At 41.3% G+C, this 55,880-nt stretch overlaps 4 protein-coding genes across 4 annotated transcripts; 3 read left to right on the forward strand and 1 right to left on the reverse strand.

Moving 5' to 3' along the window:
- Positions 1-258: 258 nt before the first annotated feature.
- On the forward strand, positions 259-12,853 carry ptpmt1 (protein tyrosine phosphatase mitochondrial 1). Its single transcript, XM_088991914.1, has 4 exons — positions 259-527; positions 1,069-1,149; positions 2,887-3,078; positions 12,248-12,853. Exons 1-4 carry the CDS (start codon positions 381-383, stop codon positions 12,380-12,382), a joined length of 555 nt encoding a protein of 184 aa, XP_088848040.1. The 5' UTR covers positions 259-380; the 3' UTR covers positions 12,383-12,853.
- Positions 12,854-17,085: 4,232 nt separating this feature from the next.
- Positions 17,086-24,836, forward strand: ndufs3 (NADH:ubiquinone oxidoreductase core subunit S3). The gene is made up of 7 exons (XM_088991921.1): positions 17,086-17,192; positions 17,615-17,677; positions 19,660-19,757; positions 20,229-20,378; positions 22,682-22,807; positions 22,893-23,012; positions 24,513-24,836. Exons 1-7 carry the CDS (start codon positions 17,141-17,143, stop codon positions 24,681-24,683), a joined length of 780 nt encoding a protein of 259 aa, XP_088848047.1. The 5' UTR covers positions 17,086-17,140; the 3' UTR covers positions 24,684-24,836.
- A 1,072-nt stretch (positions 24,837-25,908) lies between these two features.
- On the reverse strand, positions 25,909-36,967 carry slc67a1 (solute carrier family 67 member 1). Its single transcript, XM_088991919.1, has 10 exons — positions 36,434-36,967; positions 33,718-33,815; positions 33,474-33,619; positions 32,865-32,997; positions 32,316-32,428; positions 31,277-31,387; positions 31,095-31,195; positions 29,760-29,861; positions 29,350-29,470; positions 25,909-27,828 (listed from the first exon to the last, which is right to left on the reverse strand). Exons 1-10 carry the CDS (start codon positions 36,587-36,589, stop codon positions 27,641-27,643), a joined length of 1,269 nt encoding a protein of 422 aa, XP_088848045.1. The 5' UTR covers positions 36,590-36,967; the 3' UTR covers positions 25,909-27,640.
- A 344-nt stretch (positions 36,968-37,311) lies between these two features.
- On the forward strand, positions 37,312-49,808 carry LOC148900299 (very-long-chain (3R)-3-hydroxyacyl-CoA dehydratase-like). Its single transcript, XM_088991920.1, has 11 exons — positions 37,312-37,512; positions 38,678-38,720; positions 38,896-38,969; positions 40,404-40,568; positions 41,869-41,920; positions 42,012-42,122; positions 45,097-45,224; positions 47,670-47,782; positions 47,854-47,960; positions 48,051-48,182; positions 48,345-49,808. Exons 1-11 carry the CDS (start codon positions 37,432-37,434, stop codon positions 48,419-48,421), a joined length of 1,083 nt encoding a protein of 360 aa, XP_088848046.1. The 5' UTR covers positions 37,312-37,431; the 3' UTR covers positions 48,422-49,808.
- Positions 49,809-55,880: the final 6,072 nt, after the last annotated feature.

A 55,880-nucleotide genomic window follows, 5' to 3' on the forward strand; every position in this document is an offset into this window, starting at 1 on the left:
ATGTTTCAAGGATCAGAATTTATTCTAACATAATTACCAATTTTGATTAGCACGTCTCGCTTTTATTGTATTATAACATTTAGCTAGCAGACATTTGTGGTACAATCATTTTTATTACATGCCAGTTTCAAACTCTAACAGATAGTCAAAAATGCTAAATTATTAAATAATAATATACGTAATCTGCCCAAAAAAAAGCGAAATAATTTGTTTTGGAGAGCACACCCGGAAGTCTCACTATAACCGGAACAACAAAGTGGAAGCAGGGCACTAAACAACGTGCATTCGCAAAGTGAGTCTCCGCAAGACTCCACCGCTATAAGCACACAACTCGTGACCTGCGGAAACTGTTGAAGAAAAACGCACTGAGCAATTTAATTATGTCTGGAGTTTTAGCAAGGCTGCTCTTCTACCCCACACTAGCCTATAATGTCGTCATGGAGAAGGTGTCGTCGCGACGATGGTTTGACCGTGTGGACGAAACTGTCGTACTCGGAGCGCTGCCGTTCAGATCCATGACCAAACAGGTTCGCCTTGTCTTTGACTCTAAATTAATCAATTCTCCATTTTTTCCCCACGAATTAGATAGAATGAGGATTATTTTGGAGCTCACTTGATAACTGAATTAATAAGATTTTTTTCAATGTATATATATATATATATATATATATATATATATATATATATATATATTAAATATTTTAAAGGCTTGAATTTACAGTAATCTACTGCACCACATTGAGTTTAGTACATAATTTTACCGTTTGGCTTTTTTAGATCTTCGCTTGTCAAATATCCCACTTTCAGCAAGATGATTCTTGAAGAATGCCTCTTGACTTAATATAAATAAACAAAATGCATTTAGATTACACTCTAACATTGTCTTCAATTGAGATTATTGAAAGTCCGTACTGTTTATATTGTATTTACCTGCATTTAAAGCTTGTTACTGTATACAGTAGTACACAGTGTTTTCTAATAAAGATTGGTGTTTACGTCTATGGTAGTTTTATATGCATTTATTTATTTTAAACTGCATTTTACTAATTGATCTTTCTTTTCTTTCAGTTGGTAGAAACTGAAAAAGTCCGAGGAGTTATCACAATGAATGAGAACTACGAGACCAAATACTTTTGTAACTCTGCTGAGGTGAGTTCATGGAAGGCTTTTATTTGTTAGTTGAAGAACCGGACCTTCAAAAGAACAGTGTTTGTCTTTCACATTGAGCGGTTGACACAGGGGCTGGCCTGCTTGAATACAAATTGCTGTGTTGGAATCGGGAATTGTACCAACAGATAATTATCAACATGAGAGGAGTTAAGTATATTTTGGGGTGTAGCTCATTGGTTCCCAGCCTTTTGGATAAAAATATATACTTGATTGCTTTAAATTGAAAGTTTTAAAATAATGGTTCTGACAACAAAGATGATTATAGAGTAATTCAACATTTTATTCCCGTGTATTTTTTCATTCATTTCAAACATACAAATTTAAAACAGATAAAAAGGAACCTTTAAGTGTGTGTAATGAATGCACCTTAAAATGTAAACACAACAGTTTTAGGTTATGATACCACATACGGCACTATCATAGTTTGATGGTCACATGAAACTGATCTATTTGTCAAAAAATAGCTTTGAGCTAATGACCGGCTGATACAAACGGGGGTGTTTAGCTGTTGCTACAGCAATGGCCAGTAGCACCCGATCAAATTTGCTCCTGTAGCCAACTGAAGGCCTGAACAGGAAATGACCAGTGAAAATCAATCAATGATTAAACAATCAAGAATATTTTTTATTATCAGCGAGCCAGTGTTTGTGACCCCAAAGGGGAACTAATAGTGTAGCTTCATTTCGCATATCGGGTGAAATCAGTGTCTGAAATAATGTCTGCCCGGACGCCCGGCGTGTGCAACTTGTATGTCGGGCGTACAACTTCCAGGACGTCTACGCCCGGGTGGCCGACAACTTCAAGAAAAAAAAGAAAGAAAGATTTTTTTTTAAATCAAACGTTTGCTTTATTTAATAATGCAAACGTTTGAACGAAGATTTCCAAATCTAAATAAATTATTCCAATTTTGAAATTTTCGTTCGGTTTGGAAATTTTGGAATTTCGGTTCATTCGTCAATTTGCATACGCGGCAGCCAATTAGAAGCCTGCTTCGTGCATCCGGACTTTTCCGAGTGTTATCAGGTCGTGCATTTGCATATCATTTTCCAAAGTAGATGCACAGAACCTCAGCCCCAAAAGAAAGATTCAAAAGTAGCTAACAAAATTTATGACGCTACAAAATGTAAACGTACATTATCCCGTGACTGTAAAGTGTCCTTGAGAGTTTTGAAAGGCGCTTAGAAATCAATGTATCATTATTAAAAGCATCGTGGAAAGAGTTCACGTTGCTTGTAGTATACGACGCAAGGGAGCATTTGTGGTAGGTACATCCTTAATAAATAAAATCCTTAATACAATGTTTTGTTTTGTTTTGTTTTGTTTTGTTTTTTGCGATTTGTCGTCTTATTGTGTTTCAGGTTGTGAAAAATGGGGCAGGCAACTTTATTATGCAACTTTTCAGAGTCGTCTGCCCTGGTGTCCAGTAATTTTTGTCATGAGTTTCAGACACTGGCTGAAAAATTTTAAGATGCTGACAGAATCTGTAGAACATATTAGCTTCACTTTCTAAAATCTGTGACAAAAGTATAGTGTGTGTGTGTGTGTGTGTGTGTGTGTGTGTGTGTGTGTGTGTGTGTGTGTGTGTGTGTGTGTGTGTGTGTGTGTGTGTGTGTGTGTGTGTGTGTGTGTGTCTGTGTGTGCGTGTTTGCGCGTATGTGTGTGTGTGTGTTTGCGCGTATGTGTGTGTGTGCGTGCGTGCGCACACTTGTTTGGTAGGAGTGGCAAGGTGCTGGGGTTGAGCAACTGAGACTCAGCACTGTGGACCTCACCGGCGTTCCCACTTTGGAGAATCTGCGCCGAGGTGTTGAGTTTGCTCTGCGTCACAGAGAGATGGGAAACAGCGTTTATGTCCACTGCAAGGCTGGACGTTCCCGCAGTGCCACGTTGGCTGCTGCATACCTCATACGGGTCAGTTCAAAATTTCTTTTGAATCTGAGAAAACATGAAAGCTATGCGTTTGCTGTCATCTTGCATTTTTTTCCGTTTTTTTTTTTTCTCACAAAATCAGATTTTTTCAGGGTAAAACACACCTTTAAAGGACAAGCCGAATTTGTAAAATGGCTTCAAATGACTTCTACTGAGCGTATTTTAAAAAGATTCCACTGCATATAGCTGTATTATACGTATTTTAAGACTCGTGCTGAATATTCCGGAAGTCTTGTTTTTGAGTTGGTGACGAGTCTGTACGTGACGTCATTGAAGGAACGCCCTTGACCGAAAAAAGGACACATTGTAGCAGTCCTTCCATCAGCTTGTTTGGTCTGAAAACCTCGTGCTGCCCCAGAAGAGACGTCCAAGCTCCATAGAAGGAATTTATCAGCCTGTGGAAACGCAATACACTGTCATGTCTACAAGAGGTCGCCATTTTCTGCCTCTTTTCTGTGATGCTACATTGTAGTCCAGATGCCTCAAAATGACACAGAATAAATTATTTAATCGATTGCAAACATGTATGCTTTTCTCTTCAGAACTATTTGAATCATATTCATAACTGGATGAGTAACAAGAAAGCATATTATCCGAATCTGAAGCCATTGTTTTGATTCTCGGCAAAAATTAAATTAGATTACATTAGCCTTTATAATAATAATAATAATAATACATTTTATTTCAAGCGCCTTTCAGAACACCCAAGGACACTTTACAATAAAAACAATAGAACACAGCACATAACAATAAAACCATAAGTAAAATGATAAATAATAAAATAGCAGAGAGAATTATACATTGAAAGCAATTTTAAACAAATGGGTTTTGAGATGAGCCTTGAAAATAGGGAGGGAGTCAATATTACGGATGTTGGGTGGGAGTGAATTCCAGAGTTTGGGAGCAGAGCGGCTGAAAGCTCTGCATCCCATCGTGGTGAGACGGGCAGAGGGCACATAGAGGTGAAGGGAGGATGAGGATCTGAGGGACCGAGAGGGAACAGAGATTTGAAGCAGGTCAGAAAGATAGGGAGGAGCAAGGTTATGGATGGCTTTGAAAGTAAACAGAAGTATTTTGAATTCGATACGATGTTTAACCGGTAGCCAGTGGAGTTGCTGGAGTACAGGGGTGATGTGGTGAAAGGAGGGGGTTTTGGTGATGATCCGGGCTGAAGAATTTTGGACGAGTTGGAGTTTATGGAGAAATTTCTGATTGACACCGAAGAGAAGTGCGTTGCAATAATCGATGCGGGAGGTGACAAGACTGTGGATAAGGATAGCAGCGGAGTGAGGGGTGAGCGAGGGACGGAGACGGTTAATATTACGGAGGTGGAAATAAGCAGACCGAGTAATGTTATTAATATGGGAGTGAAAGGAAAGTGAGCTATCGAGGATGACACCCAGACTCTTGACCTGAGGGGAGGGGGACACGGTAGAACTGTCAATGGTGAGGGAGAAACTGTTAGTTTTGTGGAGGGTGGATTTGGTACCGACAAGAAGAAGTTCAGTTTTTTCACTGTTGAGCTTGAGAAAGTTATGGGAAAGCCAGGATTTAATTTCTGAGAGGCAACAAGAGAGGGATGAAGGTGGAAGAGAAGCGTCGGGTTTGCTGGAGAGGTAGAGTTGGGTGTCATCCGCGAAGCAGTGAAAGTGAATGCCAAACTTACGGAAAATATTGCCAAGAGGAAGTAGGTAGATAATAAAGAGAATTGGCCCCAGGACAGACCCTTGAGGCACACCAGAGGACACCGGAGAGGACCGTGAGGTGAACGAGTTGATTTGGATGAATTGTGCGCGATCAGAGAGATAGGAGTGAAACCAGCGGAGTGGGATGTGGGTGATGCCTAGGGTGGAAAGTCTGTCGAGAAGGATAGGGTGGGAAATGGTGTCAAAAGCTGAGGTCAGGTCGAGAAGAATGAGGATGGAGAGTGAACCGGCATCGGCTGCCATAAAAAGATCATTCGTGATTTTTATGAGAGCCGATTCAGTACTGTGGCGGGGGCGGAAACCAGACTGGAATTGTTCGTAGAGGTTATTGTGAGTGAGGTGTGAGTGAAGCTGGGAAACAACTGTCTTTTCAAGAATTTTGGCGATGAATGGAAGGTGGGAAATTGGACGTAGGTTATTGAAATCGTTTGGGTCTGAGCCAGGTTTTTTCAAGATTGGAGTGACAGCTGCGGTTTTGAGTGGGATAGGAACAATTCCAGTTGATAATGAGGAGTGAATAATAGTAGAAATAAATGGGAGAAGAGAGGGTAGGCAGGACTTGATAAGGATAGTGGGGAGGGGGTCGAGTTGACAGGAGGAGTTCTTGGATTTAGTGATAATGTCTGAGATTATAGAGGGATGGGGGAGTGCAAAAGCGGAAAAAAGTTTGGAAGGAGTAGAAAGGCTGGGAGAAGGGGGGCGGACAGAGGACCCGAGGTGCTGATGGATTTTGTTGATCTTTTCGCTAAAAAACATCAGCAGAGTGTTGCATGTCTCAGAGGAATAAAAGTGTGAGGGGAGAGAAATAGGAGATTGTGTGATTTTGTGATAGAGGGAAAAGAGGGCCCGTGAGTTACCAGAATTTGAATCAATGAGTCCAGAGTAATAAAGCGATTTTGCGCGTGAGATAGAGTCCTTATAAAGGGTAAGGTGAGTTGCATACATGTCCTTGTGGATAGTGAGCCCGGACTTTCTGTAAAGTCTTTCAAGTTGGCGAGTCTTTGTCTTGATGGAGCGGAGATGGGGGGTGAACCAGGGTGCAGGTCGGGTAAATTGAACAGACCGGGACTTTACAGGAGCAAGGGCGTTGAGGGTGTTCGTGAGGTCCGCGTTGTACCGGGAGACAAGTTCATCAGGAGAAGAGTTGTGGTCCAGAGTCAGGGTGGCAATCATCTCAGCAAGGGTGGCAACGTTGATGTCCTTGATGTTGCGATATGTGATGACACGGGGTGGTTTGGGGAGAGAGAGAGTGATGGAAACATTGAATGAAACCAGGAAATGGTCTGTTATAGGGATTTCATCAGCTGTGCAATTCTCAGGGGTAAGGCCAGACATGCAGATGAGGTCCAGGGTGTGGCCTTTTATGTGGGTGGGAAAATCCGAGAATTGGTGCAGACCAAGGCTGTCGAGTGAGGAGGTGAAGTCTTTAGTGAGGGGAAGAGTGGAATTGTCCATGTGGATGTTGAAGTCTCCGAGAATAATTACATTCGGTGACAGGGTGGAGAGGTGTGTGAGGACCTCAGAGAATTCTTTTAGAAAGTCACAATGTGGTTTTGGTGCACGGTATACAGTGGCTATGATGGTGGGTGAGGGTCCAGAAATTTTACACGCAAGACATTCAAAAGATTGGGTTTCCTGGATAGAAACTTGAAGGATTCTCCAGTTCTTGCGGTAAAGTATCGCAAGTCCACCTCCGCGGCCTGAGAGGCGGGGCTTAGCAATGTAAACAAAGCCTGGTGGAGTTGCGCCATTGAGCTCGGAGAAGTCTCCCGCCGTTTGCCAAGTCTCAGTTATACAAAAAAAGTCAAGCTTACGGTCAATTAGAATGTCTTGGATAAGACACCCCTTTCCCGTAAGCGAGCGGACGTTGAGGAGGCCGAAGTTGACGCTGGTGGCGTCCCCACGACGAGGCGCATTAGCCGACCTAGCCAGGCCGGCTAACATACGGCGGTCGATCGTGCGGCTACTCCCTCTGCGCGGCTGGCGGACGGATGACCACAGAGAGGTGATATCCTTGGAGCCATCGAGGTGAAAGCCTCGACGTGATCCGCGGTGGATATACCTCCGTGAAGGGCGACGAGCGATTTCCGGAAACCGGAGAATCGCCGGTGGCACGCTCGTCCATCGGGAGCGGAACTTCAGCAGCTCCGCCGCCGAGTACTGTAGCCGCCCAACAGGTCGATGGAGAAGCGCCATGATATTCACCAGCAACACCCAGAGGGAGGCAGCGGCCAGGTAGCCCTCGACAGCGGGAACAGGTGGGTGGAGATGATAACGCGGCTTCGTCAGTGATCCGGATAAGCGACCGGAATCATGAGATGGATCGATAGCCAACGTTCGTTTGGTGACTGTCTGGTAATTCCAGAGGTTCGTGAACCATAAAAAAGCTAAAAAGAGGTTTAAAAGGCTAAAAGAAGGTAAAAAACAGGTAAAGAAACATTACGCGGGAAAGCAGCGGCAGCCAAAGCGCGCCAGCGTCCGCTCGTCCCGGAAGTGAATAGCCAATTATTAGTCTCACATTACAGAAATTTACATTTCAGAGCAGCAAAGTGATGAAAGGAAGAGGGAAGGAAAATGAGTTAAAAAAAAACAAAATACAGGAGCTGCTGTAAAGGCAGCCATTCTCGCAACGCCACGTTGAAGTCTAAAGAACAAAAAAAAAAAAACAGTAACAAATATGACAACACAAAGATTCAATTCTCAGCACTTTCTACACCTTCTTTGAAGTTGAAGCAGTTCTAGATGAAAAGAGAAGATAAAAGAGGAGAATTTTGTTCAGCTATTCAAAAGGCAGGGTTCCCCAGGGTCCTGGAAAACCTAGAAAATCATTGCTTGTCTAGTCATTAAAAACACATGGAAAATGAAAAAAGTTTTGGCACCTAAATTTTCAGGGACCAGACTAGCCTCCCGTCAACAACTATTGTCGTTAAGCCCCCCGCCGGCCAACCATGTAAGGATGGTACTCAAACAGTGACCATTCTAAATTCTAATGACAAAAAAGTATGTTTTGGTTCCTGAAAATCGCAGGAGATTTCTCTAACTTTGAGCGCCTTTGAGTGACTGCTGTACTGTCTTTTTTATTTTAGAACACGGATTTCAAAGTCAATGGCGGGGGGCCAAATCTCGGCCCGCAAAAGCAAATCAAACTTGTGAAATTCAATGATGCTTGCTAAAGTCTCAACCCAAATTCCAAATTGTCCCATGTTAACCACAATAACGGTCATTATTTTTTACTTCAAATTTAAAAAGTAGTTATTCCTTAATTTGTTGTGCACTCTAGATGTAATATGTAGAGGAGATGAAACATTCTAATGCACAGGTGTCAAAGTCAAGGCCCGGGCGCCTAATCTGGCCCGAGACATCATTTTACTCGGCCCACGAAAGTGAATCAAACTTGTGAAATTTCATGATGCTTGCTAAAGTCCAAACCAACATTCTTAATTGTTGTATGTAAACCACAATAACAGTCATTATTTTGGACTTCATAACGGCCCCCCGAGAGGAAACCGTAACTACAATGTGGCCCACGGCAAAAAAATAACTGACATCAGAAAAACGTTTGATAGCATCTAAAATACCCAAAACACGCAGTATGATATTTTTATTCAAATGCAAAACACCAATAAAAATGACTTAAAGTGTCCAAAATCTGCTAAAAATTGAGCTGCGAATTGGGCATTTTCAGAAAGTCTCGCCCCCAGTTCGTGACGCCACGCCAAGACGTCTTGCATTGCTGGAGAATAAAAACAATGGCTTCAGATTCGGATAATATGCTTTCTTGTTACACATCCAGTTATGAATATGATTCAAATAGTTCTGAAGAGGAAAGCATACATGTTCGCAATCGATTAAATAATTTATTTCGTGGCATTTTGAGGCACCCAAAAATGGCGACCAGCTCCCTTGAGGCACACCAGAGGACACCGGAGAGGACCGTGAGGTGAACGAGTTGATTTGGATGAATTGTGCGCGATCAGAGAGATAGGAGTGAAACCAGCGGAGTGGGATGTGGGTGATGCCTAGGGTGGAAAGTCTGTCGAGAAGGATAGGGTGGGAAATGGTGTCAAAAGCTGAGGTCAGGTCGAGAAGAATGAGGATGGAGAGTGAACCGGCATCGGCTGCCATAAAAAGATCATTCGTGATTTTTATGAGAGCCGATTCAGTACTGTGGCGGGGGCGGAAACCAGACTGGAATTGTTCGTAGAGGTTATTGTGAGTGAGGTGTGAGTGAAGCTGGGAAACAACTGTCTTTTCAAGAATTTTGGCGATGAATGGAAGGTGGGAAATTGGACGTAGGTTATTGAAATCGTTTGGGTCTGAGCCAGGTTTTTTCAAGATTGGAGTGACAGCTGCGGTTTTGAGTGGGATAGGAACAATTCCAGTTGATAATGAGGAGTGAATAATAGTAGAAATAAATGGGAGAAGAGAGGGTAGGCAGGACTTGATAAGGATAGTGGGGAGGGGGTCGAGTTGACAGGAGGAGTTCTTGGATTTAGTGATAATGTCTGAGATTATAGAGGGATGGGGGAGTGCAAAAGCGGAAAAAAGTTTGGAAGGAGTAGAAAGGCTGGGAGAAGGGGGGCGGACAGAGGACCCGAGGTGCTGATGGATTTTGTTGATCTTTTCGCTAAAAAACATCAGCAGAGTGTTGCATGTCTCAGAGGAATAAAAGTGTGAGGGGAGAGAAATAGGAGATTGTGTGATTTTGTGATAGAGGGAAAAGAGGGCCCGTGAGTTACCAGAATTTGAATCAATGAGTCCAGAGTAATAAAGCGATTTTGCGCGTGAGATAGAGTCCTTATAAAGGGTAAGGTGAGTTGCATACATGTCCTTGTGGATAGTGAGCCCGGACTTTCTGTAAAGTCTTTCAAGTTGGCGAGTCTTTGTCTTGATGGAGCGGAGATGGGGGGTGAACCAGGGTGCAGGTCGGGTAAATTGAACAGACCGGGACTTTACAGGAGCAAGGGCGTTGAGGGTGTTCGTGAGGTCCGCGTTGTACCGGGAGACAAGTTCATCAGGAGAAGAGTTGTGGTCCAGAGTCAGGGTGGCAATCATCTCAGCAAGGGTGGCAACGTTGATGTCCTTGATGTTGCGATATGTGATGACACGGGGTGGTTTGGGGAGAGAGAGAGTGATGGAAACATTGAATGAAACCAGGAAATGGTCTGTTATAGGGATTTCATCAGCTGTGCAATTCTCAGGGGTAAGGCCAGACATGCAGATGAGGTCCAGGGTGTGGCCTTTTATGTGGGTGGAAAATCCGAGAATTGGTGCAGACCAAGGCTGTCGAGTGAGGAGGTGAAGTCTTTAGTGAGGGGAAGAGTGGAATTGTCCATGTGGATGTTGAAGTCTCCGAGAATAATTACATTCGGTGACAGGGTGGAGAGGTGTGTGAGGACCTCAGAGAATTCTTTTAGAAAGTCACAATGTGGTTTTGGTGCACGGTATACAGTGGCTATGATGGTGGGTGAGGGTCCAGAAATTTTACACGCAAGACATTCAAAAGATTGGGTTTCCTGGATAGAAACTTGAAGGATTCTCCAGTTCTTGCGGTTATTAGTCTCACATTACAGAAATTTACATTTCAGAGCAGCAAAGTGATGAAAGGAAGAGGGAAGGAAAATGAGTTAAAAAAAACAAAATACAGGAGCTGCTGTAAAGGCAGCCATTCTCGCAACGCCACGTTGAAGTCTAAAGAACAAAAAAAAATAACAAATATGACAACACAAAGATTCAATTCTCAGCACTTTCTACACCTTCTTTGAAGTTGAAGCAGTTCTAGATGAAAAGAGAAGATAAAAGAGGAGAATTTTGTTCAGCTATTCAAAAGGCAGGGTTCCCCAGGGTCCTGGAAAACCTAGAAAATCATTGCTTGTCTAGTCATTAAAAACACATGGAAAATGAAAAAAGTGTTGGCACCTAAATTTTCAGGGACCAGACTGCCTCCCGTCAACAACTACTGTCGTTAAGCCCCCCGCCGGCCAACCATGTAAGGATGGTACTCAAACAGTGACCATTCTAAATTCTAATGACAAAAAAGTATGTTTTGGTTCCTGAAAATCGCAGGAGATTTCTCTAACTTTGAGCGCCTTTGAGTGACTGCTGTACTGTCTTTTTTATTTTAGAACACGGATTTCAAAGTCAATGGCGGGGGGCCAAATCTCGGCCCGCAAAAGCAAATCAAACTTGTGAAATTCAATGATGCTTGCTAAAGTCTCAACCCAAATTCCAAATTGTCCCATGTTAACCACAATAACGGTCATTATTTTTTACTTCAAATTTAAAAAGTAGTTATTCCTTAATTTGTTGTGCACTCTAGATGTAATATGTAGAGGAGATGAAACATTCTAATGCACAGGTGTCAAAGTCAAGGCCCGGGCGCCTAATCTGGCCCGAGACATCATTTTACTCGGCCCACGAAAGTGAATCAAACTTGTGAAATTTCATGATGCTTGCTAAAGTCCAAACCAACATTCTTAATTGTTGTATGTAAACCACAATAACAGTCATTATTTTGGACTTCATAACGGCCCCCCGAGAGGAAACCGTAACTACAATGTGGCCCGCGGCAAAAAAATAACTGACATCAGAAAAACGTTTTATAGCATCTAAAATACCCAAAACACGCAGTATGATATTTTTATTCAAATGCAAAACACCAATAAAAATGACTTAAAGTGTCCAAAATCTGCAAAAAATTGAGCTGCGAATTGGGCATTTTCAGAAAGTCCCGCCCCCATTTCGTGACATTACGCCAAGACATCTTGCATTGCTTGGCAATCAAAACAATGGCTTCAGATTGGGAGAATATGCTTTCTTGTTACACATCCAGTTATGAATATGATTCAAATAGTTCTGAAGAGGAAAGCATACATGTTCGCAATCGATTAAATAATTTATTCCGTGGCATTTTGAGGCACCCAAAAATGGCGACCAGCTCCCGTGAGGAATGAATCAGCCCGTTTCCACAGGCTGATAGATTCCTTTCATGGAGCTTGGAATCCCTCTGCTGGCGGCTTTTGGATGTAACATCAAGGTTTTCAGATAAACAGTACAACAAAAGGCATTGACGTGATGAAGGACTGCTACAATGTGTCTTACGGTCAAGGGAGGTCCTTTAGTGACGTCACGTACGGACTCGTCACCAACTCAAAAACAAGACTTCCTGAATATTCAGCACGAGTCTTAAAATGTAAAATATAGCTATATGCGATGGAATCTTTGTAAAATACACTCAGTAGAAGTCAGTTGAAGCCATTTTACAAATTATGGACACAACTTGTCCGGAGACGTCGGTTGTCCTTTAACTACAATGTGGCCCGCGGCAAAAAAATACGTTTGTTGTAGAATGTGAAATGTGTCATCTTTTCTTGAAACCGAATTGTTTGTTCATATGAGTGTTAAGTAGCACATTGATTTCTGATGTTGCACTTGTTTGCCCACAGCTACACTGTTGGACCCCTGAAGAAGCATGTCAGAAACTGGCATCGGTCAGACCACACATCCTGGTGCGTACAGCCCAGCTTGAAATGTTGAGGAAATACCATCTGCAAGTGTGCGCACAGTCCCAAGGCGAGTGAAGCACAGCTTCAAGTGCCTCCTGCTGGATGGGTGGACCCAGGAAAAATTGAAATTGGTCATTGCTATTGTTTATGTACACGGCAAGGCAAAGTAGCAGAGCTCGTTGGATTTTATTTTATTTTTTTAATTAACGTTTTCAAAGTTTTACTGGATTTGTTACATGTTTAGTTGTGAATTCAATTTTACACACCAAAATAATGTTTAAAGTTTATCATCTTGTATGGTTTTCCATTTGCAGTCTGATTTATTGTACATGTATTTTGTACGGAACCCAAGAGTAGTTTAGCAAATGGGATGTGAATGCATAAACATTTAAAATATGTCGTGAATTCTAATTGTTTTTGGTTTGATGCTTTACATGCAACAGTTTTACAAACAAAATTAAAATAAGTTAGTTTTTTTTGCATTTCTGATTATTGAATTGACTTTGAAATACTGCTGTTGTTTCTTGAATAAAATATTTAAATGATGCCTGATTGTGTTCATTTTAAAAACAGTACTTCTGATCAGATACACGAATATGGTTCATCATGTTATTTTTAGAGCATTGTCACACAATCCTAACTTGTAGATGAATATGCCACATTGGACAGTAAATTGCTTTGTTTTTTTTTTCAACTACATCCTTTGAGCTGTTTTACAATTTTCCCAGAGCTCAATGATGAACGAAAAACAATAGAATAAAAAAAAAATACAAAATATAGTTAAAAAATGACTATTATTTTGAAAATTGGAACCGCAAGGAACCGTTTATAAAACTAGTGAAAATGTCTTTTTTTTTAAATGTAGTTATATTTACATGTGATCTCAGGATTCATTTTGAGGGGAAGGTATTTGAGTATTTCTGTGAGTCTTGACAGAAGAAGGAAGATCAAACAGTCGTTTGAAGTTTGTAGTTTACTTTTTTTTAAATACAGTAAAGCAGAGCCATTTTCATTTTCAGACGCTAGCTCGTGTGTAGCAGACGAGATTGAAGTGTTTGTGTTAAAAGGTAAAAATGGGAATCAGAAGATTTATTTTTTTATATTGCATACATAATACGTACAGTAAGATGTAAGCGTTGCAGTTTTCCTGTTGTGTTATGTACATGCCCACTGTACTGTATATGAATGCAAGCGTTTTTTGCAACAATGTTTCTTGTTTTGTCTGCTGAAGCGTGATGATTTTGAAAATTACCATACATTCCATACTGTGTATTAAAGGACAACCGATGTCACTTTTTATTCAAATGCAAAACACCAATAAAAATGACTTCACGCCAAGACGTCTTGCGTTGCTTGCGAATCCAAACAATGGCTTCAGATTCGGATAATATGCTTTCTTGTTACACATCCAGTTATGAATATGATTCAAATACACTGTAGTTCTGAAGAGGAAAGCATACATGTTTGCAATCGATTAAAATATTATATGTGCCATTTTGAGGCAACATTGGGGGAACATCTCTCACCCCCCCAAAAAAAAGGCACAAAATGGCGAGCTCATGGCCAGCTCCGTTTCTTATATGGCGCTTGAATGCCCTCTTTTGGCGGCTTTTGTTAATGCAGTTCGGCGCAGGACAGATATATCGACAGTACGGTTATATCGACATTTTGTCTAACTCCCGAGAATATCGATATAACGAGAATTTACTGTATCTTGCACCAGACAAATACTCGCTAAATTAAAATAAAACTAAAAGCATTAAAAGAATAAAACCTAACAAGCCTGGTGTACAAAGTGAATAATAATATAATAATACATTTTATTTTCTGTATGACTGTAAAGAACACTTTACAGTCACAGACAAGTTATAGTTGTTTGAAGTTCATCCTGTCTACTTGATATCTAATTTAAAACAGATTCTTATTTTACAGACAGTGTATTGTCGGTGTTCCGGAAGTAGACGCCAACAATACACTGTCTGTAAAATAAGAATCTGATATTAAATAGGTGGGTTTTGAATAAATAGTAATAAGGAAATAAAAACTAACTAGATCCCCAACAAATGTAACCCTGCTTGCTAAACATGTCTGTTCTCTATTGCTAAAATCCAAAAACCTCTTACCTGTAGGAAATGAAATATCTTCTTGTTGTGGGCAGCATGGCGGGCCAGTGGTACAGTGGTTAGCACGCCGACTTCACAGTGCACAGGTCAGTTTCAATTCCAGCTACACATTCCCTGCAAATTGGCTGGGATTCTGTTCAGGGTGACCCCTGCATTTGCCGAGGACGTCTGGGATAGGGTCCAGACCCCCCCACGCCCGCGACCCTATTGAGGATAACATGGTTCAGAAAATGAATGGAAAAAAACATTATGTTGATGATCATTTAAAAAGAGTAACATGCAAGGTTGCAAGTCATAAACAAGACCCATGACTACATTTAACTACATCCCCATAAAACCTGGAAAAATATTGTGATATCTGTTCATTGTAGTTTTGTGTGTTTTTGAATGTGCGAGGAAGCTGGAGTACCCAGAAAAAATCCAGGCCGGCACAAGGAGAACATGCAAATTCCACTCCGGAAAGCCAGAGCAAGAATCGAACGCTGCACCTCTGCATTGTGAAGCCGTCTTACAATGTGTAACCTGTGATAATTTAAAAATTAAAGTCACCGGTGAAATATGAGTTCTGCTTTGTGTTGGATATGCCTTGAATTCCGGTCACCAACGGGATGCCCATTATGACGCGGGATAGGCAGATGCTAAGCACATCGTAGACCCTAATATCGGGTAATATATTCTAACGAATTATTAAAATTCTGAATTACGAGAGAAAAAGACGAGAGATAATCGAAATTAATATAAACAATCATGAGCAAAAAGGAGCACGGAAAAATAAAATAGTTCTTTTTGCGCTGTGTCAATTGGTTTGAACACTGGTGGACCGTCAGGACCTGCAAGGCCTTCTCTGCTGGCCTAAAAATATCTACATCACAGACTGATGTATAATTATATTTTGTCCATGAATTCTTATTAAATAATACAAAATTGTCTTTCAGCTTCCTTTCATTACTTTTCCCCTGTTGCGCTGCTTCCAAATGTGTGTTTTCATATTTTAAGCGATTTAACCAATCACATTTCAGCCACCATTTGTTACACAGGTTAAAAATCCACCTGGACGCCTTCACAATCAGTTCTGTGGGCCCTGGAGCATTAAATGCGGTGTTGATGGCTCTCCTGCTTTAACCCAGGGGTGTCCAAAGTCGGTCCTCGAGGGCCGCCGTCCTGCCTGTTTTCCAGCTCTCCCAGAAGCAACACACCTGATTCAAATCATCAGGACCATCTTGATGCTGCTTCAGAGCTGGCTGATGAGCTGATCATTTGAATCAGGTGTGTTGCTCCTGGGAGAGCTGGAAAACAGGCAGGACAGCGGCCCTCGCGGACCGACTTTGGACACCCCTGCTTTAACCAATCAGATTTAGCGTTGGCAATCCAAAAGGGGTACCAACGCCCTCTTGCAGGAACTGGTAAACGTCCGAGTTTTTGCAAAGTATGATTGGCTAGTGAATAGCCATTTATATATGAAAATCAAACTGCTCTTATCACTCGCTGTTAGTGAGAAGAGCAGACTGGCCAGAGGTAGGACACTGTATCAGTAGCGAGCTGCATAAGCAAATATATTGGTTTGTTGATTTAATAGCTGTGTTGTTAATCCACAATGGCGCAAGGAGGAGAAGAAATTGATTTAGTTGGAGATTTACTGTTAAAACCATTTTTAAGACGGACTTTTCAAGAATAGATGGACATACAGTAAAGTCTCGTTATATCGATATCGGATATATCGATAGTCCCGGTTATATCGATACTATTTCTATGCACGCACGGAGAAAATTACATGCAAACAGGGTCGGATATATCGATAGTCCCGGTTATATCGATATTTTTTCGGACTCTCTTGAATATCGATATAACGAGACTTTACTGTAATTAAGATTAAGGTCAGACAGTTATTTAGTGGCTAATGATACCCTCTAGTGGACTTGTAGTAAATCACATGCAGCTGTGGATTGATTCAGACTTAGCACGACTGAAGGCCTAGGGTTGACATGCATGGCTCACGACTGGCTTTGAATATATTCGCTCACCACTGGCTTTGAAATATATTCAAGTTCCTAGTTGGTTTCTGTTTATAAATATTTTAAAAACATATTTAAATGTATTTTATCAATATTACAACAAGTAATAATACTTGTTGATGTAACCGCCAAGAACACCGTGTCAAAAATGATCAAAATTGTCCAGAATACCAAAAGTTTCTTAATGTAAATTAATGTCATATACACGTAGTTTAAAAAAATCATGAAGAGTGAGTTTATGACATTTGATATTTCAGTAGTGTGTATCAAATTGCCATGCCTTTACTGTAATCAGCAACCAAGAATAAGTATGTTAAAGCTTAGTGACCCTTAGTAAGGAGAAGACAATTTGGCGGTTGGAACCATAAAAGTGTTATTGCAGCTATCTGATTTAAGTTGATATCAAAAGAGTGAAACTATAATGACAGACACTCAAATTTGGGACTTAGCAATATTGTGATATGATTGGATTTGCTGATAGAATGACTAATCTTGATTTGCTAATAAATTCGGTGTTGAGATGATTTGACTTGCTTGTATTTTTTGATACTTGGAACTTGGCTGAATGTTTAAAATTATGGAATTTCTCGACATATACAGTCCATTTCTCCATCATCCAATCCACTCGGCGGCGACAGAGGCGGGCCAGTCTGTCATTTCCACTCCCGTGAAAAAAGAAGAGCGACTATTGAGTCAACATGGCTGCGGCTATACGATTTGTCCGCAAAAGTCTCGGACAGGGTTTCTCCAGTAAGTTAATAAACAAAAATGCGCTTTTGAAGGCGAAACACAATGACATTATTTTTCGTTGTTCGCCACTTAGAAACGATACGATCAATTATCACGGCCTCGTGTCAGTAGTGTTGACCTTCGAGCTAGCTAAAACTGACAACCGAGCATCATAGAATGGTTCAGAGCACTGCATTTTGTTATGTCGCGTTAAGTCATCGATATTAGAAGAAACTTTGGAATCACCTCTCCTTATGTTTTGCCATGAGTGTTTATTTGGTCGAACCTTCCAGAAATGTTTATAGAAAAGCCAGATTCAATCTCAGTGAACGCAGAATACTGATTTATATTGGCCCTGTATCACGTTCATTGTATCTCGCCGACAGTGTTGCATATGCAAACGGTTGTCCAGTACTTGACTTTGCCTTCTCATATCCGTCCAGTTGCACGATCTTCATGTCTCCTGCAGCAGAGCAGATTGCAGAGTTCCACCACTGAAACAAAACGTATGTACAAATTAAACACACTGTTTTAACAGTGCATTATGAAAGTCTTCACAATACAATACAATGCATATCGATTGCTGTAGTGGGTATTCAGAGTTAAAATACTCCTACTGCATACTATCCATGTATTCTGTATTTTCAACGAACTCAGTCTTTTGCAGGAAACATACTTCAAGTTAGGAGTTCTAATAAGAATTTATACATTTCCGTCCTCTGACATTTCTATTACGCTTAGAATAGTTAGTTTTTATCTTTTAACCCCCCCCCCCCACCCCCTTTTAAATTCAGAATCAGAAAGCATTTAATCGTCTGCTGTAGATTGCAAATGTCCCCTTTGGTTCTGATTCTGAGAATATGACTCTCATCATTTAAAACATTCAAATGAATGTTTTAAATTTTAATAATTGCATAGTAGAATAATGTGCTCATAGCTTGTGTGATGGAGCTATTTTTTGAGACAGTCATAGATAATTTTGAAGCAGCCTTCAAACGCACTGTGATCTGTGTTTGCCCATGTTGCAAAAACATGCAGTGTCCTCCCTGAAAAAGACAGAAAAGTAGTTTCTTCAACTATATTATTTTAGCCCAGCCCGGTACAGTGTTGAGTGGTTAGCATGTTGACTTCACAGTGCAGAGGTCGTGGGTTCAATCTCTGCCCCAGTTTCTTTGTGTGGAGTTAGCATGTTCTCCCTGGACATGGATGGGTTTTCTCCAGGTCCTCCTTCCACATTCCAAAAACATGCATGGCAGGGTTATTGAACACTTTAAATTGACCCTAGGTGTGAGTGTGAGCGAGAATAGTCGTTAATTTCTGTACGTCCTGTGACTGGCTGGCAACCAGTTCAGGGTGTCCCCTGCCTACTGCCTGAAGATAGCTGAGATAGGCTCCAGCATCCTCCGCGACGAAAAATGAATGAATGAATATATTATTTATTTTTTTGTGACTTTATTATGCTTTCTGAATGTCCATCACTTTGTGTCTTTTAGACAGTAGATAGTTGGTTAATGACTGCCCGATGCTCGACAAGGGGCGCAGAAATTGCCTCCTGTGCTGGGGCCGCAGTACTCTTGGTATTAATAAGAGTGCATGCCTCCCTTTTTTAAATTGAGATTTACATCAAATGTTTTTCAGTGAGAGCCACACGCACGCGCGTGCGCACACACACACGGGCGTACGCGCACATACAAAGGCGCACACACGCAAACATGCCCGCAAACACGCACGCGCGGCCACTTTTCAACAAAATATCAGAATGTATTATTTAAAATAACTTTGTGATAGTACTCACCGTTAATATGAATGGTTTTCTGTTCCTCGTGATTGGTAAAAATCCAGGCAAACGATCGGAATGAAATTCAACTTACTGGTCCAGAGGCGAAGTTACTGCTAGCTAGCCTGAACACGGCTCATAAGCTGCCACACTTGCTATCTGCAATCTACTTCTCGCAGAAGTATGTTGATGCTAACATTAACATGGGGCTTGTTAGAATGTCACTGACATTCGACTGTTTCATCGATGGTATTGTTTCGTTGCAAATTAGAATCAGAACATTTTCTCGCAGAGGCGAATGCTCCGGTGCATTCAAGCTGAAGTGCACTCGTTGGGCTTTACCTGTTTCAACATGACGGCCAGTATCATCCAATAAAAATGGTGCTTTCGGCCAACCTAGGTCAGTGTCATCCAATCAAAATTGCGCTTTCCGCCCACTGCAGCCCCAACAGGAAATGAACGGCGGAAAAAACGAGAATATGTATTTAGTTTTATCGGCGAGCCATATGCAATCATCAAAAGAGCCATAGGTTCCCGACCCCTGACTTAGGGTCATGCAAATGCACAATTCTACCCCCCCAAAAATATTTTGAAGTAGAACTGTTCAATTTGGGTCTGTTTAAAAAGGTCAATATCTGCCTGTGATGTTGGAAGCCAAATTGTGTCAAATCCCAATAAACATTTTGTCACCTCTTCATGTCCTCTCTGAAGCCACCGTGCGGCCTAAGGATGCAGTCACCCACAATCAGCTGACAGCATTTGGGGAGTATGTGGCTGAGATGATGCCCAAATATATCCAGCAGGTTCAGGTCAGTTCAATGCAAAAAGTAAGTGCAGCCCGATCCAATTGAAAGCGCGTATGATTATGTGGGGAAATACGATGGTCACTATCAGGACAAACGTCATGAGAAATCGGTCTTGACTAGTTCACACATATGGTTTCCGCACATGCTTACGCCTTAATCCTGCCTTTTGTTCAGAAACAAAATAGATCCTGCCATGGATAAAGATGTCAGTCCAGTTGAGCTACTGAACAAACCAGTTCTAAAATCCATTTGAGATTAAAAGATTCAAAAAATTCAGATTTTGTGCATGTGTGTGTGTGTGTGTGTGTGTGTGTGTGTGTGTGTGTGTGTGTGTGTGTGTGTGTGTGTGTGTGTGTGTGTGTGTGTGTGTGTGTGTGTGTGTGTGTGTGTGTGTGCGCGTGTGTGTGTGTGTGTGTGTGTGTGTGTGTGTGTGTGTGTGTGCGTGTGTGTGTGTGTGCGTGTGTGTGTGTTTAGGTGACATGTTATAATGAGCTGGAAGTAATGATCCACCCTGACGGCGTGATCCCCGTGCTGACTTTCCTGAGGGACCACTCCAACGCTCAGTTCAGAAACATGATCGATCTAACAGCTGTCGACATTCCTTCACGACAGAATCGCTTTGAGGTACAGTTTTTTTTTAATTTAGGTGTAAATGAAAACACTTTTTTAAAAAGCCTGTATTCTTAACTAATTCACTCACTGCCAGACGTGCAAAAATGTGTCCACTCCAGTGCCAGGGTTTTTGTCATTTTCCCTCAAATTCCAGGACCCACAGAAGACACTGATGCATTGACTTACGAACTTAATTGGTTCCCAGACAGTGTGTAAGGCGAACAGTGTGTATTCCAAACATTAATTTCCCAGAGGAAACCATTAAAATGAGAATAATCCGTTCCCAGGTCCCCATAAAACATAATTTTCTACTTTCTAATTTTCTAAGCCTTAAAACTACACAAAAATATACCTTATTTTATGTATAATAAATGTGCTATGGTATTGTAATTAATAAACTGTAATTAAAATTATTTAAAATTAAATAAACTGTACTGTATAATGAAGTCGTTTTATTTACCTTTGTGATGGTCGTTGATGGCCTGATGGAATGGAGTGGCCATCTCGAGGAATGATTCCTTGTAAGCTTTGGCAGCTTTATACTAATAATAATACATTTCATTTATAAGCGCCTTTCAAAACTCTCAAGGACACTTTACAGTCACATGATAAGTTTTTCTGCGGGTGAGCAGCGGCAACCACACGTGCCATCGTTCACTCAACCCGCTTTATCGTCAGAACTGGCTGCCTCGCCATGACGAATGACACTATGAATCCCTGTACGACGCTTAAAGTTCTCGAACCATCTGTGGCTAGCCTTGACATCATCAATGGATGACGAACTTCCAGGTTGCCTCTTGACGATATCCGAGTGAAGTTACCCTGCTTTCTCTGCGCTAATTTTACCTAGTTCCTCATCAATTGTGTTCTGTTTAGCTGGGTTGATAGCTTTTTGCATCAAGTCTACAGATGGCTTGTGCGGGTTATTTGTGGAGCCTCATTGATGGGATATCTTAACCTTGCAGTCTACACTCTACCTTTGAACTAGCAATAAAGTTGAAACGAGTCCAAATTTCACGGTGTTTTCTATCCATTTTCTCACTCTCTCTCCATCGTCTGCCTATCTATTTTATTGGCAGCTGTGTTTCTGCACCCCCCCTCCCCACCCCTGCGTTCTTAACCAATCACGTGCGGCTTTAATCTATTTTCTTTACAGCACTATGTTTCTGTAACCCCCGCCCCCTCACTGCTGCGTTCTTAACCAATCATGTGCGGTTTTAACCAAAGAATAGTCGGCTGCCATTTCCATGCTAGGAGAACGGGCTCGTTCACGAACGACACATCACTCATTATGTGTGTCGTGTGTATCTAGAAAAATAGTGCGTATGCCAAGATTAAATTCTCGTGAATTTAACGTTCGTCAGCCGAAAAGTTCGTTAGCCAAGGCGTTCGTAAGCCGAGGTATCACTGTATTGAGTTTTAGGACTACATAAACATTCAATGCAGGGTAAGAAACCTTAGACTCTCTTCTTTCAGTAATATGAGATGAAAGTGGGGGCGGCTGGACAAAAGGTAACTGCTGCCCGTTTGTGGGAGGGAAAAATATTGCCGGAGGTCTGACCAGTGATTTATTCGCACTCCCCCCTACAAGAAAAACCAAAACCCGAACAAATTCGGGAATGGCGCTCCACGTCATATTTTCAATTCCCAAATGAATTTGTGAATGGCAGTGAATGAGTTAACAATGTGTAATTTGCTTTCAATACCACAGTGATCAACAAATATAGCCCACATCACACGTTTTTGATTATACCCTACGCTTCCCACGTTACGACCGAGATGCGTAAGGTGGGGAGCGGTAGTTCGTAAGGTGAATTTGTTTGTAAGTTGCTTCAGTGCTATATTTTATATGGAATGTATGTTAAAGTCAAGCACTGAACGGGGAATTATAAAACACAGATGCTCTAACAGTCGTAAAATAAATTCACACCTACGACAACATATATCCTTGGGTCTTCAGTAAGCCATTCCTGAAGCTACTTGCCAGCAGCCATTACTTTTTGTTATGCATCGCGTCCTCCTGGAGCATCAAATGGTAAGAGGGATTTCCTCCCCGCCTACATACTCTATGCAGCCAATCGTAAGCAAGCTTGGCGCGTCGCAGCCTGAACTCGTTGGCAACACACAGTGCTGATTGGTCAGCCTTGGTGTCCGTCGTGTAAACATCCAGCCCTTGCCATTTTTCGACTTACAGTAGCCGCAAAATGTTTGTATGTACCGTTTTTCTTTGTAACTCGAATGTTCATCAGCAGGGAAGCGTTTGTTTTCCTAATTTGACATTTGGACTAAACTAGAAGCTTTGTGTTGTTTTCCAGATTGTGTACAACTTGCTGTCACTACGCTACAATTCCCGTATTCGAATTAAAACATACACAGATGAACTCACGCCTTTGGATTCTGCTGTTCCCGTCCACATGGTTGCCAACTGGTACGAGAGGGAGGTGAGTCACAAAGTACACACCTGTCCTGACAAATGTTCTCGAAGTCGCTTTACCCAAACAGCGCACATGTGTTTTTCTCTTTTAGGTTTGGGACATGTACGGTGTGTTTTTTGCCAACCACCCTGACCTGCGACGCATTCTGACCGACTACGGCTTTGAGGGTCATCCTTTCAGGAAAGACTTCCCTCTATCAGGATATGTTGAGGTGACAACCTCTCTTCTCAATACAACAGAATCACCAAAGTTATCAGAGCAAATAAGTTAAGTTAAGTAAGTTAAGTAAATTTGTGCCAGATTCAAACTGTTGCCATTAAAAATACTTCAAAGACAATAGTTTAGTAACATTTCTAATTGTTAGTTGGTTAGGTTCCAAAAATTACCTGCGAGAGATGAAATCCACAAAGGAGCTTTTGTTTAAAACACTTGTTTTAAGAGCGTGTGTACTTTACTTTAAATATTTGCTCACATTTTTCTCTTGCTTTAACCCTAAAAGTTCAAGCCTTAAAAAAATAAGTACAGTGATACCTTGGCTTACAAACTTAATTGGTTCCCAGACAGAGTGTAAGGCGAAAAGTGTGTATCCAAAAAATGAATTTCCCATAGGAGACCATTAAAATGAGAATAATCCGTTCCCAGGTCCCCATAAAACATACCTTTCTACTTTCTAATTTTCTAAACCTTAAAACTACACAAAATATACCTTATTGTATGTATCATAAATGTGCTATGGTATTATAGTTAAAGAAATAAACTGTACTGTATAATAAAGTCGTTTTATTTACCTTTGTGATGGTCGTTGATGGTTTGATGGAATGGAGTAGCCGCTTTCCTCAGCATTAAACTTGACGAGGAACGTAACCTTCTTTCACCATCTTGAGGAATGATCCCTTGCAGGTGTTTTCTCTGTGATAATTGTATCTAGTTCCTCATCAATTGTGTTCCATTTAGCTGGGTTGATAGCTTTCTGCATCAAGTGTACAGATGGTTTGTGCGGGTTGTTTGTGGAGCCTGATTGATTGAATATTTTAACCTTGCAGTCTACACTCTGCCTTTGAACTATCAAAGTTGGAATTCTTTCACTGTCGTCTGCCTGTCTCTTTAATGTTTAAACGACCTCCCCTCACTGCTGCGTTCTTGACCAATCACATGGCTTTCTTTAACCAAAAACTGGGGGGCGGAGAATGGAGGACAAAAACAGTCGGCTGCCATTTTGTCGTTAGAAGAACGGGCTCGTTCGTGAGCGACACATCAGTCATTGAGGCAGCTCTGTGTACGAAAAAAGTTGTATGCCAAGGTAAAGTTTGTATGCCAAGGTAACATTTTCACAAATGTAATGTTTGTAAACCGAGGTATCACTGTACCGTATTTCCCTTGTGGGCAACCATTTTCAAGTTTTTTTGCCATAGGACAACAAATGAGTGTCGGTGGACGGTGATCACTGATCATATTCGGGTATTTTGTTCACCAAAGGGAGATTTTTGTCATTTCTGCTAAATCTCTAATGCCCCCTAAGCCCTCATTATTGATGTTGAAATTGATGCAATTGATTGCTGGGAAACAAAACTTAGTTTTGTTTGTTGTTGTTCACAGCTGTGAAATAAAAAACAGCAACAAAAACCTGTCAGAGAGAGGCCAAAGGCCCATTTTCTGAGATCTAATTTTTTTTTTCTCTATAGTCCAGTAATTGAACCTGTGCTTCTACCAGGTGCGCTACGATGACGAACTGAAGCGTGTGGTAGCGGAGCCGGTGGAGCTGGCGCAGGAGTTTCGGAAGTTTGACTTGAACACACCGTGGGAGGTGTTCCCCGCTCACCGAGAGAGCAAGGAGGCTCCGCCCATACTGGAAGCTGGAGCCGAGGCTTCTGAGAAGAAGTGATCCCAACCCTCCTTCCTCTTTCGTGTATACAAATACCATAATCGAGTTGGGTTTTTGACCCTTGTCAGACCCACAGAAATATTTATGTAAATAAAACTGCTTAATATGGAGAAAAATAATGCTTTGTTATTTACATCACAACACTGTTACCTGTATTCCACAAAGTATCATTTCAAGTAAGACACAAACATAGAGCGTAAAATGCTGAATTTTGACAATTCCCAAAAGCTCAAAAGTTAAAATTGTTGAAGTACAGTGATACCTTGGCTTACGAACTTAATTGGTTCCCAGACAGAGTGTGTAAGGCGAAAAGTGTGTATGCCAAAAATTAATTTCTTATAGGAAACCATTAAAATGAGAATAATCCGTTCCCAGGTCCCCATAAAACATAATTCTCTACTTTCTAATTTTCTAAGCCTTAAAACTACTCAAAATATACCTTATTTTACGTATAATAAATGTGCTATGGTGTTATAATTAAAGAAATGAACTGTACTATATAATGAAGTCGTTTTATTTACTTTTGTGAAGGTCGTTGATGGCTTGATGGAATGGAGCGGCCGCTTTTATCAGCATTAAATCCTTGATGAGGAACGTAACCTTCTTTCACCATCTTGAGGAATGATCCCTTGTCAAGTGTACAGATGGCTTGTGCGGGTTGTTTGTGGAGCCTGATTGGATTGGATTTGCCTTTATTAGTGTCACAGTGGATAAATTTACATTTCACAGCAGCAAAGTGATGAAAGGAATGAAAGTATAAAAACAAAATACATGAGCTGCTGGAAAGGCAGCCACTCTCGCGGCGCCGTCTTGAAGTCAAAAGAACAAAAAAAAAACTAAATAACAAATAATATGACAGCATAGAGACAATATGACAAATCAAAGACACAGAGAGACATTCATTCTTTAGGACTTGCTGTACCCTCTTTGTGATGACATGAAGCAGTTCTAGATGAAAAAGGAGAGGATCAAAGCGTCTTTCCACCAGTGGATCAGGGACATCATGGTGGAATGTGCACGTCGACTACAAGCTAAATGTTGAAAGCAAACACGCAGCTGTAGCATCCATTGACGAAAAGAGATTGTCTCACATCTCCTGTTCCACATAAATCTGCTTCAATTCCAAGCCGCAACAGTTCCACATACGCATCGGCGCTCTGCGCTGATGCTCCTTTCTTCTTATCGCGGGTTCCTCAAGTCATGCATCCATCCAGCCGCAGACTGTCGAACAGCACTGGGCTGTGAAGATGCTGCGCATTACAGGCGCAAAAAAGCACAATGGCCCCAGAGCTGTCCAGCGATGACAGTTGAATGGCACCGACATTCCTCCCATTCAAAAACAGTACTGGCATATTCATGCTGCCGAAAAGGCGCAACCGCTCAGCACAGTCTCCTCCTTGATCAATTGATTGGATATTTTAACCTTGCAGTCTACAGTCTGAACTATCAAAGTTGAAACTCTCACTGTCGTCTGCCTGTCTCTTTAATGTTTAAACCACCTGCCCTCACAGCTGCGTTCTTGACTAATCACGTGGCTTTAACCGAAGACTGGTGGCGGGGAATAAAGGACAAAAACAGTCGGCTGCCATTTTGTTGTTAGAAGAACGGGCTCATTCATGAACGACACATCACTCATTGAGGCGGCTCTGTGTATAAAAAAAGTTCGTATGTCAAGGTAAAGTTTGTATGCCAAGGTAAAATTTTCATAAATGTAATGTTCGTAAACTGAAAAGTTCGTAAGCCAAGGGGTTCGTAAACCGAGGTATCACTGTATTGGAAAAAATAAGTGATTAGTAGGCCATCATGCATCATGAGCTAATGTGTGCTGATTTGTAACAACCGTGTGTTTTAGAATCCTCAAACCTAGCCTCAAAATAACCTGGAAAAATATGAGACAGTTAAAATGAATGCTTCATCGAATCGAACATGTTTTCCACCCTGTTGTTGAACATTTTTTTGCTGATGGACTAGCACTCTGTATTGCACCTCATTCATTAGTAATACAGCAAAAATGAGTGGACATGTGAAGGCTTACAATGTGCGCCCTAAAATTAAGGAGCCGCTGTGTTCCTACTTAAGGAAAAAAAGTTTTGGGAATAGGAATATTCAAAATAATCGAGCATTGGACATTGGAATCACTTTAAAGGACAACCAACGTCTCCGGACAAGTTGTGTCCATAATTTGTAAAATGGCTTCAAATGACTTCTACTGTGCGTATTTTACAAAGATTCCACCGCATATAGCTATATTTTACGTTTTAAGACTTGCTCTGAACATTCAGGAAGTCTTGTTTTTGAGTTGGTCATCACGTGACGTCAGAAAATGACCGCTTCCTGACCGTAAAAAAGACGCATTGTAGCCTCTTTCCATCACATCAATGTATTTTGCTGTACTGTTTTTTTGAAACCCTTGTGTTACATTCAAAAGCCGCCAGCAGAAGGAGTCAAGCTCCATGGAAGGAATGTATCAGCCTGTGGAAACGGGCTGATTCATTCGTCACAGCTTGGTGGCCATTTTATTGCCTCTTTTTGGGTAAGACATTCCCCCCGCCCGTTTGCCTCAAAATGGCACGGAATAAATTCTTTCATCGATTGCAAACATGTATGCTTTCCTCTTCAGAACTATTTGAATAATATTCATAACTGGATGTGTAACAAGAAAGCATATTATCCGAATCTGAAGCCATTGTTTTGATTCTCCAGCAATGCAAGACGTCTTGGCATGATGTCACGAACTGGGGGCGGGACTTTCTGAAAATGCCCAATTCACAGCTCAATTTTTTGCAGATTTTGGACACTAAGTCATTTTTATTGGTGTTTTGCATTTGACTAAAAATATCATACTGCATGTTTTGGGTATTTTAGATGCTATAAAACGTTTTTCTGGTGTCAAAAAACAAAAAAGTGACGTCGGTTGTCCTTTAAATATGGTTGGAAAAACCCACCTTCATTTTTTTTCATTTTTTATATATGTCTTTCTTGTTGAATTGACGCTTCAGCAGATATGCAAATACAGAACTATTTACAATAAACTGAAGAAAGCCAATGGAGGAAATGCCATAGTTCACATAGAGAAAGCCACCGATGGTTGGTCCAACTGTCCGTAGTAGAGACTGGACTGACGCACACAGTCCCAACATTGTGCCTAGACAGGGAAATGGAAGATTAAAGTTAGCATACATTATTAAGCATCTTGCATATTGGGTTGTATCCAAATACATTTTTGGGGGTTACAGTAAACACTAAAACACTTCTCACAATAGCAGATACCGGGTCCCTCTCTATTCTCATCCTTCTTGATCTATCTGCAGCCTTTGACACCATTTCTCACCCCAATCTGCTCAACCGACTTTCCACTCTAGGCCTCACATACACCCCACGTAGCTGGTTTCACTCCTACCTCACTGGCCGCTCACAGTTTATCCAAATTAACTCATTCACGTCACAGTCCTTTCCTGTGTCTGGTGTGCCCCAGGGGTCTGTTCTGGGGCCCCTTCTCTTTATTACATACCTTCTTCCTCTTGGTGATATCTTCCGCAATTTTGGCATTCACTTTCACTGCTTCGTGGATGACACCCAACTCTACCTCTCCAGTAAACCCGACGCCTCTCTTCCACCTGCATCTCTTATACTTTACCTCTCAGAAATTAAATACTGGTTTTCTCATAACTTTCTCAAATTAAAGAGCGAAAAAACTGAACTTCTCTTTGTCGGTACTAAATCCACCCTTCACAAAGCAAACAGTTTCTCTCTCGCCATTGACAGTTCTACCGTGCCCCCCACCCTTCAGGTTAAGAGTCTGGGTGTCATCCTCGATAGCACACTATCTTTTCACTCCCATATAAATAACATACCTCGGTCTGTATATTTCCACCTCAATCGTTCGTCTCTGTCACTCTCTCACCCCTCACACCACTCCTATCCTTATCCACAGTCTCGTCACCTCCCATATCAATTATTGTACCTCACTTCTTTTCGGGGTCAATCAAAAATTTCTCCATAAACTCCAGCTAGTCCAAAATCCCTCAGCCCGGATCATAACTAAAAACCCCTCCTTTCACTACATCACTCCTGTCCTCCAGCAGCTCCACTGGCTCCCTGTTAAACTTCGTATTGATTTCAAGATACTTCTGTTTACATTTAAAGCCATCCATAAACTTGCCCCCCCCTATCTGTCTGACCTACTTCAAATCTCCGTTCCCTCTAGGGCCCTCAGATCCGCTTCCTCCCTCCACCTCTGTATGCCCTCTGCCCGTCTCCCCATGATAGGGTGCAGAGCTTTCAGCCGCACCGCTCCCAAACTCGAACTCACTTCCACCCAACATCCGTAACATTGATTCCCTTCGTACCTTCAAATCTCACCTCAAAAGCCCCCTGTTTAAACTTTCATGGTGTAGTTTAATCTGCTGTTTTATTATTTTTTGTTATATTCATGATTTTATTGTTTTATGTATTGTTTTTATTGTAAAGTGTCCTTGGGTGTTCAGAAAGGCACTTTTAAATTAAATGTATTATTATAAAATGGCACTGTTATTATCCCATCAGCCTTTGTAAAATATGCTTGAAATTAGACTGTTCTGGGAAAGAAATGAGGAATTGTACTTTGTCTGTTTTGCCTGGGAAAAACGGTGCTAAAATATTTACTGACAATTCAGCAGGATCTTACCTGTGTCAGAGGGAGGTACACTCTTGGTGAGTAAACTATCTGTGATGACATTAAACACGCTGAGAGATAATATCATGGGGACCACAGTCAGGCAGAACTGAAACACAGTCTGCATGTAAGCCTGCAGGAAGAACACATTTTAGAGGCTCCTTAAAATTGCATTGGATGGTGGGTACTAATGTAGTACATATATTGTGTTTTTCATTGTGTGTATGTGTGTGAGAGAGAGAGAGAGAGAGAGAGAGAGAGAGAGAGAGAGAGAGAGAGAGAGAGAGAGAGAGAGAGAGAGAGAGAGAGAGAGAGAGAAGAGAAGAGAAATACAGATGGACGTTTTTCAGTCAACCAGCTTAAACATGATACAGCAAATGACTTGCATGTTTTTTTCACAAGAGTGTGAGTACGGGGTGTACCTGAGCCAGGCCCACAAAAGCAGAAATTCCAATCGACAGAAGTAGCAATGAGCTCTCAGAGTATCTTGCTGTAAGTCGTCCAATCACTCCGCCCTGTGTCACCTGAACAAAGGCTTGCCGTTCCATGACTTTGTTGTATAATGCATGCAACAAAATAATATGATTCTATTTTATGCACTAGAAGGCGCACCCTCAATGAATGGACTAGTTTAAAACTTTTTTTAATAGGGCACAATGCATGATAAGGCACATAGGCTAGAAGCTACAATGGTAGCTGTGGTTGTGCCATGCATCCACTAACTGAAGCTACGCTGAAGGGAATACAATACAATATAGCTTTATTAAAATTGAGCCTTCACAAGCAGCTGCAACAAAACCATGAAAAATTGTCACAAACACGAATATAATATGGCATTACAAAATACAGTGAGACCTCAACTTACGAACTTAATTGGTTCCCAGACTGAGTGTGTAAGGCGAAAAGTGTGTATCTAAAAAAAAAAATCCCATAGGAAACCATTAAAATGGGAATAATCCGTTCCCAGGTTTCCATAAAATATACTTTTGAACTAAATAAGCCTTAAAACTACACACAACATACCTTATTCTATGTATAATAAATGTGCTATTGTATTGTAATGAAAGAAATACACTGCATTGTATCATAAAGTCACTTTATTTACATTTGTGATGGTCATTGATGCCTTGATGGAATGGCGTTGGAGGTCGAAGGTCAAAGGGAATTGCTGTTTGTAAAGAGAGGCACATTACATAAAGAAATAAACTGTGCTGTAAAATAAAGTTTTATTGACCTTTTTGATGGTTGTTGATGGCTTATGGAACGAGAGTCACCTTCCATAAGGACTGTTGGTAACTTAACCTCTGGTGGTGTTTGGTCGTGTGCTTCCGCCGAAGATCACTCCGCCAGCCGTGGTGGGTGTGGTGGGTGTGTATTATGAAAATAGTGCTTATGATAAGGTTTAATTTTCAGAAATTTGACGTTTGTAAGACGAAAAGTTTGTAAGATAAGGTGTAAGTTGAGGTCACACAGTAAATAAATGACAAAAGTTATGAATTGATTCAACAATAAGGCAAACAAACCTCATGGGCTCACGTCCACAAGGGGCCAAAAAAATCCAGAGAAGTCTTGCTTGTCTCCTTCCTTAGTTTAGTCAGTAGTTAACTATGCTTTTGGTATTATGTTCCTTTCATCATGGCTTTACAGAGCCCACAGAGTTGTCTGGAGTGTGTTTTGGCGAATGCTTTTTGGTGTGCCTTATAGTGCAGAAAATACGACAATTTGAACATGACAGGAGATATTCGTGAATGACTCACCATCTGAGCGATTCCAAAATATGCCATTATATATCCATTTTGCTCAGGAGTCAACTTGAAAAAGTCCAATGTGATTATAGAGAACATCACTTGGAAAATGCCTTCACGAATACAAGAGTAAATTTCCATGTGTTTATAAATCCATTGACTAATATTGGTGCATTTAAAAAAACAACTCTCACCTGATGGTAAGCCTGAAACAATCTTCACAAGAAAGGTTTGTCTCACACCTGGAAACTTCATGAGTCTTGTGATCTGGCCCACAGCGAATACGGACTTGCTTTTGGTCTCAGCTGCAGTGCATTCAAAACATATGATAAGTATAAGACGATATGACAAAGTGATGAGAACAATATCCACGATTGATGACCCACAGCTTTCATTTGTTCATTTTCCATTCCGCTTAATCCACACTAGGATCGCGGGGGGTCGGAGCCTATCCCTGCTGTTTTCGTGCAGTAAGTGGGGGACACCTTGGACTGGATGCCAGCCAATCGCAGGGCACACAGAAACAAACAACCATCTACACTCACATCCACACCTTTGGACAATTTAGAGTATTCGATCAGTCTGCCGAGCATGTTTGTGAAATCTGAGGGAAAACCGGAGAACCCGGAAAAAGAGCCATATAAATTAAATATCTAACCAGGTTTTAAACCGCTGATAAGCATTTACATAAACAATCAGGAAGCCTTTTTCCCCTCTTATAAACTTAACTGAAGAACATGCAAACTCCAGGATGGAGCTGTGAAGTCGACATGCTAACCACTCGACTATTGGGCTGCCTTGACAATGATACACCAGCATTTAATAAATTAATCTGAATAAACTTTGATTGACACAGTAGTCGGTGTATTCTACCTTTTGCATTGGAAATGTCACGCCAATCTCATTCAAAATCCAAAATAAAACAACAAAGGAGTTCAATAAATGACTTAATAAGTGGGATGATTTTAATTTGCCATGTTATTCTCCAGATTTAAACCCATAGTATGAAGTAGTGCTTTTAAATGTATAGATGGAAAATTTTAACTAAGACACAGCTAACAGATATTTTGCCTGCAGTTAAGAGTGCCAATAAGGATCCAAAGTACTTCAAATTAAAAACGCAATTCAGCCAAACACCTGTTTTCTACTCAATGTACAATATACATTTGATCAATGTACAATTTCCTTTAAAAAAGAGATTTAAATAAAATAATAAATTCAAATGTGTCTTACAATCTGTTTTGGAGGTTTGACTTTGAACTTTAGTGGTTCGAGGGATAAAGCTTAATACCAACAGCAAACTGATTGTGCTCCCTGCAGCGCCAGCCCACGCAGCAAATCTCTCCCTGGGAAATACAAGGTGCACTTTGTGTTAACTGGAAAAAAACCACACATGAACTCAAAATGTTGAAAATCAAATGTTTTCTTATTTGCAGAATTATACTCTATGTTTGCGATATGATTTCATCCAATCATATATGATGAAGAAACAGAAATAAATACAGTAAAGTCTCGTTATATTGATATTCTCGGGAGTCTGAAAAAATATCGATATAACCAGACTATCGATATATCCAATCCTGCGGGCATGTAATTTTCTCCTTGAGTTCATAGAAATAGTATCGTAATAAGCAGTACTGTCGATATAACCGATATCGATATAAAGAGACTTTACTGTACATCCAAATAAAGAGAATGTGTGTAAGTCCCAGTCAGCTAACTCTTAGCGGTGGTGTGTGGAAAAAAAAGTGCAAAACATATCGATGACCGCGTGAAACTCACCCATAGCTTTTGACAAGATGGCCACCCATAGTGGAGCCAGCCATCATTCCAATGCCAAAACAGAGTGCGAGTTTGGAAAGTCCATCGGCGCGTTTTTCGGGTTCTGAAAGGTCTGATACAACCATCTGGGAAGCTGCGGGTTATATAATTTAAACATTGGAAGTTTATTCAAGCCATTTATGTAAAAAAAAAATGGAAGTTATGAGAGAGAATTTCAGTGTGTGGCATGAGCACACTAACTCAGGGGTGTCAAAGTCATTTTTGCCGCGGGCCACATTGTAGTTATGGTTTCCTCTCGAGGGCCGTTATGAATTTGGGGAACCCATTAGAATGTTTAAATCCCTTCAAATATTACATATAGAGCACACAGCAAATTAATGAATAACTCGTTTTCAAATCTGAAGTCAAGAATAATGACTTTTATTGTGGTTGACATCTAAAAATATGAAATTTTGGCTCAGATTTTAGCAATCATCATGGAATTTAACAAGTTTGATTTGCTTTCGCGGACCGAAAAAAATGATGTGGCGGGCCGGATTTGGCCCGCGGGCCTTGACTTTGACACCTGTGCACTAACTGATGAGATTAGGAATACAAAGAGACGCTCACCAGGGAGGACATGCATGACAACTGTGGGGAGTTTTTGCACAAAAAGCATGACAGGGGAGTCTGCAATTGCCAGTAAAATGAAGAAAAGAACATTGGCGCTGCACGCCAACGACAACGCCGCTCGGGCCCCGAGTACATCTGCAAACCTGCCAAACAATAAAAGGAAGCGCAACAACGCAGGTTGAGTTCGGGAAAAGCATGACAAAAGTCTGAAAACATCTCAATGACACATGCCTGGACTTACCTTCCAAACAAAGGCCCGCCAAACAGCTGCATCACACCAACAGTGGTTTGTAAATAACCAAACCACAAAGTGTCAAAGCCCAGTTTCCTTGCCAAAAACTGTTAGAAGCACAGAACAGAGAGACTTTTTCATCCATTAACATGTCATGAGGTGTTCATTATTATGGCAGCTAACAGCCACTCTTCTCTTATATGCATCAAAATTGTAATTCGAAAGTTTCTTTTTAAGCCAACACTCTATATTTATTATTTGATCTTTTCAAGAGAACAAGTCTAATGTAACAATACTCCATGCGCTGCTATAGAGTACTCTGCTAATAACAGAGCCACAACTTTCAGAGTGCAAAAATGTGAAGACAATTTAATTTGACTGCATTTTGTGTAAGATCACATTAAGATTTGATAAAAATGACAATACACAGATAGGAATCACTCTCAGAAATGGTGGTCTGCCCTAGGTTACGGGCTGTGACCCATTTTGAGATTTCACTTTCAAAACGCTCACCAAATGTTATATATAATGCAGAAATATATCTAAATGCATTTCTTGATTCTGCACTATGTACAGTCTTGTTTATAGAACGGTTTTTGCACATCTACATTTGCACAGTATACAGTTGACATTTTTATTTTGTTATGCTTAGAATATCTTGTTTTCTATCCTTTCACTCCCACCCCAACCCCATCCCTCTTCAATTGCTGCTGTGGACTGCAAATTTCCCCATTGCGGGACGAATAAAGGTATTCTGATTCTGATTCTGATTCTGATTCTGAAATACGACGAATAAATGTATTCTGATTCTGATTCTGAAATAGCACAATCAACCTTGTGGACATTGGTGCTTATGTTTTATGCTCAGTGTTATCTGACCATTGAAAAATAGTCACTATGACCATGGTACTTCCCCAATGTCAGTGACAGTCTTATATTGATCATTTCCAAAAACAGTTCAGGGATTGCTCGCTGTTCTTCATGTGAGAATACGTCGGCAGAAACAAATGGTCGTTTCACAATCCACGATGTACCTGCGTGGAACTACTGCACATGATGAACTGATGGGCATGTGTGTCAATGCATTCAATACACTTTTTTTGTTTCTTCCACAACAATAGAGTGGTTAAGGCCTAGAGCACAGTGCCTAGTTTAATTGGAAGCAGCAATACAACAAAATAGATGGACATCTTTTCGAGTTAGGTGCATTCGTGTATTCGTGTGTGTGTGTGTGTGTGTGTGCGCGCGCGCATGTGTGCGTGCGTGCGTGTGTGTACGAGTGTGTTTGTGCGTGTATATATTCTTGAGCATGAGTCGGCAGAAATTAAAAGGCACTCAGTTCAGCTGCAGACATTGCAGGTTTTGTTAAGAGAACAGCTGATTAGTTGATGATATCCTCCGTGATCCGAAAGCCATTCTTTCTCTCTGATCGTAATTCTGTACGCATGAACAGTATGTCTTGCAATCGAAGCATTCACAAATCTGATTTCAAATTTGCCCCCATGGACACAACCACGTCAGTATTTTTCTGTCCTCTGATGGTTAGTCAAACCAAGCAAAGTTTATATAGCAAAACACAGGTGTAAATTTAAAAGTTTGATTCTGTCGGATGAATTTCCATTGAAGGCCCAGGTATCAAATGCCAGGACCTTGTATTATAACAATGGACATAATTATTGATTTAATTTTACAATGCACTGTTAAAATATTGAAAATCATCTGGGCTGTATAACGAGGTTCAAAATATCCCAATACACTGCGGTGTCCAGTTTTATTTTGCAGTCCAACGTGAATTCTGATTGGCTCAAATCCATGGCAACGATTAAAGGACAACCGACGTCTCCGGACAAGTTGTGTCCATAATTTGTAAAATGGCTTCAAATAACTTCTACTGAGCGTATTTTACAAAGATTCCACCGCATATAGCTATATTTTACGTTTTAAGACTCGCGCTGAATATTCAGGAAGTCTTGTTTTTGAGTTGGTGACGAGTTTGTACGTGACGTCACTGAAGGAACGCCCCTGACCGAAAAAAGACACATTGTAGCAGTCCTTCCATCAAGTCAATGTATTTTGTTGTACTTGTTTGGTCTGAAAACCTCGTGTTGCACCAAAAAGCCGCCAGAAGAGGGCGACCAAGCTCCATGGAAGGAATTTATCAGCCTGTGGAAACGGGCTTATTAATTTCTCACAGGAGCTTGGACACCATTTTCTGCCTCTTTTTTGGTGATCCATTTCCCCCCAATGTTGCCTCAAAATGGCACGGAATAAATTCTTTAATCGATTGCAAACACTTGTGCTTTCATCTTCAGAACTATTTGAATCATATTCATAACTGGATGTGTAAAAAGAAAGCATATTCTCCGAATCTGAAGCCATTGTTTTGATTCTCCAGCAATGCAAGACGTCTTGGCGTGACGTCACGAACTGGGGGCGGGACTTTCTGAAAATGCCCAATTCGCTGCTCAATTTTTTTTGCAGATTTTGAACACTTTAAGTCATTTTTATTGGTGTTTTGCATTTGAATAAAAATATCATACTGCGTGTTTTGGGTATTTTAGATGCGATAAAACGTTTTTCTGATGTCAGTTAGGAAATAAAAAGGCGATGTCGGTTGTCCTTTGAGTACAGTATAAGCAATGGTCACTTCCGGAGCAGCGTCCACTTGAAAGCAATCAGGGAAAACGAAATGCTCGTCCAACGTTTCAGAAGAATAGACACTTACTGGCGTTATGGAGAACTGTAAAAACATCCATGTTATGTCCAACGCGGCGATTACATAAACGGCGTAAATTGTTGTTTTCTTCTTAAAATGAATCGCACTATTAGTGTTAAAGCTAACAGAAGAAGTTGCACCGCTGGTTTCAACTCTTGCTGTCATGTTGCCTCCGTGAAAAAAAAACAAAAAAAAGGAATTTATCGTATTTGTACTGTATAGGTCGCTGGAACAAAGTCAATTTGAGTGTGCGGTGCCGCAACCTCGGCCACCGCCAACTCGTTATGTCTAAAAGCTGAACTTTGGAACGGAAACCGAAAGTAAAGGGCCGCGATAAGGTAAAAAACGGTTTAACATTCTGCACGAAAAACACTCAGCAAATTGTCAAAATGCAAGTGGGGAGACGACGTATTTCCCCATCCTTCAAAAACAGGTCACAACCAAGGAACGCCGAGCACCTCAGAACATTTTAAATCATGACGCATTCAGTTACTTCTCGAGAGAGCGTACGTTTGTGTTGCCCTCCCAAATATTTGTTTTACAGTATTGAGGACGCAACGTCTGGAAATACTCAAATGCAGTTTTTGGAATAGAAATTAAATCAGTAATTATGTCCACGTGATAATACTACATGTTTATAATCAATACCTTATGTTACACTGGTCAGTATTGTTCTGTCATGTACAGAAACACGAAGAGTCGAACGATTAGTTCTACTAACTCTGAACAGAACTACACTTTAACACACTCCCAGAAAAATATTTATTATAGTATTTTCAAAGTGTTTACATTCGTAAAATATTCAGATCTTTTCAATCGCCGTTTTATTTTAACATAAACCCTCTAAAACGCCTTTAATTTTGGAAGATGAGGAGTCACCACATCCCGGAAGTGTATTTCACCAGTCTGTGATGTGTTCCTTGTGTGTCATTTGCTGAGCAGTCTTCGGTGTGTAATTTCTGATATGATGTTTCGTCGTGTCATGTAGAAAAGAGAACTCGGTTGCAATGCAGATCCTCACGCCTCGCGTTTACTGGGCTCAGCGACACGGGGAGATTTATCTCCGAGTGGAGCTGAGCGATACCAAGGTGAAGTATTCTATATTCCTCGCACCTTCCAGCTTTAACTTGGCCGCAATACAGTACAGTACAGTACAGTACAGTACAGTACAGTATGTACATACATTTAGAACTCATACATTCTTTACAGATTTATTTTCTCTCTTACTTGCTTTTCCTGCGAATTGATGGCATTATATTTGGTATTGCGGTGATTTCGTCAAAAGAGGGCTTACCAATGTTTTTTCACACTGCAAAGAGCTTATAGTTTTAGAAGCATTATTTATCCAAATACATTATATTTACACAGACCTTTCTCATCACAAATTTGCTCAAATTACCTTTAATTTTGTCATTATAAATAACGAAAGCCATTCATATTTTTGAAGTATGTGATCGTGTTAATGATTGCACACAACAATTAAAGATAGTGATATAAAAAAGCAATATTCAACGCACTTTCTATAATCTCTACAAACGTGTATACATTTTAAAATAATCACCCTTGAACCGAAACGGTTCAGATAATGGATGGATGGGTTTATACAACATTCCTCGGATCTTATAATGTCCCATCGCCCCTGAGCCATTTTTAAACAATCAACAATTATGAAAAAAAAACAGTAACAGTAAAAAAAACAGAAAACAGTCAACAATTTTGGCAATCCTTCTACATTGCTTGAAACCTGGCTGTGAAGTCGTCCTTTATAATCATGCTTTACAGGGGCATATTCGATGAGCGATATCCTGTATGGCATTGACCAGTTTTCATCTACAGAGATGTTCTCGTCTTCTTGTTTTAGTATTAAACCATTATTTGATATACAGGGTGTATTTGGTTCATACTGGACTGTCATTTTTGTTTACATATGATAGGTGGGTTTGCTGTAAACAACCCATTTCTCACAAGCACAAGTGACACTCAACACTCCTCACACAGCATCTGTTTAGCTAATGGCCAATAAAAGATGTATGACTTACTGGAAGAGCTGGTTTTTTTAGGCTCTCCAGTGAAGAGTTGAAACAGGTTGGCAGCGAGACATTTGTTTCATTAGTTATTTGTTACAATTGAATTAAATGAGAGCGAGATACACAGTAACGTCCATCACAGTGAGAATGTTGCAAGTCTTAAATGATTTTGAAATGATACGGTCTCAAGTTTGAATTTTAATTAATTTTACTCTGTGTCTTTCAGAATCTTGAAATCAACCTGCAAAACAACACAATTCAGTTCAGAGGTTTGTATTGCATTGTGGTGTTTTTGCTGATGCCTTCTAAATATCCAAAATGCAATGTGTCCAGTCAAAGTATGTTGCTCTACAGTGTTTCTTGATCATTAGGTTTAGTCGAGACTAACTGCAGCGTAACATTTTCCAGGTATTGTTGGAATCGTAATGTTCTTATCTTTTGCAGCACAAGGCCATGGAGCTAAAGGGGATAATGAGTACAAGTTTAGTTTGGAGTTTTTGGAAACCATCAAACCTGAGGTATTAGTGCCTTATTAATGTCATTCTTCACTTCCAGCTCATTGAACTTCACTTACTGTGTCTTTCTGCCTGTCCATTTACTAATCTAGTGCAATGCTCACAATGTTGTCACCAGCATTGGCTTCCAAAAAGAATTCTATAATTGAGTCCAATTCTCAAGTTGTAGGGATGGCACTGACACACACACCTCACTCTGATTTAGGATTTGTTTGAAATCAATTAACAAAAGTACAAAATAGAACTCACAACTCCCCGAGGGTTAGTCTTTGTTCAAAATATACAACATTGATGCAAAACAATCCAGGTTTAATCCGATATGCATTTTTTAAAATATAGTGCTTTCACAACAGCTGCACTTGGAACAAAGTGCTTTCAGAAGATTTAACACAAACTCACAAAAATTATGCAACAGAACACATAACATAAAAAATGGGACAGTCACGCAATGGTGTCAACTGTTCCTGCATACGTCTTGTTGTTTGAAGCAGTTACAGATGAAAAAGGAGAGAATCAAAGTCTCCAGCGATCCATCTAGCCGACTGCCCAACAGCGGCAACATATATGCTGAATAAAACAGTGCTATGAAAAATACTGCCCATTACAGGCTCCCCGAGAATGCACAACAATCAAGCACAGATTTTTCTCCTTTGATGAATGTTGTGACCAAAACGCTGAGAACAGTCTACACCGGCTCCACACGAAGGACAGGATACACCAAATGACAAAAACAACAACAACAACAATAAGCAGAGCTCTTGAAGATGCTCGCCAACAATGTTTGAGGAAATTCAACTGTAACTGTTAAGCATGTCACTTTGAAGTTTGAAAATAAACCTGAGCGATTATAGCCGAAACATTTATAAAAATATTTCTTATCATCTGATGTTGATCAATATTGATGTTTTTTGTATCCATATAAAGGGAAAAAAATACTACATATGACAAAATATAGACTCATAAAGGTAATAATTAAAACATGCGAACAAATAAATATCATCCCTATTACCATTTCATTATTCAACATTGTACACTTTATTCTGAACGTACTCTTCTTTTGTTTACCATTCATCCTTGAACATAGAACACTATATTCCTGAACGTTCTCTTCTTTTGTCAAGTACAGAATGACCATTATGCAAAATTGGAGCCACTTTCATTTTATTCTACCACTACCACACCTTTGATGCCTTGTAATATGTCTTAACCATATTTATGTTATCATTATTTTCACGTATTGTGTTTCCATTAGCACTCATAGCTAAAGACATTTAAAAAATGAACTTGTTTTATTTAAATCCACAATGTTAAAATTCAAATTGGTTTGACGAACTGAAAGCTTTGTCCGTGATAAATATGCAAAAAAACTGAAATCAGGGAGGGCCAGGGGGGCTAATACCTTTCACCTTATGTTGCTTTATCACTGTGGTCCTTCAGATTGAACACAAGTCAACACAGCGTCAGGTAGACATCAAAATCAAGAAGCAGGAAGAGCGCTGGTGGGACCGTCTGACGCTGCAGGAGAAACGGCCTCTCTTTCTGGCTCCTGACTTCAACCGCTGGCTGGATGAGTCTGATGCTGAGATGGAGCTTCAGGCCAAGGTACAAAACTCAAGAGATGGGCTACTTTTCAGCACCCAATATTCCTACATCTGAAATCCCCTCTCTTTCTGTAACTAAGTTGCTGTACTTTTCAGTTACTGTCACGTTTTGCAAGGTGGTGATGTCGTGTGCGGATCCCAAAAAGCAGGCAGGAGGAGGAGGTTGTGTTTGACAAATTGTATTAAAATAAAGGTCAGCAGGAACAAAATGTAAAACATCAAAATGATCTGAACAGAAAAAAGTATCAAAAGAAAACCAAGTGTAAAAGTCCGCCAAGGTTAAACAAACACAATGCACAGCATACAATGAATGCGATTGCAGACAAAGCATGCAACAAACATTGAACCGACACCGGATGGTTGTGCCGGGAGTCCTTTTAAGTGTCACTGATTAAAACGACCAGCACCTGCGAGGCTGCAGGCAGGGCTGACGTCGCCACCCGTTGGTCGCCAATCCGAACGTGGCAGTCCGCCACTGATCGGGACGACCAGCACCTGTGCAGGTGCAGGCGGGGCCGACAGCGCCACCCGTTGGTCGCCAACCAGATCATGACAGTTACAGAAGTATCATTTCTCTTTTCACAAAGAAATATCAACCAAGGTCTTGACAGAAAAATGTTCTCATGTTCTAACTGCATTTATTATTCGAGTATTGATTTGTTTGTGTGATTTGTTTTGTGTGAATGTTCTTAAGTAGTGCCTTAGGGGGAGGGGGGGCAAGGTGGATGACTGGTTAGCACGTCTGCCTCAGAGTCCAAAGTTCAAGGGTTCCAATCCAAGCTCTGGCCTTCCGGGTGGAGTTTGCATGCTCTCCCTGTGCCGGTGGAGTTTTCCTGCTGTTACTCTGGTTTCTCACGTCCCTAAAACATGTACATTAACCCTCATATTATGTTCAGGAGTCAATTTTACCCATTTCCATTTTTGTGTTGACTAAAGCACTGGATATCATTTCCTTTTCCTTTCTGCAAAACAGTTCTAAAATATCCCAATGGGATAGAAAATATGTTTCAACTATTATTTGACTATTTTGTGTATAGATACATATACATATGGCTAAAAATGACTCACTACATAACATGAATTTTTTCAACATATGAGGTAATTAGCAAAGTACACACACCAAATTATCCCTGGGTGTGGAAGGGGACGCATCTTGAGGATGAGTGGTTTTGGTAAAGTATGGATGGACTCTAAAAACTAACCAGACCAAAAATGAAAAGAAATCGAATTGCCTGAGAGAGGTGAATTTTGGGATGAATAAAATATTGGTGTGTACCGATTAACAGTCATATTTCTTTTAGGAAGAAGAAGAGATTAACAAGATATGTGTGGAGTCAAGAGTTCGTAAAGATCGTGAGTCCTGTTGAAATTCTCACCTGTATACAAATCAAAAGCTCTCCAAATACACTATATGACATCATCGCTTTTCATTTTCCTGCTAAAGCCTACCTCGGCTTGAAGAAAGGCTACTTATTTATGTACAATCTGGTGCAGTTCCTTGGATTCGCCTGGGTCTTTGTCACCTTGAACGTTCGACTCTTCATTCTTGGTCAAGGTTTGTAAGGTTGCAGGCATTTGCCGTGTGTCTCCGTGTTGCACTTCATCAAATCACTGCCACAATCTTTTTCTTTCCCACTTGTATTGAATTGTTGTTACTGCGTTTTTCTTTCTGAATATTTTTACTTATGCAAATGTGTAGAGAGATGTTCGCTGCTCCAGTGTTGAGCATGGTACATGTTACTTATTCCCAAAACTATTTTAGTAAGTCAGTCAGTTATTGCCTTGTAAAAGTAATTAGAGATATCTGTGACACCCAAGACATACTCAACACATGCGGGACCAAGTACTAGTATACTTACTAGTACTTTGTTCCGCTGGGCCTAATTTACAAGATTATTCTTTTCTATTAACGTGGTTTATATTTCATGCACTGATCTGCATTTCCAAGCTACCTGTAATGAAAAGACAATTCGTTAAATTGCTTGATCATACATCAGTTAAAGTTACTACTAACACCATTATTCTAACAAATGTTTATTTTCAACCCTACTTAACTACAACAGAAAACAAAACCAGCTTTTTTTGTTTGTTTGCCGTGTTGCCCACATGAGAATACCTCTCCGAAACTTTTTTGGTGACGAAATGAGACGAGAAAAGAACTTCACATCGGATTTATGTGACATAAACACAAATAACATTAAAGGACAACCGACGTCACTTTTTTGTTTTTTAACTGACACCAGAAAAACGTTTTATAGCATCTAAAATACCCAAAACATGCAGTATGATATTTTTAGTCAAATGCAAAACACCAATAAAAATGACTTAAAGTGTCCAAAATCTGCAAAAAATTGAGCTGCGAATTTGGCATTTTCAAAAAGTCCCGTCCCCCTTTCGTGACGTCACGCCAAGATGTCTTGCATTGCTTGTGAATCAAAACAATGGCTTCAGATTGGGAGAATATGCTTTCTTGTTACACATCCAGTTATGAATATGATTCAAATAGTCCTGATGAGCAAAGCATACATGTTTGCAATCGATTAAAGAATTTATTTGGGCCATTTTGAGGCAAACGGGCGAGGGGTAATGTCTCACCCAAGAAGAGGCAGAAAAATGGCGACCAGCTCCGGTGAGGAATGAATCAGCTCGTTTCCACAGCTCTGATACATTCTTTCCATGGAGTTTGCCTCCCTCTGCTGGCGGCTTTTGGGTGTGAGACATGGTTTAAAAAAAAACAGTACAGCAAAATACATTGACGTGATGGAAAGACACTACAATGCTCTTTTTTACGGTGAGGAGGCGGTCCTTTTCTGACATCACGTACGGACTCGTCACCAACTCAAAAACAAGACTTCCTGAATGTTCAGCGTGAGTCTTAAAACGTAAAATATAGCGATATGCGGTGGAATCTTATTAAAATGCGCCCAGTAGAAGTCATTTGAAGCCATTTTACAAATTATGGACACAACTTGTCCGGAGACGTCGGTTGTCCTTTAAGGCAGACATAACTGCAGAAAAAAAGCTGCGGAGAAGCGAGTTGAGAGCACATTAGAGCGAGCCAACGTCCTTGGGTGAGTGAAATACAAGCCGAGTGTGGCAGACCGAGAACAGACAGTTTGGTGCATCAACAGACACTGAACATCTATGCTTTTGGTGTTGAAAAAAAAAAACAATTTGAAAGCTTTATTTTAGCAGGCACGATGCAACCGCGAAAAAAAAGTAGGGCACATGTAAGATTTGCAGCGGGCTGTTCTAAAAACAGTAACTTATTTTCCCTTCGGCTTTTCCCCCCAGGGATCGCCACAGCGAATCAGTGCTCTCCATCTTCAGAGGTTCGATTCGCATGCTAAAAACAATAACATTCAAAATAAATAATACATGGGTCGCTGGGTAGTTGAGTAGTTAGCGGGTCACTTAAAGGACAACCGACTTTTTTGTTTCCTAGCTGACATCAGAAAAACGTTTTATAGCATCTAAAATACCCAAAACACGCAGGATGATAGTTTTAGTCAAATGCAAAACACCACTTCAATTTGAAACCGGAAGTGGCCAGTTTCTGAAGGTCCCGCCCCCTTGTTCGTGGTGTCACGCCAAGACGTCTTGCCTTGCTCGAGAATCAAAACAATGGCTTCAGATTCGGAGAAAACGCTTTCTTGTTCCTCATCCAGTTATTAATATGATTCAAATAGTTCTGAAGAGGAAAGCATACATGTTTGTAATCGATTAAAGAATTTATTTCGTGTCATTTTGAGGCATCTGGATGACGACAAAGCTCTGTGGAAAGGGGCTGATTTTTCTCCTTGGCATTTTTGTCAGTGAATATCAAATAGTTGTTCGGTGTAACACACAACGATTTACCATCGCGTTATTTATGTATTTACCTTCTAATTTCGCCATCAACACGAAGTTTTCAGACCAAACAAAGTACCGCAAAATGCATTGAGGTGATGAAAGTACTGCGACAGTATGTCCTTTCTCGGTCAGGGGCGTTCCTTCCGTGACGTCAGGACTCGTCACCAACTCAAAAACAAGACTTCCTGAATATTCAGCGCGAGTCTTAAAACGTAAAATATAGCTATATGCGGTGGAATCTGTAAAATACACTCAGTAGAAGTCATTTGAAGCCATTTTACAAATTATGGACACAACTTGTCCATAGGGTGCTCCGGCCACCTTTTAAGGGCGCAAAATCAAAGACTTAACGACGCACATGTTCCTGTTATCACCTTTTCAACTTGATTGAATCTGAGGCAACAATTTTGGCTGGATTTTAGTTGCGGACATGATTAGCACGAGTGTGTTGAGTACGTTGATTAGCATGAAAGAAACAAAAAAGGTCAGGGAAACGCTTAAGGACCTTGTTGTTACAGATGGTCCCATTTGAAGATTAGCAAATCATGAGGAGAGGGTAGCGGACAATTTGTTTTGCAAATGCCAGGGATTAATTATGTTTATGTGCTATCTATGCGCTGTTTCATCATGGCGGCTTGTTCCTCCCTCCTTTGTCCACTTTTCTCACCGTTTCACAGATTCATTTCATGATACCTTCCACACCACAGCTGATGTGATGTACTTCTGCCAAATGATGGCCGTGCTGGAGGTGATTAATCCCCTGTTAGGTTTGGTCAAGACAGGTGTTTTTCCAGCCATGATACAGGTAAAGTGAAACTTCCATTTACCATATTTTCCGGTGTATAAGGCACACCCAAAAGCCTTGATTTTCTTCAAAAGATGACCCTGCGCCTCATACGCAGATACATGCGCCTTATATGTGAAGTCATATTGAGCCACAAGCCTCACAATTACTGTCAGCAGCCACAACTCCATTTCCCAATGTAAAAGAAATAGTGTCTCTCCTATACAAAAGTGAAGGTTTCGGACGTTTCGCCTCCTATCCAAGAGGCTTCGTCAGCGAACTAAAGTCTGACTGGTCGTATCGGCCCCATTTATATATCCCTAATGTCCAGACCTGGTGGCGCCGGACACAGCTATGATAGGTCCCTACTCTCAGGTTGGGGGAGGCGCGGGACCCCCCCCTGTGGCCCCACTGATTGTTCCTACATTCCTGACTAACGATTGGCCTATTACACCCACTCCCCCCGGTATCACCTCATCAGCATAACGACCCTCATCAGCATTGCGAAAGTTGCCTAACCTGTTTTGCCTGAGCAGGCTATTGTATGAACGATCCAAATTGAACCTCACACCACCAGACCGGTTTAATGAAGGATTTTGTTGTTTTATAAGAATCGCCTCTTTTACCCCCCTTTCAAACCATCTATGTTCTTTCGCTAAGATTTTAACCTCATTGTCGTCAAATGAGTGGTTAGTAGCTTTTAGGTGCAAATGTACTGCCGATTGAGGCCCACTAGTATTATCCCTGGGATAATACTAGTGGGCAAAAAAAAAAACGCTCAGTCACACCCCCCCCCCCACCTCAAAAAAAAAAAAAAAAAAAGAAAAAAATTATCCCTGGGATAATACTAGTGGGCCTCAATCGGCAGTACATTTGCACCTAAAAGCTACTAACCACTCATTTGACGACAATGAGGTTAAAATCTTAGCGAAAGAACATAGATGGTTTGAAAGGGGGGTAAAAGAGGCGATTCTTATAAAACAACAAAATCCTTCATTAAACCGGTCTGGTGGTGTGAGGTTCAATTTGGATCGTTCATACAATAGCCTGCTCAGGCAAAACAGGTTAGGCAACTTTCGCAATGCTGATGAGGGTCGTTATGCTGATGAGGTGATACCGGGGGGAGTGGGTGTAATAGGCCAATCGTTAGTCAGGAATGTAGGAACAATCAGTGGGGCCACAGGGGGGGGTCCCGCGCCTCCCCCAACCTGAGAGTAGGGACCTATCATAGCTGTGTCCGGCGCCACCAGGTCTGGACATTAGGGATATATAAATGGGGCCGATACGACCAGTCAGACTTTAGTTCGCTGACGAAGCCTCATGGATAGGAGGCGAAACGTCCGAAACCTTCACTTTTGTACAGATGACGGCTGAAGAAACCTTCTCATCGATGGACCACTCCTGTACGACTGAGAGCTTACACAGACGTGTCTCTCCTATAGCGTATTATAATGTGGTTCACCTTATATTTTCAGAAAACTTTTATATATTTAGATATTTGTGGATATTTTTTTCATTCATTGAAGGTGCGCCTTATACTCCGGTGCGCCTTATATATGGAAAAACATAGAAAATGTGCCATTTATTGGGGCTGCGCCTTATACTCTGGTGGGCCTCATACACCGGAAAATACGGTAATCTTAAAGGACAACCGACGTCCTTTTTTTTGTTTTTTAACTGACATCAGAAAAACTTTTATAGCATCTAAAATACCCAAAACACGCAGTATGATATTTTTATTCAAATGTAAAACACCAATAAAAATGACTTAAAGTGTCCAAAATCTGCAAAAAAAATTGAGCTGTGAATTGGGCATTTTCAGAAAGTCCCGCCCCCAGTTCGTGACGTCACGCCAAGACGTCTTGCATTGCTGGAGAATCAAAACAATGGCTTCAGATTCGGAGAATATGCTTTCTTGTTACACATCCAGTTATGAATATGATTGAAATAGTTCTGAAGAGGAAAGCATACATGTTTGCAATCGATTACAGAACTTATTTCGTGCCATTTTGGGGCAACATTGGGGGGAAATCTCTCACCCAAAAAAAGAGGCACAAAATGGCGACCTCCTGCGGCCACCTCCGTTTCCACAGGCTGATAAATTCCTTATATGGCGCTTCTGGCCTTCTGGCAGCTTTTGGGTGCAACACGAGGTCCCCAGACCAAACAAGTACAGCAAAATACATTGACGTGATGGAAGGACCGCTACAATGCGTCTTTTTTGCGGTCAGGGGCGGTCCTTTGGTGACGTCACGTACGGACTCGTCACCAACTCAAAAACGCGAGTCTTAAAACGTAACATATAGCTATATGCGGTGGAATCTTATGAAAATACGCTCAGTAGAAGTCATTTGAAGCCATTTTACAAATTATGGACACAACTTTTTCCGGAGTCATCGGTTGTCCTTTATTTAACTCACTGGTTGATTGAATGCTGTGGTCACTCATTAACACGTCCTGTCATAGGTCGCGGGGAGGAATGTCATTTTATTTGTTATCTTCGGCTGCTTGGAAGAAATGCAGAACAAACCTGTTATCTTCTCCGTGTTTTACCTATGGAGCAGCATTGAAATCTTCAGGTAAGCTATCCACATGGACACACTGATTTGCCGATGACCACTTTGTGGATGGCGGGGCTTCTCATACTTAGGTACCCGTTCTACATGCTGGCCTGCCTTGACACCGAGTGGAAGCTGTTGACGTGGCTCAGATACAGCCTTTGGATCCCACTGTACCCACTTGGGGTCGTCGCTGAAGGTCGTTATCTCCTGGTGGCTATGCTGGTAAAAGGTCATCCAGGTCTTGCCGTTTGTCGGTGACAGCTTTTCTTCCCACAAATTTTTGCAGCCGTGGCGGTGATTCAGTCCCTCCCCATCTTTGATGAGACACGTCTGTTCAGCCTCCCTCTGCCTGCGCTGCTGGGGCACTATTTAAGCTTTTCATACACTCTGCAGCTCTACTTGGTGCTCATGTTTCTCGGTAAGGCAATGACCCACCCACTTGTATCCTCAACCAAGCTGGGACACTTTTCAAAACTTAAAATAAGGACATTATGTTGTCAGTTTACATCGTTTCAATTGCTTTTCTGTGATTAGCGGTGCCAATGAGCAACTATTCACCAGTGTTTCATTTCTTCCCCAGGGCTCTTCATTAATTTCCGATACCTCTGCAAACAGAGGAGGAGACGTTATCGATCAAGAAAGAGGAAAGTTCACTAATGGAGGAAGATGTAACACATACCCTTGAGCCACAATAAGTCCCCCCCCCCCCCCCCCCAATCGCCTTTTCCATGCAAGTCATACTGGTGAATATATTCCCTGTTTGCCTGGATGAGATTTTCTTGATATTTTCTCTTCTTTAATTGCAGTTCTACCCAACAGGTGATGTTTTCGACGGAATTATGAATAGTTCATGCTTTAAGAGGATAAAACATTGTTATTTATAGTATTACTTGTATTATTAAATCAAATGTTTATTTTTTTTCTCCCGCTTGATATGATGTACAAATCTGATCATTTCCCAACTGTTGTGTGTTTGAAACACAAACAACACTGCAGGAGGAAGCTGGCAGGTTGGACCCTCCCACCATCAGTGATATAAATGAATTGAGAAGATTTTATTATTCTCAGATTGGCTGGCAACCAGTACAGGGCGTGCCACACCCCTCTCCCAAAGTCAGCGGGAATATCCTTTAGTTCGCCTGCAACAAATAGGCTCGATAGATAGAGTACAAATAGGCTATCAGTAAGAAAAAGTGATGATGGACTGATGTCTCTACCAAATGGCTTGATACATTATGGTGGTGACGAACATCAATTCACTTGAATAATAGTCACACTTTCTTATATTGTGGCCTGTTCGCAGTACGACATGCTCACGTGCGCCATTGTCATATGACAGCTAAATCCAAATGACTGCTGTTTGCCAACGCAACATTTCCATCCTAACACGAAAATGTCCAAAATGAGAAATGTGAACATTGTTAACCTCATTTACACTCAACTTTACTAACTATCCAGCCATCCATTTTGTGATCGAATTTATCCTCATGAGGTTCGTGGGGAGTGCTTATGTCTTGACGCAGTACGTGGGGGACACCCTGAACGGTTTGCCAGCCAATTGCAGGGCACACACAGACAAAAAAAACACATTTGCGCTCACACTCACACCCAAGGGCCAATGACATTGCCATGCATGTTTTGGAAATGTTGGAGGAAACTGGAGTAACCGGACAAAACCCACACAGGCCCAAAGAAAACATGCAAACTCCACACTGGAAGACTGGATTATACCTTTGCAATGAGAGGTTCATGCGCGAACCATTCAACCTCCGGGCCACCTCACTCACCCTAAAATTGTGTACGATTTATTCAGATTCAATTAAAATGTAGATTTTTGGGAGTTAGCTAGTCATGATGTACCTTGCCTACTGCCCTAGGTCAGCTGGGACCCTCCTCAAGATCTTTGTCTTTTTCCGATCGTTTTTGTAGAGGCTATTTTTTGTGTTTTACACTGAGTTACATTAGTTGTGTGTTTACTATGTTTGTATTTATTCCATGACCTTATTTTGGGAAACTCAAATAAACAAAATTTTATGTTTAGGAAGGTGCTGCGTTGTTCTTTCAAATACAGTAGATACAATGTGACATGACAGGAAGGATATGAATGAAACAAATATTGATAGCACACTGTTGAACACTGAATAAGGTGTAGTGCTCAAATTGGTCGAAAAGTCTGTTTTGGGATCACCCTAAACTGTTACTATGACACCCAATACTGCCATTGCTTGATTTTTTTTTTTAGCTTAACTACTTTGCATTTAAAATCATATCATTTCTGCACGGCACTGTTACTTTTTTACACAGTTTTACAATATGTACAGTATATGACGACACCATTTAAAAATGACAGAGAGGTAATCAACTGCACTTGATATGTAGATGGACTGAACATGGCCAGTTAGTAGAAGCATAAATGATGCTTGGACAAATTTGAAAGAAGCAATTCCCCAGTCATGGACTTATTTATGAAGAATTATTGATGATGTCGGCTCCAAGAATTATTTGTGGGGAATGGGTTGTCTAGTTCGAGCCTAAAAGCTACCTTATTTGCTTATTAACTAATTTTGTTTGCTCATACAGGATATGATGATTATTCCTGATTACCTTGTTAAAATTTGATTTGCAGAAAAGCTAATAAAGTATGAAAACTAATTTGACCCAAGTCATCAAAATGACACTTCGTGAACATCATAAACTAAAATACCCTACCTTTGTATCATGCACATTTTAAAGTTTGTTCAATTTCACTTTTGCTTAGGCTGAAGGTGTTAAATCAGGAAGAATAGCCTACTTTACCAGTTTGTGTACATTATTTATTTTCTTTATCCTTAAACAATCTTGTTTAATCTTGTTATACAGTACTTCCGAACAGTGTGACTACTCTTGACACTTGACTTCTCCAGCATCACAGCATCATTTTCAGAACCCTGTTTTGCATTACCTTGGGAACTTGATAACTCATGGCCAAATTACATTTTAGTAAAAATAAAAAATGTGGGTAAACGTTTCAACTTTTTTTTTCATGCAATTTCTGAATCAGCCCTGGATTTTCTTCCAGCTCACTCTGTTGTGAAAACAAAAATAACTAAGATTAGGTCTAAAAAATAATATATTTCGTTATGTTTGTGAATTAATGGTTGTCTTCTGCGACAGGCGGATTGTTTAACATCCTAACTACAAATCACAGCGCATGCGGATCAAACCTCTAAACATGGAGGACACTGATTTGCTGTGGCGACCCCTCAAAGAGAAAGGAAAAGAAGACTACAAATTACAGCATATTGAGAAAGCTTCCTGGGTCAAATATTAAAAGGAAAACAATGTAGCTGTTGAGGAAAGAGCACACACAACTGAATGTGGAGACGTGTTTATTCCAACGGCTAACAAGTGGATGTAACTCAAACAGAAAATGCAGTGAAATATATGTAACATAAACCCGCCCCCTCCGGTGCACCTGCTGGGTGAGATTCCTGGTCCTGGTGCCCGCCACACAGCCCCCCCCCCCCCCCCCCCAGAAGGAAGGTCAAGGTGAAAATTTTGCAGGGGGTTGACCAGCCTGCCACAACGACTATGCAGTCCGTCGTTCGTTCCCCAAGTAGTTTGACTGTAGCCCGGACGCCAGGGTGTGAGAGGGAATGAATACAATCAAAAATTCGCCGACGCCACTCATGCGGAACCACGGGACGAGTGCGACTCGTAGACACATCGCAGAGGAGAGCGGGACCCCCTTCACACAGTGCCACCTCCTCAAGCTTCAGGACCCTGCCTGCTGCCTTGAGTTCGTGGATGTCCGGATCCTCAGATTGGGTGGTGGCCATCTCTGAAATATCCACCCCGAGCTGGACTGGACACACGATCGCGCGTGACAAGCAATCGGCCGCAGGGTTACACTTGCCGGCCACGTGCCGAATGTCTGCCGTAAATTCTGAAATGGCTGCTAAACGTCGTTGCTGTCGGGTCGACCACGGTTCAGTAACCTTCGACATGGCGAATGTGAGTGGTTTGTGATCCACATATGCGGTGAACCGGCGCCCCTCGAGGAGGAAACGAAAATGGCGTGTTGCAAGATAGAGTGCTAACAACTCTCTGTCGAAAAACTATACTTGCGTTCGTTATCTTGCAGCTTCCGACTGAAAAATGCAAGGGGCTGCCATTCGTTTTCCACAAGCTGGTCGACCACAGCCCCTACGGCAACATCAGACGCATCGGTAGTCAAAGCCACCTGTGCGGTTGAGATCGGGTGGACCAGATGAGTTGCACCTGCGAGAGCTTCCTTGGCTCGTTCAAAGGACTGCATTCGTTGCGGGGACCACTCGACGGGGTCATGAGCCTTCTTTTTTCTCAAGGCGCCGTAGAGGGGTTGTAGGAGGTCGGCTGCGTGAGGGAGGAACCGGTTGTAAAAATTAACTATGCCCAAAAACTCCTGCAGAGCCTTAACTGTGGCCGGGCGGGGGAAAACCACCACTGCCTGCACTTTGGCAGGTAAGGGGATGGCAGCCTGTGGAGAAATGCGGTGCCCCAAAAAATCGATCTCGGACAGGCGAAATTGGCACTTTACAGGGTTAACGATAAGGCCGTGCGAATCAAGACGCTTGAAAACCTTCGTTAAGTGCGACAGGTGTTCCTCCGGTGAAGGGCCGGCCACAAGGATGTATTCGAGATAGACAAATACAAAATCGAGGCCTCGCAAGACTGAGTCCATCAGTCTGTGCTGCCCCCTTCTGGCCAAAAGGCATGCGGAGAAATTCAAAAAGGCCAAATGGGGTTATTACCGCAGTTTTCGGCACATCCTCTGCCCGTACCGGCACCTGGTGATAACCGCGAACTAAATCAACTAAATCAAGATGCCGGCCAAACGTGCGGAAAAGTCTTGGATGTGGGGAATGGGGTAACGGTCATGTGTGGTCATATTGTTTAGCCGACGAAAATCCCCGCACGGCCGCCAAGAAGCGTCACTTTTGGGCATCATGTGTAATGGTGAGGCCCACGGGCTGTTGGAACGCCTCACGATGCCCAAGCGCTCCATCGTCGCGAACTCCCCTCTCGCCATTGCCAATTTTGCCGTGTCAAGGCTGTAATGATATGAGCAAATCGTATTTGCATGTTCAACTAGTGATGCCTGGCTAAAGACCAAAGGAGCATGCGCGCTGCTTCAAGTCAGTCTGATGAGAGCCTACGAGAGCCACACATGTCAATTGCCTTCTCCCTCCAACCAACACAGCCATCCTAATAAAGAACGTCAACTCTATCCAGAAGTTGTAGCCATCCTAATAAAGAACGTCAACTCTATCTTACACAAAGCAATACATGGTGTCAGAATTGGTCTGGAAGACAAGAGGACGATAAAAGGACTTTGAACGGAAGATTCCACGGAGATAAGACATTGAGCACAACCTCTGGCAGAAAACGACAAAAATGGAAGCTTTACGTCCACCCACAGCTCTGCAGCTAACGTGGCTGAAAACGGGAAGATTTTTAAGCTGATGAAAGCCATTCGAAGATGAAAGCATCCATGTTTTTGCACATTGTGGGAGAGGATGCTTTAGAGGTCTACAATAACTTCACATTTGATGCTGAGGATGACAAGATGAAGCGTTCAAAAATAATGGAAAACTTTGAAGCTTACTGCATTCCGAAACGCAATGTGACATTTGAAAGGCACAGATTCTTCACATGTGTACAGACAGTTGGAGAAACTATTGACCAATAGGCAAATAAACTGAGAAACAGATCAAAGACATGAGCGTTTGGTGGATTAACAGAATCACTGATCAAAGACAGAATAGTGTGTGGCATTACAGATAATAAACTGAGAGAAAGGCTACTCAGAGAATCAGATCTGGACCTGGAAAAAGCCTTAGCACTGTGTAGAGCCGCTGAGACTGTTAAATCACAGGCTAAAGAGCTGCTAAATGATTCTAGCTGCAATGTGGATGCAGTGGAAAGAAATGCACACAGATCCCACAACAACAAGACTGCTGATATGAAAGCAAGAGTGAGACAACCCAACAAATATAGGATATTCAAACAAAAATGTTGTACTCGTTGTGGTACGCAACATCCCCCAAAGCAGTGTACAGCATATGGCAAAATATGTAAAAAGCAAATCACTATGCTGGTTGCTGCAGGAACCATGAAATGAAAGGCCAGATTGATGCAGTAGATGATCATTATGAAGTGGAGGAACTTTATGTGAATGTTGTAAAAGATGAAAGAGAAGAAAAAGATTGGATCACTACACTGAAAGTGAACAACATTCATCTAAAATTCAAATTGGATACTGGAGCCAATGTGAATGTCATTTCAGAGACTGATTTCATGAAGATCAGACCGAGACCAAAAATACACAGGGCAAACATGAAAGTCACAGCTTATGCGGGGGCAGTCATACCAATGAAAGGAAAATGCATTGTGAATGTGACACATAAAGGCCAATTACATAAGCTATCTTTCATCATAGTTCCAAGGGATGTGCAGGGTCTACTTGGATTGGCGGCATGTGAGAGACTACACCTAGTGAAGAGAGTTTTTGTCGTGGATAGACAAAAAGAGACAGTATATGATCAACTAATGGAGCAGTACAAAGACTTGTCTCAAGGGTTAGGCTGCCTACCAGGAGAACACACAATCAGAGTGGACAAAGGTGTGCCACCAGTCATACATCCATGCAGGAAAGTCCCATTTGCTCTACAAAAGCAGCTAAAATCAGAATTGGACAATATGGAGAACAAGCATGTAATAAAGAAAACTGAGGAGCCGACAGACTGGGTGAGTTCCCTCGTTGTCGTAGACAAAAAGAATGGAAAACTCAGAATATGCCTGGATCCCAGAGATCTAAACAGAGCCATCAAGAGAGAACACTTCAAGCTACCTACTTGTGAAGTGATTATGGCACAGTTTTCAAAGGCAAAGTATTTCAGCAAGCTAGATGCTTCTTCGGGATTTTGGCAGATGAAGCTGGATGAGCCAAGTTCCAAACTATGTACTTTCAACACTTCGTTTGGAAGATACAGATTCCTAAGACTACCTTTTGGAATTGCTTCAGCTCCTGAAGTTTATCACAAAACAATCAACATGATATATGAGCACTTGGAAGGAGTTGATACCTCGATGGATGACATCATCATTTGGGGTGCCACCAGAGCTCAACATGACGAAAGACTGAAAGCTGTGCCAGAAGCAACAAGAAAAGCAAACCTGAAGCTGAATAAAGAAAAATGTCAGCTGGGTGCAACAGAATTGACACATCCGAAAAGTTGGCGATGGGCGAGCCGTTAGCTGCGCACAATGCAGGCCCGCATCCACCTGCCGTCTTGTCCGCGGCGGTGGGCGTCAGCAGGCTTACTTGTGCCCCGCTGTCCACAAGAAAACGCCTTCCTGACGAGGAGTCCGTGACGAAAAGCAGCTCTCTTTCGTTGCCGGCGCCCACGGCTGCTACTGGGTGCCGGGCGTTGGAGATTCCCGGAGCCTCGTAGGAACAGGGGGTACACAGCGTCGAGCCTTGGCGCCGAACCGCTGATGGAAATGCACAGTGACGTGCAGTCAGGGGAGGCAGGTGAGGCAGTGCCTCACCTGTCATCATGGAAACCTGTCATGGAAATATCAAATGAAAAAAATAAATTAAACTGTTATATGTATTTAGTGATTTGTAATTTAAAGTTCTTGTCCATTTAACTTCACCGTTTTTGGATTTTTTTTCCAAAATCGCGGAATTTTCACATTTACCGTTCAAATACGAAGTAGAGACGAGCGGTGAGGCAGCAGCCGGCTGAGCCTCAACATGGATTGCGCAATCACTATGCTAACTCTGCAGGCTTGCTCTGCAGTGACACCACATTGCTGCTGTCCCTCTGCATATCGCTATTAAAGCGTTCAAACACGTTTAGTATATGAACTAAATTTCTACAGTTTAGCTGGTGTATATAATGTACAGTGACTGTACATTATAAACACTGTACTACAGTGTATTTTATTTTAGTCAAAACTGTGCGTAGGTGAGGCAAACAGTTCTCCCGCCTCATGACAGGGGGCGCTTGTGATTCCAGAGACACTTGCGACTCCACGGCTGCAGAATAATGGAATTAGAGACAGAAAGCTACAGTAAACAGTTAGCAAG

The sequence above is a fragment of the Hippocampus bargibanti genome, linkage group LG03 (assembly GCF_051943395.1).
Source record: "Hippocampus bargibanti isolate YZ-2025 linkage group LG03, ASM5194339v1, whole genome shotgun sequence".
In the NCBI taxonomy this organism is placed as follows: domain Eukaryota; kingdom Metazoa; phylum Chordata; class Actinopteri; order Syngnathiformes; family Syngnathidae; genus Hippocampus; species Hippocampus bargibanti.

What these genes read in the sequence shown, in the direction of transcription:
- slc67a1 (XM_088991919.1), bottom strand. Translation starts at nt 36,589, where the DNA reads ATGACAGCAAGAGTTGAAACCAGCGGTGCAACTTCTTCTGTTAGCTTT. An exon ending in TACAGTTCTCCATAACGCCA is followed by an intron (nt 33,816 to 36,433) that starts GTAAGTGTCTAT and finishes TGCTTCTAACAG; the next exon opens with TTTTTGGCAAGGAAACTGGG. An exon ending in CATCTTGTCAAAAGCTATGG is followed by an intron (nt 32,429 to 32,864) that starts GTGAGTTTCACG and finishes TGTATTTCCCAG; the next exon opens with GGAGAGATTTGCTGCGTGGG.
- ptpmt1 (XM_088991914.1), top strand. Translation starts at nt 381, where the DNA reads ATGTCTGGAGTTTTAGCAAGGCTGCTCTTCTACCCCACACTAGCCTAT. An exon ending in TCAGATCCATGACCAAACAG is followed by an intron (nt 528 to 1,068) that starts GTTCGCCTTGTC and finishes CTTTTCTTTCAG; the next exon opens with TTGGTAGAAACTGAAAAAGT. An exon ending in CTGCTGCATACCTCATACGG is followed by an intron (nt 3,079 to 12,247) that starts GTCAGTTCAAAA and finishes GTTTGCCCACAG; the next exon opens with CTACACTGTTGGACCCCTGA.
- LOC148900299 (XM_088991920.1), top strand. Translation starts at nt 37,432, where the DNA reads ATGCAGATCCTCACGCCTCGCGTTTACTGGGCTCAGCGACACGGGGAG. An exon ending in TTTTTCCAGCCATGATACAG is followed by an intron (nt 45,225 to 47,669) that starts GTAAAGTGAAAC and finishes GTCCTGTCATAG; the next exon opens with GTCGCGGGGAGGAATGTCAT. An exon ending in ACTTGGGGTCGTCGCTGAAG is followed by an intron (nt 47,961 to 48,050) that starts GTCGTTATCTCC and finishes AAATTTTTGCAG; the next exon opens with CCGTGGCGGTGATTCAGTCC.
- ndufs3 (XM_088991921.1), top strand. Translation starts at nt 17,141, where the DNA reads ATGGCTGCGGCTATACGATTTGTCCGCAAAAGTCTCGGACAGGGTTTC. An exon ending in TTCCACCACTGAAACAAAAC is followed by an intron (nt 17,678 to 19,659) that starts GTATGTACAAAT and finishes TCCTCTCTGAAG; the next exon opens with CCACCGTGCGGCCTAAGGAT. An exon ending in AATATATCCAGCAGGTTCAG is followed by an intron (nt 19,758 to 20,228) that starts GTCAGTTCAATG and finishes GTGTGTGTTTAG; the next exon opens with GTGACATGTTATAATGAGCT.